The sequence below is a fragment of the Rhinopithecus bieti genome, unplaced genomic scaffold (genome assembly GCF_001698545.2).
Source record: "Rhinopithecus bieti isolate Rb0 unplaced genomic scaffold, ASM169854v2 scaffold_2272, whole genome shotgun sequence".
Lineage (NCBI taxonomy): Eukaryota > Metazoa > Chordata > Mammalia > Primates > Cercopithecidae > Rhinopithecus > Rhinopithecus bieti.
Genome location: NW_016804163.1, coordinates 7,425,799 through 7,497,887, shown reverse-complemented (window position 1 = coordinate 7,497,887; position 72,089 = coordinate 7,425,799). Strand labels below are relative to the sequence as shown.

At 41.2% G+C, this 72,089-nt stretch overlaps 1 protein-coding gene and 2 pseudogenes across 1 annotated transcript; all 3 read right to left on the bottom strand.

Moving 5' to 3' along the window:
• Positions 1–22,328: 22,328 nt before the first annotated feature.
• VPS4B (vacuolar protein sorting 4 homolog B) lies at positions 22,329–59,730 on the bottom strand. Its single transcript, XM_017867109.1, has 11 exons — positions 59,366–59,730; positions 44,029–44,140; positions 42,849–43,005; positions 40,000–40,067; positions 36,310–36,429; positions 32,828–32,984; positions 32,333–32,481; positions 31,552–31,633; positions 29,406–29,625; positions 25,422–25,562; positions 22,329–23,155 (listed from the first exon to the last, which is right to left on the bottom strand). The coding sequence occupies exons 1-11, from the start codon at positions 59,390–59,392 to the stop codon at positions 23,054–23,056; spliced, it is 1,335 nt and encodes a 444-aa protein (XP_017722598.1). The 5' UTR covers positions 59,393–59,730; the 3' UTR covers positions 22,329–23,053.
• Positions 47,856–50,104, bottom strand: LOC108526331 (26S protease regulatory subunit 8 pseudogene; annotated as a pseudogene).
• Positions 51,525–53,839, bottom strand: LOC108526330 (26S protease regulatory subunit 8 pseudogene; annotated as a pseudogene).
• Positions 59,731–72,089: the final 12,359 nt, after the last annotated feature.

Below are 72,089 nucleotides of genomic sequence, written 5' to 3'. Positions count from 1 at the left end.
GTGTTCCCACCAGCAGCATATGTGGGTTCCAATTTCTCTACATCTTCACTAACACTTGTTATCATCTGTCTTTCTGAGTATAGCTTTTTTAGTTGGTGCGAAGTCTCTTTGTGATTTTAATTTGCATAGAGGCACATATTTTTGTTTGCTTACTTGCTTTTCATTTTTGTTGTTGTTTCTAGAAATACTAGGGAGCTAAGGAGAAAAAAAGGTTTTTTTTTCTTTTTTTCTTGACTTAAGCAGAGTTAGCCAAACTGCAAAATTTGAGGGCATAGTGTCCAAGACTTCTGATGTCAATGCAAGTTTAGAGGTTACCAAACCACCCAAGGGTTTGATAATTCACTGGAAGAACTCACAGAACTCACCGAAAGCCATTATGCTCATAGTTATGGTTTGTTATGGGGAAAGAATACAGATCAAAATCAGCTAAGGAAAGAAATGCCTAAGGCAAAGTCTGGAGGGCTCCAAATGCAAAGCTCCTGTTGTCATCTCCCATGGAGTCAGGCTGTGTTACCTTCCCAGCATTGGTATGTGACAGTATGCTTGGAGTATTGCCAACCAGGGACACTTGCCTGAGCTTCTGTGTCCAGAGTTTTTATTGGGACTCCAGCACATAGGCTTGATCAATCATCCACTTGGTTGAACTGAGACTCCAGCTAGATTGACAGTGCATGAAAAAAGCCCCCACCCAATTCACATGCTTCGTCTCTCTGGAATGCCCAGTCTCCACCCTAAAATCCATTTTGCCCAGTCCCCATCTAAACAAAGACACTCCTATCAGATATGACATAGATAACCTCCCAGAAGCCAAGGGCAAAAGTCAATCCTTCTCTTTGGGCAAGACTGAATCCTTTACAACACGGCTGCCACCTGCTTTGGCCAAAGCTCTCTTACAGTAAAATGAACATGTCTGACATTTGAAGGAGCCAATGTAGAGTAGGAGGCTTTTAACTCAATTTCTCAATAAATTTGGCCATCAGTGTGAATATTATAACCTCACTTACAGTCCCAGAGTTACACTGTTTATGATATGGTAGTAAACATAATTTGAAAAATTAGAGTCAAAAGATAGTGGCAGATAGATACAAGAGTTCTACTCTGCCATCAACAGGTGCTCGAGTTCATCATCATATTGTATGACCTAAATGTCTCCCAGAGAAATGCCACTCAGGCTTGAAGATTCCCATTTGCTATCAGTTTCCAAAAACGGAAGTGGCCTTCACCCTTTCAGGTACCAGACTGTCTTTTAACATGTTTTGTCCACCAACTATCCTATAGTTTTTAATGTTAATAACTTGCATGGGCTCAGCAATCTTACTGGTTCCCATTTAGCATGTCCAATCAATATTGTCTGAAGGGCAGATCCACCTGTCTTGTGTTTTACATTACTAGATAAAGGAAATTTTCCTCAGGCAATATCCGTCCTCATAGTACATTCATGTAAAGGGGATGCAACCACTCCAAATAGAGTCTGTTCAGACATTCCAGTTTTTGTCCAAACTTTCGCGTTAATCCCATCAAATGTATTTTCATCTTTCCAATCTGTCACCTTGGTTAGAATTTCACTAACAGAAAAACAGTGCATGGGGCTCCCATGTCAAAGAATTTTAGAAATGTTTCTTTTCCACCCCTGACTATTTACCCATTCACGTACATTTGGTCTTGGACCCCAGCCAGAGATTAGGCCAATGGGCTTAGGTTCTTTCTTTAGTTTTTGTTTGTTTTGTTTTGTTTTGTGTGTGTGTGTGTGTGTGTGTGTGTGTGTGTGTGTGTGTGTGTGTGATGGAGTCTCACTCTGTTGCCCAGGCTGGAGTGCAGTGGCGTGATCTCAGCTCACTTCAACCTCCGCCTCCTGGGTTCAGGCAATCCTCCTGCCTCAGCCTCCTGAGAAGCTGGGATTATAAGCATGCACCACCATGCCCGGCTAATTTTTGTATTTCAGTAGAAACGGGGTTTCATCATGTTGGCCAGGCTGGTCTCAAACTTCTGACTTCAGGTGATCCACCCACCTCAGCCTCCCAAAGTGCTGGGATTACAGGCATGAGCTACACACCTGGCCTTTCTTCAGTTCTTATCTTGACTACATTGTGTTATCTTCCACCCCAGGTGATTGGAAGTCAGGTTTCTCATGGTCATCTTTGCTTTGCAGCTTTTAAAATTTATCCAAACTAGGTTGAACAAAGTGGATTTGTTGAGCGTCCTTCAATGTTGGGGGACTAGTAAGTAAGGGTTTCCATTTGTCCATCGAACTTCTGAGAGTGCTGCATTAAGACTTTTGTTTCAACACCACCAATGCCCACTTTATTTATGATATTTCTTAATAACTGTTTTAAAATTTCTATCCATTCTCTCTCCCTTTTCTGTTTCCTTAGTCTCTTGGAATAAGTCTGCTCTCTGTAGTTTTAGCATCACTTTTCCCTTTGGAGGTGGCCCTGAACTAGCAGCTGTGGCTCAATGGCTAGAATTCCAGCTTGGCCCAGCACCAGGTTCTGCCCCAACACTATCCCTATAATTTAGCTATTACAGATAATAACAATCAAGAGATTCCATGTTCAGCTTTCTGATGTCATTGTTCCTTTGCATTTATTTTGGCCTCCAATGAGTGAGACCCCGTGATTTCTAAATTCCATTGGTAAATCTTACTTCAAGTAAGATAAGTAAACCACATGACTACCTGGGATTTACTTCAAGGATGCAAGACTGTTTCAATATTTAAAATTCAATCAGTATCATCTATCATAATAACAGGTGAAAGAAGGAAAATCACATGATCATATATCAATCAACGTAGAAAAGGCATTTGACAAAATTTGACACCCATTCATAATTAAAATTCTCAGAAATACAAGAATATAGAGGAAATTCCTCAGCTTTATGAAGAACATCTGTGGAAAAACCTACAGCTAATGGTGAAATATTGAATGCTTCCTCCATAAGATCAAGGACAAAGCTAAGAAACTTGTTCTCATCACTCTCATTCAACAGTCCTGGAAGTTCTAGCCAGATCAATAAGGCAAGAAAAGGAAGTAAACATAATACAGATAAGAAAGGAATAAGTAAAACGACTCCTACTTGCAGACGGCATGATTGATGATGCAGAAAATCCCCAAGAATCTTGAAAAAGGAAAAAAACCTAGTAGAATTAAGCATCTCCAGCAAATTGGCATAATACAAAAATAAAATGCATTGTTATATACTAGCCATGAACTTGTGGACACTGCAATTAAAAGCATGATTTCATTTATAATTTCTGAAAGAAATGAAATAGATGTAATGTAACAAAACATGTACAGGAGTTGCATGTTGAAAACTGCACAATGCTGATGAAAGAAATCAAAGATCGAAATAAACCAACATACTATGTTTATGAATTAGAAGACTCTGTAAAGATGTCAATTCTTTTCCAAACGGATGTACTATTTTAATGCACTGCCTATTCAAACTATAGCAATATTTTTGTAAACATAGACAGGAAGGCTCTAAAATTTATATGTAAAGGCAAAGAAATTAAAATAGTGAGAATATTTTTTAAAAGAAGAATAAAGTGGAAAGAATCAATCTACCTGATTTCATGATTGATTATATAGCTACACTAACGAAAACTGTGTGGTATTGGCAGAAGGGCAGACACATAGATCAATAGGCGCCAGAAATAAACCCATGAAAATACACCTGATTTTTGACAAAAGTGCAAAAGCAATTTAATGGAGGAAAGATACCCTTTTCAAGAAATGGGACTGCCAGGCTAGGCGCAATGGCTCACGTGTGAATCCCAGCACTTTGGGAGGTCAAGGAGAGTGGATAACTTGAGGTCAGGAGTTCGAGACCAGCCTGGCCAACATGGTGAAACCCCATCTCTACTAAAAATACAAAAATTAGCTGGGTATGGTTGTGCGAGCCTGTAATCCCAGCTACTCAGAAGGCCAAGGCATGAGAAACACTTGAACCCGGAGGCGGAAGTTGCAGTGAGCCGATATCACACTGTTGCACTCCAGCCTGGGCAAAAAGAGCGAAATGCTGTCTCCAAAAAAAAAAAAAAAAGGAAAGAAAAGAAATGGGACAGCCACAACTGGACATCCATAGACAAAGAAAAACAAACAAGTAGAAAAAAAAACCCTCAACCAAAAGTTTATACCATTTGCAAAACTTAAGAAGGTGTGATGGTTAATTTTGTGTGTCAACTTAATTGAGCCATGTGGTGCCCTGATATTCAGCCAAACATTATTCTGGGTGTTTCTGTGAGGGTATTTTGGATGAGATGTATCGTTTAACCTAGAAGACTGAGTAAAGCAGATTGTACCTCCTACTGCGGGTGGACCTCATCCAGTCAGTTGAAGGCCTGAATGGAACAAAAAGGCAGATCCTTCCTTTTAGTAAGAGAGAATTCTTCCTGCCCGATGATCTTTAGACTAGGACATTGGCTTTTTCCTCTGCCTTTGGCTTTAACTGAAACATTAGCTCTCTTGGGTCTCTAGCTTGCCAACTCACCCTGCAAATCTTGGGGTTTTCCAGCCTCTATAATTGCATAAGCCAATTTCTCATAATAAATCTATTTGTTTATGTGTACATCCCATTCATTCTAATTCTCAGGAGTACCCCAGATAATACAGAGAGGCTCATGGACTGAAATCTAAAACTACAAAATGTTAGGAAAAAGCACACTTTGAGAGCTAGGATTAGGTAAAGACTTCCTAGATCTGGCACCAAAAGCACAGTCCCTAAAAGAAAACACTGATAAATTGGGCTTCATCAAAATTTAACACTTTGACTCTGCAAAATACCCTGATAAAAGGAAAAAAAGGTAAGCTACCGATTGGGAGAAAATATTAGCAAACCACATATCTGACAAAAGACTAGTATCCAGGAAATGCAAATAATTCTCAAAACTCAACAATTAAAAAATTGAAACCATCAGGTGCAAAGACTCATGCCTGTAATGCCAGCACTTTGGGAGGCTGAGGCGGTGTATCACTTGAAGTCAGGAGTTCGAGACCAGCCTGGCCAACATGGTGAAACCCCATCTCTATTAGAAATAAACAAAAAACTAGCCAGGCATGGTGGTGGGCGCCTATAATCCCAGCTCCTCGGGAGGCTGAGGCAAGAGAACCTGGGAGGCAGAGGTTGCAGTGAGCTGAGATCACGCCATTGCACTCCAGCCTGAGCAACAAGAGCGAAACTTCATCTCAAAAATAATAATAAAACCAATTGCAACATGGGAAATTTACATGAGATATTTCAGTGAGGAAGATATACAGATAGGAAATAAGCACATGAAGAAATATGTCCAATATCATTTGCCATTAGAGAAATACAAATTAAAACCACAAAGGCGGGGTGTTGTGACTTAGGCCTGTAATCCCAGCACTTTGCGAGACCAAGGGAGGTGGATCACCCGAAATCAAGAGTTTGAGATCAGCCTGGCCAACATGGTGAAAACCCGTCTCTACTAAAAGTACAAAAATTAGGTGGGCGTGGTGGCACGTCCTTGTAATCCCAGCCACTCAGAAGGGTGAGGCAGGAGAATCACTTGAACCCAGGAGGCGGAGGTTGCAGTGAGCCGAGATTGCGCCACTGCACTTCATCCTGGGTGACAGAGTGAGACTTTGTCTCAAAAAATATATATAAAATAAAATAAAACCACAATGAAGTATCAGTATATGTTGATAAAAATGGCTAAAACAAAAAACAGTGACAACACCAAAAGTTGGTGAGGATGTGGAGAAACTAGATTACTCATACATTGCTGATGGGAATGTAAAAAATGGCACAGCCTTTCTGAAAAACAGTCTGGCAGTTTGTTGAAAAAAAGAAAAGCAAAAACTGAGCCTGCAACTACTATGTGACCCAGCAATCACATTCCTGGGCATTTATCCCAGAGAAATGAAGACTTATGTTCACACAAAAACATGTATATAAATGTTTATAGCAACTTCATCCAAAATAGTGAAAAACTGGAAGCAATTCAGATGTCCTTCAACAAGTGAATGGTTAAACAAACTGTGGTACATATGTACCGTGGAACTCAACAATACTCAACAGTACCATGCTACTTGACAATAACAAAGAACGGATGGCGGAGTGCAGTGGCTCATGCCTGTAATCCCAGCACTTTGGGAAGCCCAGTCAGGCAGATCACTTGAGTCCAGGAGTTTGAGACCAGCCTAGGCAACATGGCAAAACACCATCTCTACAAAAATACAAAAATTAGCTGGACGTGGTGGCATGTGCCTGTAGTCCCAGCTACTCAGGAGGCTGAGGCACAAGAATAGCTTGAACCTGGGAGTCAGAGGCTTCCGTGAGCCAAGATTGTGCCACTGCACCCCAGCCTGGGCAACAGAGGAAGACCTTGTCTCAGAAGAAAAAAAAAAAAAAAAAAAAAGGGTTATTGATACACCCAGCAACCTGGATGAATTATGCTAAGGGAAAAAAATCAATCCCAAAAAGTTGACAAAAAAGTCAATCCCATATAGTTACATACTATGTGATTCCATTTATATAACATTCTTGAAATGGCAATATCATAAATAAAGAACAGGCTGGGCATGGTGGCTCACACCTGTAATCCCAACACTTTGGGAAGCTGAGGCCGACAGATCACTTGAACTCAGGAGTTCAAGACCAACCTGGGTGACATGGTGAAACACTGTCTGTACCAAAGGTACAAAAAACATAGCTGGGCATGGTGTCCTGCGTCTGTAGTCCTAGCCACTTGGAAGGCTGGAGGTAGAAGAATTGCTTGGGGGTGGGCGGGGGAATGGGAGGTAGAAGTTATGGTGAGCTGAGATTGCACCACTGCACTCCAGCCTGGGTGACAGAGCGAGATTGTCTCCCCCCACCCAAAAAAAAATTTAAAACTAACATCATTTGCCAGGCGTGGTGGCTCACACCTGTAATTCCAGCACTTTGGGAGGCCGAGGTAGATGGATCACCTGAGGGCAGGAGTTCAAGACCAGCCTGACCAACATGGTGAAACTGTGTCTCTACTAAAAGTACAAAATTAGCTGGGTGTGGTGGTGCTTGCCTGTAATCCCAGCTACTTGGGAGGCTGAGGCAGGAGACTGGCTTAAACCCAGGAGGCAGAGGTTGTAGTGAGCCAAGATCGTGCCATTGCAATCCAGCCTGGACGACAAGAGTGAAACTCCATCTCAAACAAAACAAAACAAAACAAAAAAATCTAAAACTAACATCATTTCTAGGGGTTAAGGAGGAAGTGGAACGGGAGGGGAGTAGGTGTATAAAAGGGGAGTATGTGATAATGAGAATGTTCTGTATCTTGACTATATCCATGTCAATACCCTGGTTGTGATATAGTGGTATAATTTTACAAGATGTTACCACTGGGGGAAAGTGGGTTCAGGGGATCTCTGTGTGTTCCTTACAACTACATGTGTATCTACAATTATGTCAAAGTAAAAAGTTTAATAAAAACAAAGAAAATTAAAGTGAAAGACGACAGCAGGAGAGTGGGTGGGTGAGATGCAACAATGCAAGAAGAGGCAGGAGAGATCTTAAGCACGACTGGGACTCAACCCGCCATTTTTGGCTTTGAAAGTGGAGGACGGGGGCCACAAGCCAAGGAATGTAGGTGGCCTCTAGAAAGTGAGAACAGCCCTCAGCTGACAGCCAGCAAGAACATGGGACCTCAGTCCTACACCCACAAGTAATTGAATACTGCCCACATCCTGAATGACCAAGGAAACTAATTCTTCCCAGGCTGGAGTACAGTGGTGCAATCATAGCCCAGGCTGGAGTGCAGTGGTGTGATTACAGCTCACTGCAACCTTGAACTCCTGGTCTCAAGCAATCCTCCCACCTCAGTTTCCTGAGTAGCTGGGAATACAGACATGCAACACTATGTCTGGCTGGCATCCTGATTTTAGCCCAATGAAACCTGTACTGGACTTCTGACTGACGGAACTGTAAGCTAATGCATCTGCATTGGCTTAAGCCACTAACTTTTGGTAATTTGTTACAACGGTATTACAAAACTAATACAAGTTCCTCTTGCCTACTCAGATTCACACATACCAAAAACACCGAATGCATATAACCTAAATTCTGGCCACAACCTACTCACCATCCATGAAAAACCTACAAAATACAAACTCAGAAGTACTATGTTGGGTGACTGACTGGCTCCCAGTCCCTCAGAACCCAGCTGACAATGCAGGTTCTTCTTGATATTTTTATCATCCTGGTGATACTATGTCTTACAGAAAGGATTTTTTTGGTCTCTAAGTATGGCATTATACCCAAATTTTCCTGTATTGGTCAACCTGATGCAGTTCATCAGCAATGTCTTTTTTTCTAAAAGTTCCTCACTCTACCTTCTGTCTTGCGAGCTTTATTTATCAAGATTGATTTTAAATGTGTCAGTGGCTCAGTGAGGTTTTCCCAAGCAATCTAAGAAGAGTATTTTTTCTCTAATCCACATTTTCCACATTTTAATTATAACATTTATCACATTATATTTGAAAGTAGTCACATGACTTATAACTCTTTGAATCAGAAGATTCTTCCATAGTGCCTTGCTGAATTCTGGACACCTAAGTAGGTGTCCAATAATTTATTGTGAAATTGACTGATGATTTGGTCCTCAACAAACTTGGGGTTAAATAAATGCATGAGTTATGACAAAGCAGAAATCTAAGTAACTCCCTTCCCTCCCCTTCCCCTTCCCCTTCCTTCCTTCTGTTAATTCCAGGTCTTTAGATAATAACTCTTTCAACCAGTTGCCAATCAGAAAATCTTGGAATTTGCCTGTGACCTCCCAACTTGCAGTTGTTCCACCTTTCTGGACCAAACCAATGTACGTCTTACATGTATTGACTGATGTCTCATGTCTCCCTAAGATGTATAAACCAAGCTGCAGCCCAACCACCATGGGCACATGTTCTCAGGATCTCCCGGGCCTGTGTCATGGGCCATTGTTCACTCATATTTGGCTCAGTATAAATCTCTTCAAATGTTTTAGAGTTTGACTCTTTTGGTTGACATGAGAAAGTTCAAAGCAGGAAATAAACAATGAGAACCATTAAGTTAATTTCTAATCTCATCTGATAATTAAAAAAAATTTTTTTTATCTTGTTGAAACCATTAAAAAAGATATTTTGGATTACCTTAGAATAGTAATATTGGCATTCTTACTCCTCTTACATTCTTAAAGATGAACAAAATATAAAACATTAAAAACAATTTTTTTTTTGAGACGGAGTCTCCATCTGTCACCCAGGCTGGGGTGTGGCATGATCTCAGCTCACTGTAACCTCTGCCTCCCGTGTTCAAGTGACTCTCCTGCCTCAGCCTCCAGAGTAGCTGGGATTACAAGCATGCACCCCTATGTCTGGCTAATTTTTGTATTTTTAGTAGAAACAGGTTTCACCATGTTGGCCAGGCTGGTCTTGAACTCCTGAACTCAGGGGATCTGCCTGCCTCAGTTTCCCAAAATGCTAGGATTACAGGCGTGAGCCACCCTGCCCAGCCTGAAAGATATATAGTTTCTTTCTTTTCTTTTCTTTTTTTTGAGACAGAGTTTTGCTCTTGTCACCCAGTCTGGAGTGCAATGGCACAATCTTGGCTCACTGCAACCTCTGCCTCCTGGGTTCAAGTGATTCCCCTGCTTCAGCCTCCTGAGTAGCTGGGATCACAGGCACCTGCCACCATGCCTGGCTAATTTTGTGTTTTAGTAGACATGGGGTTTTCACCATGTTGGCCAGGCTGGTCTCGAACTCCTGACCTCAGGTGATCTGCCTGCCTCGGCCTTCTAAATGCTGGGATTACAGGTGTGATCCACAGTGCTCGACCTGAAAGCTAAGTAATTTATTTTGAAAGGAACTGGCACAATCCTGATACAAAGATACTATGAGGGAAAAAAAGGGGGAAGAGCAGTGAAGAGCAGAAATACTCAATAGATCTACACTCAGGGAAAAAGACAAAACAAAACAAAACATCTTTTATTTGGATACTTACATATTTCACCAGGATTTAAAACACTTGGTGAAGCAGTTATTTTATGAAGGAAGACTACAAATGCAAGGACTCAGGGAAGAATGAGGAAACAATAAGAGGAGATAAAAGTTACACTGGCAGAAATCAGGAAAGAAGTAAAAGTGAAAATCATCATAGAAATGAAAACGAGGCCGGGCGCGGTGGCTCACGCCTGTCATCCCAGCGCTTTGGGAGGCCGAGACGGGCGGATCACGAGGTCAGGAGATCGAGACCATCCTGGCTAACACGGTGAAACCCCGTCTCTACTAAAATACAAAACATTATCTGGGCGCGGTGGCGGGCGCCTGCAGTCCCAGCTACTCGGGAGGCTGAGGCAGGAGAATGGCATGAACCCGGGAGGCAGAGCTTGCAGTGAGCCTAGACAGCGCCACTGCACTCCAGCCTGGGCGACAGAGGGAGACTCCGTCTTAAAAAGAAAAAAAAAAAGAAAAAGAAAAGAAATGAAAGTGAACGCAGTAGGAGAATAGAGTGAAAAATATAGTAAGGAATAGAAAGGAGAGAATGAGTAAAGCAAGCAAAATGAAATGAAAACAAAGAATTTAAAAGACAGAAAAAAGATAGGAAAACAAAGGATTTGAGTCAACATATGTATAACAGGAATGCCTGAAGAAAAAAACAAGACATGAGAAATATTTTTTAAAATTTCAAATACAGTTTCCTAAAATACTAAGGCATTTGAACATTTATATGTGTGTGTACACACACACACACACACACACACATATACGATATATTACACCAGGGAAAACTGACTGAAAATAATCAACATTGAGTCATTCTCTAGTAAGTACTGGATTTTAAAAGAATGAAGACTTTGGTCAATTAGACAAAATCATCAGGTCACTTGTTTTAAAAAGAGATCAGGCTAGTTTCAGGTTTCTCCAGAGTGACATTCAACATGACAGAACAACGCAACATCTATCAGATCCTCAGGCAAAGAATGTTGTGTCAAGGTTGCATGTTCACCGAATCCATATTCCACCCATAAAAGCTACAAATAATTTTGAACATATAATAACCAAGGAAATATTTTTTCCCTAAGCAGTTCTTGAGGAGATTATTAAGACTACAGGATGACTCAGCCAGCCAATAGCTGACTGGGAAAAGCATAGTAAAAGAACAGTCTTATGAAAATTGAATCTATTTAACAGTACACCAAAGCCTAAAGCAAATGTGAGATGTAGGGTAAAGAATAATATGTGTGTACATGTTATATGCAAAAATAATACAAGGGACAAATTTTGGGAGAGGAAGGAGAAAAACATGAAAGATGTGTGGGAAGCATTATTGAAGATTGGTTAGTCATGATTTTTTTTTTTTTTTTTTTTTTTTTGAGAAGAGTCTCGCTCTGTCACCCAGGCTGTTAGTGCAGTGGCCAGATCTCAGCTCACTGCAAACTCCGGCCTCTCCGGGTTTACGCCATTCTCCTCTGCTCAGCCCCGAGTAGCTGGGACTACAGGTGCCCGCCACCTCGCCCGGCTAGTTTTTTGTATTTTTTATGTAGAGACGGGGTTCACCGTGTTAGCCAGGATGGGTCTCGACTTCCGACCTCGTGATCCTGCCCGCCCTCGCCTTTTTTTTTTTTTTTTTTTTTTTTGAGACAAGAGAGTCTTGCTCTGTTGCCCTGGCTGAGTGCTGGGCACGACCCTCCCCGCTCACTGCAACCTCCACCTCCTGGGTTCAAGTGATTCTCATGCCTTAGCCTCCCGAGTAGCTGGGATTACAGGCTCCTGCCACCTCACTTGGCTAATTTTTGTGTTTTTAGTAGAGACGGGGTTTCACCATGTTGGCCGGGATGGTCTCAAACTCCTGACCTCAAGTGATCCACCCACCTCAGCCTCCCAAAGTGCTGGGATTACAGGCATGAGCCACCGCGCCTGACAGTTAGTCAAAGATTCTGTCACTAGATATTTTTTAAACTCCAGAAATGATTCTTGATCCTTCAGTGTTCTTTATTTATTTAGACATGTTTGCTTCATGTAGGTGTTTTGGTGCATGCGTGAGTTTTTTTTCTGAACAATTTCAAAGTAATTTATAGACATCATGGCACTGCCTCAGCATCCCTCTATGAGCATACTTAAGCATATGTCTTCTAAAGTGAAGGGTACAATGCATGCCCCCCAATGCCCCCCAATTTTCTTTTTTTTTTTTTTTTTTTAGAGATGGGATTTCACCATGTTGGGCAGCAGACTGGTCTTGAATTCCTAGCCTCAAGTGATCCACCTGCCCTCACCACTCAAAATGCTGGGATTGCAAGCGTGAGCCACTACGTCCAGCCCAAATTGTCTTCTATAGCTTTTTTTCCCCCAAACTAGGATCTAAGCAAGGTTCACATATTACATTGAGTTATACATCTCCAGCTTTTTTAAATCTAGAAGAATAGAAGAATCTTCCAACCTTTTTAGAAAAATGACATTAACTTTTTTGAAGAGACTGGGTCAGTTGTCTTGTAGAAGACCCTGCATTCTCTCCTGACTGATTTCTTGTGGTGCTATCTCTCTCTCCAGTGAATTTTCTGTAACCTGGCATTAGGTCTACAGTTTCAGACTACACATTTTTTAATAAGAATACTTCATAAGTGGTTTTCATGTTGCATCCTACCAGGTGGCACATGATGTCAGGTTGCCATTGTTAATGATGCTCAATTTGATTTCCTTGGCAAGGTGGTGACAGCCATGGTTCTCCATTGTAAAGCCAGTGTTCCCCTTGGCAGTGAGCAAGTAATCTGAGAGGACACTTCTGAATGTTGGTGTGTCATCACCAACAGTTCCTCCCTTTTCTATCCGCATATGCTAGTCCTCCCATGAAGAAGTAGAATTTATTTTTCATGCCGTGAATCTTGACTGGTCTTCTAATTTGTTTATTTCTTGGTCTGGGCCTTAAAAGGCATTGAAGCTTCCGGGATTGGGAGTAACCTGCCATGGAAAGAAACTCAGGCTGGACTACTGCCTGAAGAGATCACATGAAAGAGAACAGTCCAGCCAGCCCAACTTGAGGCACAAGACATGTGATGGAGCCATCCTGGATTCCTCATCCCAGCCAACACCATGTGGAGCAGAGGTAAGCCCTCTCCATGGAGTTCTGCCTGAATTGCAGACTTGTGAAAAATAATAAATGGCCATTTTAAGCCATTAAGATTTTGAGTGGTTTATTATACACTCATAGACCATGTAAACATCATCTCACTCAATAGTTTTAGCATCCATCAATGATCTTTGCCTGAATCTTTTCACTGGGCTTGGCAAAGGGTATTTTAAATTCTGCTCTTCACTTCACCTTTATTAGCTAGCATTCTTCTGGAGAGAGAGAGAGAGAACTTTCCCTCATCATCTAGGTATCAACTCCTATTCCCCCTAAAGAGGAAGAGCAAATGTTCAATGTCTCCCATAAATCCTAGCTTTCAGACTAAGAAGTTGTGTGATATTCACCACCAGTGGCGGCAAATGAGGCTTTCCCCCTTCCCTTTTTCCCCTGGTCTTTAGCTGTTCCTCTTCAGTGGCTGCGTGGTGCGCTTTGCACATCTGTCCTTGATCTCAGAGTGTTGCACTACAATCATTGATTCACTTGACTATCCTTTTAACTGGACTGTAAGTTTCTTGAGGGCAGGGACATTATAGGCTCAAGGCCAGTATACATAAAGTTCTGACATCTAGATAGATGGTACTAGATTTCTACCATACTTCTTTTAGTTTTTTTTTTGTTTTGGACATATATTTTACATAGCTTAGATAATACGTACAATTTTTTTAATCCTGCAATTCTTTTTTTCTTAGAAGTGATCTTGATACTTTAGTTTTTATTTTATTTTTATTTATTTTTATTTTTTGAGATGGGGCCTTACCCTGTCACCCAGGCTAGAGTGCAATGGCACCATCTTGGCTCACTGCAGCCTCCGCCTTCTGGGTTCTAGCAATTTTCCTGCCTCAGCCTCCTGAGTAGCTGGGATTACAGGTGCCTGCCACCACACCTGGCTAATTTTTTTGTATCTTTAGTAGAGATAGAGTTTCACCATATTGGTCAGGCTGATCTCGAACTCCTGACCTCGTGATCCACCTGCCTCAGCCTCTCAAAGTGTTGGGATTATAGGCGTGAGCCACCGTGACGGCCATTTTATTTTTTAATCAAAAGAATAGCTGTGTGTAGACATAAAAGTAACAGTACAGTGGGCTAAGAGGCAGCTTCACAGTTCCCTACCCTCAAACTCCCCTCAGCCCTGATTCCACTCCCCAGGGGCAATCACTTCCAGTCTTTTTTTAGGTTTCGTTCCTGTGGATGATTTTATTTTGCAAAAATGGCCACAACAACATTCTGCCAACTCAAACACTCTTCTTAAAATGTCACTTTGACATGCCTCCCAGGGATGGGGAGGATCCATGTCCCCTCCCTTCAAAATTGGGTGGGCTTCTGTGAATATTGTGATCCATGGAATATGGCAGGAGAGACACTACGTGACTTTCGAGGCTAGGTTGCTAAAGGTGGTACAGCTTCCATTTTGGTCCCTGGAATACTTGCTCGTGAAGTTGCAGTCACCAGTCACCATGTCAGCAGTCAGACTGCCCTGCGGCAGCCATGCTGTGTGGAAGCCCAAACATCCTATACAGAGCGGCCACTTGGAGCAACCCCAAACCTCCATGAAGAGGGCTATCCAGCCAGCGCCCGGATGCCTCAGCTGTCCAGCAACTGTGGGACTGCACCTGTGCAGAGCTCTCCTAGGCAGAAGCTCCTGGCCAAGCCCTTCCTGAATTCCTGACCCACAGGAACCAAGAGAAAATAATTGAAACTATGAAGTCTGGGGATGACTTCTAAAGCAGCAATTCCAAACAAACGATTTTTTTTGAGTTACCTCCATGTCTGCTTATTGTACTACATCTCAATTTACTGACCTTGTACATGATTGCTTCCTACTTTGAGAGATGAGACTTTAGCTCACTTGCATTAACCCCTCACTTGCCCCTTCCAATTTTTTTTCATAGTTTAGAATTTTATCACCTACCTTTGAAACTGTTTTTAAACCTCCATTTCTTGCTCCACCAACTTTTGGAATCTCATATTACTATCCATTTGTAAGATTAATTTAATTTTATTTATTTATTTATGTATTTTGAGAAGGAGTCTCATTCTGTCACCCAGGGTGGAGTGCAGTGGTGTGATCTCAGCTCACTGCAGCCTCTGCCTCCCGGGTTCAAGCGATTCTCCTGTCTCAGCCTCCTGGGTAGCTGGGACTACAGGCAAGTGCCACAACACCCATGTAATTTTTGTATTTTTAGTAGAGACGGGGTTTCACCATGTTGGCCAGGATGGTCTCGATCTCCTGACCTTGTGATCCACCTGCCTTGGCCTCCCAAAATGCTGGGATTACAGGCGTGAGCCACCGTGCCTGGTCTGTAAGATTAAGTTTATATAATGTCTATTCTTTCTTCTACATCTATTTCAATTCTCAACTTACCTTAGATATATCTTCATTATCTGTGAAATACCAGGCCAATGGAAGAACATGTAAAGTATGTATTCACTGTTATTCTCTAAAATTCATTTATTTTCTAAACTGTCCATCCTGCAGAGTTAAACGGGCCCCTGGTAGATAAGACCATACCTGCACTTTTCATGTTCTGGATGGTGGCAGTATTTCTGTGATTCCCTCTAGTGTTGTAACAGTTGTTTATTATTTACTGTTTCTGTAAGAGGGAAAAGTTCCAGGGGGTTCTCCTTGACCCTTTTTTTACATTAACCTTCACCCCACGTGTAAGAGAACCGCTCTGGTGACTGACCATTCCCAGAGATATTCATTCAGCTTAACCAATGCACACTTTGGTTAAAACACCACCTCATTTATCACTGAACCCCCGTAATTACCCTCTTGACCAGTGGACCATGTGACTTTCTGATTCCCCAGTTAAGATTATTAGCTCAGAGCCAGTGTCCCACAGTCCTCCAAAGTCTTCATATTTCTGTTTCACTATTTCCTAGCAGCTTTGGCAAGTAGCCTCCCACCCCTTCGGGGAAGGCCAAAAGGAAGGTACTTGTAGTATAATTGCAGGATCCTTCCTCAACAATACCGAGCCTATGCTTATTTCAAGTGGTGCAAAATCAATGCTGTGCTTCATGCTTTGCCTATCATGATGGTTCTAGTCAGGTATCCACCAGACTTGGGAGGTTTTGGTTAGGCTAATGAAGTAGCTCCTTAGTCAGCTGAATAGGCGTTTGTTTTTGTTGCAGGGATCCCACCGCCAATGAATTGTTGCTTAAGACTGTGGGAAAGACCTTTGTGATGATCACACTAGCCTAACATGGTACCAAAGTCCACTTGGCTTGTGCTAGCCTGCTGCCACTACTTGGCTTCTGCAACCCAAGTGGATTGCTTTGCGGCCCCAGTGCAATCGGAGGACAAGGAAAGCACGTTAGAAAGCATTTCTTCGGCCCGGCGCGGTGGCTCACACCTGTAATCCTAGCACTTCGCGAGGCCGAGGCGGGTGGATCACTTACAGCCTGGCCAACATGGTGAAACCCTGTCTCTACTAAAAATACCAAAAAATTAGCTGGGTGTGGTGGCGGGAGCCTGTAATCCCAGCTACTCGGGAGGCTGAGGCAGAAGACTAGCATGAACCCAGGAGGTGGAGGTTGCAATGAGCTGAGATGGCACCACTGCACTCCAGCCTGGGGGGTGAGAGCGAGACTTCATCTCAAAAAATAAAATAAAAAGTAAGAAAGCGTTCTTGCCACCTACCAAAGCTTTGATTAAGGAACCAGATTCTAGTTCTCTAGGAACACTGTGGCTTTGTGGATAGGTCTTACGGGGTAAATCCACTAAAGCTTTTTTATTTTCTAAAGTTGTTAGATTTTTTCTTTTACATTATATGTTAATGGAGTTCAGAGAGGGGCCACCGCCAAGTTCAGTTTCTTCAAGCAGTCAGGCAAACAATGAAAGTCCCTCTCAGTGACTCAAACCAAAAACTGAATACAGAATTTCTGTTGACTGAACTCATAGTGATAAATCCAATCATATCTGAAACTTGATTCCTCTGCTTTTTGATCATCAGCATAACCCACTGTCACATATGCTCCAGATGCTGATACTCAGAATCCTCCAAATTTTCACAAATATACACATTCTAATGCTACAGGGCCTGGTGTTTTCCTACTAAATTTTCTTCCTTTCACATACAAAACGTGGTGAATCTGTGAATTCAACTGATTGCCAGCCACCTGCAGGATCAAATATTGAGTTTGGCCTTTGATTACTTAGGCACTGTGGCTGTAAGAAATGTTTATTTTAGGACAGTCACAGAAGATCCCTGGTTTTCCTTCTCTGCCCTGACAGCTGTTTGAAGTTCTCATGCTCTTTATTTTGTTCTACAGCAGCTGCAAAGTGGCTCTCCAATATCTTGTCCTCACTGGGCACTTCATTCCGTGTGACCATAGGCAATAATGTAGTCAGCTGTCTCACTAGGAGCTACCAGAGTCCCATCCAGTTAGATGCTGGTGATGCTGCTATGATCCTGTTTTAAATGTCTTGCCATCTCTGTGTTACTTGCTCAAGATTGAAGGAACTGAGTGGCAGTACCTGATATGCCAAGGTTACATAAAGGGCCCAGCTACTAGTTACCAAGTGATGAAGAAAAATAGGATCTCCCCACTTTGGCTCCTGTGTTGGGAGGCCAGAAGGCAGTTAGATGAACAGCACCTCTCCAGAGTACATCTGTTTGATGACTGACTGTCCTGTTCTCTTTTTAAAACATCTCCTGTTATTTCATAGGGTTCTAGAAGGGGAGGAGTCCTAATTCCTGTGATTTGCTGTCAACCAAATTCTTCCTTAAAACTTTTTTTTTTTTTTTTTTTTTTTTTTTTTTTTTTTGAGATGGAGTCTCGCCCTGTCGCCCAGGCTGTAGTGCAATGGCGCGCGATCTCAGCTCACTGCAACCTCTGCCTCCTGGGTTCAGATGATTCTGCTTCAGCCTCCCGAGTAGCTGGGATTACAGGCACTGGCCACCACGCCCAGCTATCTTTTGTATTTTTATTAGAGATGGGGTTTCACCATATTGGCCAGGTTGGTCTCGAACTCCTGACCTCAGATGATCTGCCCACCTCGGCCTCCCAAAGTGCTGGGATTATAGGCCTGAGCCACTCACTGCGCCCAGCCCCTTAAAACTTCTTAATTTTGAGAAATTAAAATAAAGATAAAATACAAAGAAAAGAATGAAAGTGTCCATATTTCTATTCACCAGGATTTACAGTCACTGTTAATTTCTTGAGGTGTTTTAGTCCTAATTTTCTTTTTAGAATAACACTGGGGGTGGGGGGCAGAAATTATACATGCTGACTGTACAAATTTAGAAAGAATACAAAGTAAGTTTCACTCACTCAACAAATATTTGTTGAACACCCATCAGGCACCAGCACTCTTCTAGACACTGGAGATACAGCAGAGAACAAAACAGACAAGAAACTCTGATTTCATAGCATACATGTTAGTGGAAGAAATCACATAAGGAAAATAGTAAATTATATAGTAGGTTAGATGACAAGCACTATGGGGAAAAATACAGCCAGGGATGGGGATAAGGAGCATCAGGAGGGTTTGCCATTTTCAGTAGGATGGCCAAGGATGGTGTCACTGAAAAAGAGACATCGGAATAGACCTGAAGGAGATACGAGAGGTAGAGTTAAAAAAAAAAAAAAAAAAAAATCAATCTAATAACATCATGAGCATTATGTGGAAGTCATTCCAGATGTCTATGTGAACATGCAGATTTCTGGATGATTATGGATGGATGGACAGAAAAATATACTTAGGAGACACTATCATAAAAACAATTCAAACTAGAAAAGATTTTAAATAATCAGTAAATTATTTAGTACCTATTTCTGGATATCTACGTATCTGGATATAAATGTACAGCATAAAGCATGAGTTTTCACACACACACACATACACCTTTGTATCAACCACCCAGATCCGGATTTGGAATTGCATTAAATCTATAAATTGATTTGGTTAAACTGACTTTGTTTTTTGTAAGGTATCCATCTCATAAACAGGGTCCACCCCTCCTCTTATTTAGGTCTTCCCTAGTGTCTTTTGGTAATGTTCCATAGTTTTCTACGTGGCAGTCTTGTCAATCTCTGAGTAGATTAATTTTGAGGCATTTGATGCTGATATTATTGTAATTAGTATTTTCTTTCTTTCTTTCTTTCTTTTTTTTTGAGACGAAGTCTCGCTCTGTCGCCCAGGCTGGAGTGCAGTGGCGCGATCTCGGCTCACTGCAAGCTCCACCTCCCGGGTTTACGCCATTCTCCTGCCTCAGCCTCCCAAGTAGCTGGGACTACAGGCGCCTGCCACCTCGCCCGGCTAGTTTTTTGTATTTTTTTTAGTAGAGACGGGGTTTCACCGTGTTCGCCAGGATGGTCTCGATCTCCTGACCTCGTGATCCGCCCATCTCGGCCTCCCAAAGTGCTGGGATCACAGGCTTGAGCCCCCGCGCCCGGGGTTTTTTTTTTTTTTTTTTTTGAGACACAGTCTCATTCCCTCACCCAGGCTGGAGTGCAGTGGTGCGATAATAGCTCACTGCAGCCTCGAACTCCTGGGCTCAAGTGATCCTCCCACTTCAATTCCCCAATAGTTGGGACTATAGGCACATACTACTCTCATAATTTCAATTTCTAATTGTTGCTAAGATAAATAATTTTTATTGACTTTGTATCCTGCAACCTTGTTAAATTATTTCTATGTTTATATCAATTTTCTACAATCATGTCATCTGTGAATGACAATTTTGTTTCTTCTTTTAATCTGTAAGCCTTTCATTTCTTTTGGTTGCACTGGCTAGAATCTGTACAAAGTTGAGAAAAAGTGGTGATAGATAACTTTGCCTTTTCCTGATCTCTGGGGAATAAACTTTTCAAAATTTCACAATTAAATACGTTGGCTATAGGGTTTTTTCCTAGATCTTCTTCTGTTAAGAAGTTCCCTTCTATTCCTAGTTTGTGCAGTTCAGAAAAAAAGCAAGTGCTGAATTGTATTGCTTTTTATGCATCTACAAAGAACTTGTCTCCTTTATTTCTGTAAATGCAGTAAATAGTATTAATCTTCCTATTTTAAGTTACAGGCAGTCCTTGTTTTTTACAGCTAACTGAACTCTTGCTGATTTCTATGGTATAAATATTCCCATTACAGCAGACTCTAAATTTCTAGTATGAGGTCACTGAACTCGCAGCTGGGAAAGAGGTACTATCGGTTTTGGTGAGCCAGGGTGAGCTAGTTTGAACACATTTTTGATTTTGGAGTTCTCAATCACCGAGACAGAAATTTATCATAACTTCACTAGACAAGTAAGAACAAAGTCACTTTATAAACTTATCTATTTTATAAGTCTCTCACATAATCCACGAGGTAGATCAAAATTAAAACATAACTCCTGTTTTTTTTTTTTTCCCCCAATGCTAAGTACCTAATAGCACCCAGCAATATATTAATTGCTAGGGAAAATGTAACTCTCAGAACTTACAATCTAAATGATCTAAACATGGTCAATAGAACATGCTTCAAACAGAGAAAAATCTCAACACAGCAGCAGCAATTTAACTGCTAATTCTTTAGCAGTTAGCAAAACTAGGATGGGGATAGTTTAGGCGGTCTTCCTACAAGAGGCTACATGGTTCATCATTAGGTTTTAATGGAAATACGTGGAATAGCCAAAAAAAAAAAAAAAAAAAAAAAAAAGATACCATATTAGAATAAGAGAAGGATACAAATGAAGGGATGCAAGTAGGAAAGAAAAGGGCACCTGTGAAAACTCACAAACTTAAGATAACATCAGTGTCAACAACAGGCACTGTGTTGCTTCATTTGCAAGACACTGCCCCATCAGGTAGATATGCCTCTTTCTCATGGAAGTGGCTAAATGGTGCTTCTGTGGCACTAATCACGTACACCCATTCTGTCTTTCTGCATGTAGTCCACAGCAGACTCAGAAGTCAATTCTCTATTGACATGTTTTATAATTATAGAGTCCTTCTAGATTTCTCAAGGTGAGACAAAATGCTTTCAAATATCCAGGGTGTAGATCATAGAGATGCTTAACAACTATGATCTACTTGCTGGCTCAGAAAACGTCTACCTCAACTTCGTAATTACTGGTCAAGAGCCAGAAAAATAGAACATGCCCATTCGGGTTCCTTTGAGTATCTGTCCATAAAGAACACACAGCAGTACTGTATAATTCTGAGGCAGATAAACAGGTAAGATGTATAAATTACCTTATCCACAAAGAATTCAGTGTTAGTCTACTAAGTTAGTTCTCAACCCTTGCATAAAAGTCGTTGAAAAACAGAATTTTCATGTATACATTAATAATTTTAATGATTTCTTTGTATCTAACCAATTTAGGTAATATTTTCTTTTACACAGATGGTCCCAAAATAAAGAATACACAGAATACAGTCAATGAGTTTTACCAATTTACTTCACATAAGAGCATCATTCAGGCCTTTTCCATTTAATAACAAAAACAACTGTACAGAAAACCCAAAGGCAACCACATAGCATATGTAAAATGTGCAAATACACTTTAAAATGCAAGTTATTCTAGAGCATTTGCAAGATAGAATTTCATAGTAATTAAGGAGTCTACTTCATTCTAACTTTGTGTTTTGCATGTATAGACAATGCAAATCTACAAGGCACAACTTAGCGTTGATGCTACAGTATGAAACACATCCTCAGATTATTTATTTGAAAATATTAAAATAGTATCATGTTTATTGTTTTTTAATGAGTCATGAGCTCATTTCTAAAGCTTCATAAAGCATTACACTGATAACGTATGTGTGGTCAGGACAAACTGTTCCCTGAACTTAAAAGGTGAAGGACAAGACCCCATATTATTATCCTGTATTAAAAAAGGAAATATACATATATGTACACAGACACCCCATATCACAGACAAGAAACTTCCCATAATCCAAAGGGAGACCATTTCCTTATTAGCAAAGGAAAAATTTACACATTTACCACCTGTTTTGGTCAATCTTGCTACAAAAAGACACTGAAATAGACAATTTTCTTCTTTAAGGTAAAGACAATGTCTAATTTAGAAAATCTTCCTCTTGAGATTGCACAGTGAAAGGTATCATTTAATTAAATATAAAAGCTTACTGTTTTTGTTTTTTTGAGACAGAGTTTCGTTCAGTCGCCCAGGGAGTGCAATGGTGCGATCTCGGCTCACTGCAACCTCCGCCTCCCAGGTTCAAGTGATTCTCCCGCCTCAGCCTCCTGAGTAGCTGGGATTACAGGCACCCGCCATCATGCCCAGCTAATTTTTGTATTTTTAGTAGAGACGGCATTTCACCATGTTGGTCGGGCTGGTCTTGAACTCCTGGCCTAAGGTGATCCACCTGTCTTGGCCTCCCAAAGTGCTGGGATTACAGGCATGAGCCACCACGCCCAGTCAAAGCTCACTTCTTTTAAAGAAATTACTTAAATCTACACAGAAAAAAATATCAACTTATTACAAACCAGTAAGAGCACTGTCTATAATTCAAAATCTTTCAAACCCAATCACAATGCTCTTTGTTGTTTTATTGCCCATCCCTGAGAGTAAAGATTCTATCATTTGTAATTTTTTAATAACGTAAATTTTACATTGATAAGAATGTTTAACAATATTTTTTAAAATATAAAATAAACCCTATATCATTTTAGTAAAAAAAAAGATAAATGCTCTTTGCAAAGACCACTATTCATAAAAATTTTAAATATTTGTATGTCAATCAATTTCTGACATCCTTTCTACTGGGTAATTTCTATTTTTTGCCATTCATATATCGCTCATTTCCTCATAACCTGTTATTTTGTACATTTTGTTAATAGGAGTATTTAATAAGTAATGGAGGAAAAGTACAATATAAAACCTAATGGAACTCTGAAGTGAGAGGTGTATTTCCCTGTGGTAAAAGTGTTGTACTGGAAACAATCAATGCGATCCAAAATAGACAAAAATATCTATGAAAGAAAGAATACATATGGGTAAGCATCTTCCTTGTCTTTGGTTTAGCCTTCTTGACCAAAATCTTCTGTAAACTTCTTTAATTTCAACAAGTCATGTTCATTGACTGTAGGTTTTGTGTTAGATAGTGACCGCAACATATCTGACTGCCAGGGAAAAAGAAGGGCAGGAAGAATATTAATAATAGAGTTAACAAAATAAAAAACCATCATATTATCATTATTGTTATGAACTTTAACCTAAGTTTAAATATGAATATTTGCCGTCTACCATAAGATACTGACAATAAACTCCCTGTTCTTTTTTTTGAGTCAGAGTCTCACTCTGTAGCTCAGGCTGGAGTGCAGTGGTGTGATCTTGGCTCACTGCAACCTCTGCCTCCTAGGTTCAAGCGATTTTCCTGCCTCAGCCTCAAAGTAGCTGGGATTACAGGCACCTGCCACCATGACTGGCTAATTTTTGTGTTTTTAGTAGAGATGGGGTTTCACTATGTTGGTCAGGCTGGTCTCGAACTCCTGACCTCAGGTGATCCACCCGCTTCTGCCTCGCAAAGTGTTGGGATTACAGGCGTGAGCCACCGCACCCGGCCCCTATTCTTTCACAGATCTTTCAAGATCTTTGATCATGTTATTCCTTTGTGTAGAAACTTACACTTTCTTCCCCTGCACTCATCAAATGGTTCCCCATTATCAGGACATTTCTCTTAGTCTGAGGATCAAGGCCTCCAAAGTATGTTCATGATCTAATTTCTGGCCTTATCTCTTTTTCTTAAACAAGAGATCAGTTTTCCAAGTAAGTATAGTTCAAAAGGAAAATATCATTCACTTACACGTAAGTGAAGCAGAATACCATTTTATGAAAAATCAACTAACCAGAATTTTACCACAGTTACAGTTAAGATTGAAATGGTTAGAAAAATATGCTAATATCAGAGATTCATTAAAAAACTAACTTCTAAGCCAAGACTCCTGTAAAAGGATATGAAAAATAATAAAAAGGACTACTCTAAGTTACTAAAAATGCTTCAAAGCTGAACAAAGTACAAAAAATAATACACCAAAGATTAAAACAAAAGGGGTTTCTGAGTAACTTCTCAGATAAGCATTATGGTTGGTTCACACACAAATATATGGGCGTGTACACATTTACATGTATGTCTATGGATCATGTAAAAGTTTCTCCTCTGGAAGTTACTATTAAACCCGCCATTAAAGGTCCTTAAAGATCTGAAACTGACAGAAAATTCCAAAACTGGGAATGTTCTTCCATAAGTAAACAACTTTTCAATCACCCTAAGTTCCCGAAAAATAACACGCCTTACAAAATAAGTCTTGTATATTATTGTAATTCCTCCAATATCAACTACGTAACTGTAATTTTTAAAAATAAAAATAGAACTACATTATTTAAACTTTCTATGGACCTTTGAAAAGTGAAATAGAAAACACTATAAATATGATACAAGCATTAGTATTTTGTTTTTTTTTTTTTTGAGACAGAGTCTCACTCTGTTGCCCAGGCTGGAGTGCAGTGGTGTGATCTCGGCTCACTGCAACCTCTGCCTCCTGGGTTCAAGCTATTCTCCTGCCTCAGCCTCCCAAGTAGCTGGGACTACACGTGCCACCACACCCAGCTAATTTTTTATATTTTTAGTAGAGACGGGGTTTCACCGTGTTAGCCAGGATGGTCTCCATCTCCCAACCTTGTGAACAGCCTGCCTTGGCCTCCGAAAGTGTTGGGATTACAGGCGTGAGCCGCCGTGCCCAGCCCTGTTTTTTTTGAGACAGAGTCTCACTCTGTCACCTGGGCTGGAGTGCAGTCGCGCCATCTCAGCTCACTGCAACCTCTGCCTCCCTGGTTCATGTGATTCTCCTGCCTCAACCGAGCAGCTGGATTACATGTATGTGCCACACTGCCCGGCTAATTTTTGTATTTTTAGGAGAGACAGCATTTCGCCAGGTTGGCCAGGCTGGTTTCAAACTCCTGGCCTCAAGTGGTCTGCCTGCCTTGCCTCCCAAAGTGCTGGGATTACAGGCGATTTCTGGTTATTTTTAAAAATCTGAGATGCAGGGAAAAAAAATTTCACCAATCCTATTTTTTTAGTTAGGTTTTGGCAATAATTACACTATATATGAGCAGTTTGGAGATATTCTAGCTGTAAGACCTCTAAAGTCAGAATCTTGTGCTTTAAAAAATAGCTTTTTCACTTAAAGTTTCCTCAAAACCCAATAAAATAGTTTAAAAATAATTACCTTTTATATTTTAAGTTCAATTAACTTTATAATTTCTAATGTGAGTCAACAGTATTAAGTAAAATACACCTGTTTAATACTAAGATTTTCCAGCAAATATTATGTAACTGAAAATTATAATGTTTTAAAATTTTTCTTAAAAACAAACAAAATTTCAAACCATGGAAACAACTGGCTCCAAAAGTTTATCTCCAGGGACATCCATCCATGTCATTTCAATGGCACCAGGGTCACCTGGAGAGCAAGGTGTTAGCAGATCATCTACAAGATGGTTAGGATCAGCTCGGGAAGGTCCGCGAACCTGAAATAAAATAAATAAATAAATAAAAATAAAATAAACAGATTACTGAAATAAACAGTAATCTGAAATATTTATTTGAAACAAAATTGAACATTAAGATTTAATCCATTATCAGGAAAGTTAAAATGTATAATAGTTTTGTATGTTTAATGTTTACTTTTGGGAAAAAAAATTAAGAATATACAACAAAAAGTAGTTATCCCCTGGGTAATGGGATAGATTTTGGTTGCTTCTAGTTTTTTTTTTTTTGAAAGGGTGTCTCGATCTGTCAGCAGGCTGGAGTGAAGTGGCGCCATGTCAGCTCACTGTAACCTCCGCCTCCCGGGTTCAAGTGATTCTTGTGCCTCAGCCTCCCGAGTAGCTGGGATTACAGGCATGCGCCACCACACCCAGCTAATGTTTTTTTTCACTTTTAGGAGAGACAGGGTTTCACCATGTTGGCCACGATGGTCTCGATCTCCTGACCTCGTGATCTGCCCACCTCGGCCTCCCAAACTGCCGGGATTACAGGAGTGAGCCACCACGCCCAGCCGCTTTTAGTTTTTTTCTTGATGCTTTTCTGTATTTTGAAATTTCCTACAATAAATTACTTACATGATCACACATAGAAGTTAAAAAAAAAAAGAAATAGTTACCTGTGTCTAAGTTTTCTCTTTTACCCTCCAGTGCTTAATAAGTGGCAGTAATCTCAGAGACCAAAAACAGATATATTAAAAAATTCTCAGAAGTTGCTCTATAGCTGAGAAACTTCTGTAATATTTGGAACTTTAGTATGAAACTACTGAATCTGTCTCTTTCAACAAAAATGCTCTCAAATCTAAGTGCAAAATTATATGCTAAATGTGGTATCAATGCCATTTTATCATGTACAACTGAAGTTTTTTTTGTTTTGTTTTGCTTTTTTGTTTTTTTTTTGAGACGGAGTCTCACTCTGTCGCCCAGCGTGGAGTGCAGTGATGCGATCTCGGCTCACCGTAAGCTCTGCCTCCTGGGTTCACGCCATTCTCCTACCTCAGCCTCCCAAGTAGCTGGGACTACAGGTGCCCGCCACCACACCCGGCTAATTTTTTTTTTTTTTTTTGTATTTTTAGTACAGACAGGGTTTCACCACGTTAGCCAGGATGGTCTCGATCTCCTGACCTCATGATCCACCTGCCTTGGCCTCCCAAAGTGCTGGGATTACAGGCGTGAGCCACTGTGCCCGGCCACAACTTAAGTTTTAACAATATCCAGAAAAAGAATCTTTGTGACATAGTCACATGGAAACATTTAGATGGCAATAGTCTGCATCAACTTGGGGGCACTTTCTTTTTTTTTTTTTTTTTTTTGACAGAGTCTCACTCTGTTGCCCAGGCTGGAGGACAGTGGCGCAATCTCGGCTCACTGCAACCTCCACCTCCAGGTTTCAACCAATTCTCCTGCCTCAGCCTCCTGAGTAGCTGGGATTATAGGCACCCGCCACTACGCCCAGATAATTTTTATATTTTTAGTAGAGACAGGGTTTCACCATGATGGCCAGGCTGGTCTCAAACCCCTGACCTCGTGATCTGCCCACCTCAGCCTCCCAAAGTGGTGGGATTACAGGCGTGAGCCACCACGCCCAGCCAACTTGGGGGCACTTTTACATCTGTTTCACAATGATCGACTTTAAATATTATCTCAGGATTGGTGTAGGTGTGAAGAAATACACGCTCTCACCTTATTATGTGTATTTTATTGTCTGTCTTTACTCACTAATATTTTAGCTGCATGAGGTCAGGGATTTTTGTCTCTTTTGACTGCTCTACTTTCTGATGTACCGCTGGGCCCAGATTAGTATTTTAGAAATAAAATACTAGTAAATGCAAAAAAATAAACAGGGAATCTTATTGTTAATTGAAATAATCAGCTTTAAAAGAAGTAAAGGATGGAGTTGCTGAGAGGTCTGCTGCAGCTGGTGATCCCCCGTCTCAAAGAAAAAACTCATCTGGCTGCGTTACCTTCATCCCACTAACAAGGACCTGGCTTCAGCGTCATGTGAGCTCACTCAGGCAGTAATATGCAGAATCGAGTGATAAATTCTGAGTAGGAAAGGACTGAGTTCCTATGCATTTATAGTTTCTAAATGGCAAAGAGAATTTAAGAAAAAACATAATGGCTGTGGCATAAACTTAACAGTATTTCAGTCATGAAATGGCTGAAGAAGGGTGGATGAGTAATATTCACTGGGCATCTGAAGTACCACGACTGGTGTTTTATAAGTATTGTATCACTTCATTATCAGAAAGGACTTCAAAATAGCATGATCATCCCCATTTTAGAGATGATAAAATGAGCCTTAAAGAAGTAACAGAATTTGCTCAAAAAGGTATAACAAGTAAATGGTGCCAGGTTTCAAATTCAGATTTTAATTCAAGTTTGTTAACCTAAAAAATCTTACTGTGGTATATGATAAACATACATATGTGACTTAGTCATATTAGTCTTGACATACATTATGAGATTCGGTTTGCGATAGTTTTCCACATCTATGTTCATGAGTAATACTGGATTACTGCTGTTCACAGCAAAAGGGTTGGTCCAGATGACCTAGTACACTGTTCCTCAAACTGGGTATCTCAAGACCACAGTCTTTTTATAAAACTTTATCTCAACCATAGATGCTTAACTTGTTCTTGCAGACAAAATAGAACACAGGAGGGGCAGGATAGCAGAATGGTTGAGATTTCGGATTCGGAAACACACCTCACCTCCAAACAAATCACATCTGAACCACTCTAGCTACTGTGTTAGCACCTAAGTCCAAGACTAACCACCAGTAGGTGGCTGGCTACGAGTACTTCTTGTTTTTGTGAAGACCAAATGAAATAATAAAAGAACATAGTGCCAGGCATGTGAATATTTAAAAGATATCAGCTGTTACTATTTTTACTTTATGAGGTATAAATGCACCAGATTCTGCTCAAAAATATTCTAGATGTGTCAGAAGCAGCCTGACATCTATACATTTAAGTTTCTATACTTACATCAAAATAATACACAAATACTTCAAAGCTCATTTCACAGGAAAATTTAAAACACATTAGGATGATTAATAAGGCCTTTTCTTTTTTTAAGACAGGCTCTCACTGTGTCACCCAGGCTGGAGTGCACTGGTGCAATCTCGGCTCACTGCAACCTCCACCTCCTGGGCTCAAGTGATTCTCCCACTTCAGCCTCCCAAGTAGCTGGGACTACCGGAGTGCACCACCACATCCGGCTAATTTTTCTATTTTTTATAGAGATGGGGTTTTGCTGTGTTGCCTGAGGCTGGTCTCGAACTCCTGAGGTCAAGAGATCTGCCCACTCCGGCCTCCTAAAGTGCTAGGATTACAGGTGTGAGCCACTGCACCCAGCCAATAATGGCTAATAAACTTTATTGAAGAACTTGTTTCAGTCACATAGAAATATGTCTATTATGTAAACCCACTTATTGTATTATTATACAACACTGAAACCCTCCCAAATTCTTTGAAGACAAACCAATGATGGTCTTGAAACTCGATTTTAAAAATATAGGAAAGGGGCCAGGTGTAGTGGCTCACGCCTTTGGGAGGCCGAGGTGGGTGGATCATCCGGAGCCAGGAGTTTGAGACGAGCCTGGTCAACATGGTGAAACCCAGTCTCAACTAAAAATACAAAAAATTAGCCAGGCATGGTGGCACACGCCTGTGATCCCAGCTACGCAGGAGGCTAAGAATTGCTTGAACCTGGGAGGTGGAGGTTGCAGAGAGCCAAGATAGTGCCACTGCACTCCAGCCTGGGCGACAGAGTGAGACTGTCTCAAAAAAAAAAGATAGGAAAGGATAGATAAAAATGACTTACCTTTTTAAAATGAGTAGCTGACTGTACTTTCCTAACAGGCTGCATAAGTGCATCACGTACAATGATACTTATATCTGCCCCTGAATAACCATCTGTTTTCTTCCCAAGTTCCCGAAAGTCTGCTTCTGTAAGACTGTTCTGAGTGGTCCCCAGGTGCAGTTTAAACATTGCTGCTCGGGCATGGGGTTCCGGCAAAGGAATATAAATTCGTTTCTCAAATCTTAAAAGAGAAATTACATCAAGAATATATTTAATTGAAAATTAGGATATTTGCAAGGAGAAACAGATACTAAGTTAAGTGGGCGTGTATGTGCCAAGGTTAAACATATATATTTAGGTTCAAGGGAGAATATCCAGAACACATTAAAAACAAACAAATAAAATCAAAATAGCCAGGGAGCTAGTATGGAGTGGTTGAATATTTCGCGCATGATTTTTGGGTTATTTTGGCCACAGTGTTCACATGCCTGGAATTCATGAAATAAAAAGAGGTCCTACAGGATTACAGTTTCCCACAAAATTGTACTGTGAACTCTTGATCAAGGGACTAATGATTAACAATATAAAACAGGAGTAGAGATGACACAGTAATTCTCTACATTCGAAATAGAATTAACTCACAATCTTATAGGATATACATTATACAAAATGTCCACTTTAATGAATACATCCAGAACAAACAATCCTATATTATAAAAAATAAACACTATATTTCATTAACAATAATTCTGCTTGCCTTCTTAGAATGTCAGTATTTGCAGACAGAGAAGCAGCGATGAGGGATAATTTAAGTGGTCAGGGCAGACTGTTTTTCCTCCAGGTAACTCTCTGTGGCAATGAAAAGAATTTAAAGTTTCCATTGCCTCTAGAGATGGGTGCAGAATAAGGCAATTTTCCAAAAATACCCTGCACATTTCCTTTCTTGGTACTGGATGGTAAGCTAGCATGCTGGCAAATCATCAAGTGAATGGGATAAAAGTGGCAAAAACTGAAGTGCTAATTTTTACCATACAAAGTAAGTGAATGTACCAGGGAACTGTGAAGAGTGAAAAGTGAAGAGTCCGTATGCCTTTCCTACAGCTGAAGTTTTATTTTCGACTTAAAAATTAGATAGACATATACACACACACACACTTATTTTATTTTTGAGATGGAGTCTCACTCTGTTGCCCAAGCTGGTAGTGCAGTGGCACAATCTTGGCTCACTGCAACCTCCGCCTCCTGGGCTCAAGCGATTCTCCCACCTCAGCTTCCCGAGTAGCTAGAACTACAGACAGGTGTGCGCCACCATGCCCAGGTAATTTTTTTGGATTTTAGTAGAGACGGAGTTTCACCATGTTGCCCGGGGTGGTTTTGAACTCCTGAGCTCAGGCAATCTGCCCACCTTGGCCTCCCAAAGTGCTGGGATTACAGGCGTAAGCCACCGCACCCGGCCTGACATACATTTTTTACTTAAAAAAAAAAAAAAAAAAATCTTGGCCGGGAGTGGTGCTTCACATCGGTAATCCCAGCACTCTGGGAGGACGAGGCGGGCGGATCACGAGGTCAAGAGATCGAGACCATCCTGGCCAACATGGGGAAACTCTGTCTCTACTAAAAATACAAAAATTAGCCGGGTGAGGTGGCGGGCGCCTGTAGTCCCAGCTACTCGGGAGGCTGAGGCAGGAGAATCGCTTGAACCTGGGGGGTGGAGGTTGCAGTGAGCAGAGATTGCGCCACTGTACTTCAGCCTGGCAACAGAGCGAGACTCCAACTCTTACCTGGTTATCTTATTCTGACTTACAGAATTGCCATTTTGCTAAAATTTTGTATGAATGGTTTTTACTGAATTGTCAAACTATGTTTGTAAATTTTTGAAGCATCAGTGCCCACCAAGCTTCATCAGAATGAAAGGTAAGCATTACGTAATACATTTTCTAATATGAAAGACTGAAGTATGTGGAAATCTTGCATATTTGATAAAGTAGGGAAACAAACAAGCAAATAAGCACCCTTCTCCCCCTCAAGGCAGGGGAGCGATAGGGTTAGAGTACACTACAAATCTTTTGAAAAGTTGTTAGAATGCCTCCTCACAAGACAAAAAGGGAATTATCATCTTCTTGTTACATCTGCGGTGAGAAATAAGACATTTACTGTATTATCCTACCTTCGCCTAATGGCAGAATCCAGAACCCAGGGTATATTTGTAGCTCCCAGAACCAAAATTCCATCATTGTCTACACCAACCCCTGCATTAAAATAGGTAATGCTTTAATTAATTTGTCATTTTGCTGTTCTTAAACCTCTTCCATATATTCTGTTAAGAAATGTGGTGCTTTACCATTAAAGTGCCTCATCTTGAGAGTCTGTCTTTGAAAAAAAACTGTATTTAATCAAATATCACCTTACAGTAATATGATCCAAATACACTATGATGCAGGATGATGCAAATGTAAGAATCAAATCTCCCAGACTGTGGACAAATACTTTAACATTCATTTCGAAATATTTCTTGAAAGATTTCATTTGAAGTCTACATATTACTTTTACGGAAGTTGTTCCTGGTACGCTATAAATGAATATATTAAATCTCTTTTCTATTTATGTCAGTGAGTCCTACAAGATAATTACAAATGAGTAAAAATTATGTATGCATATGGAAGACAATGGAATGAAACATGGCAAAATGAAACAGTTTGTTAGAATGGAGAAATTCTGCTTGAATTTTTTATTACTGCTATAAAACTGTTATAAAATAAAACGACTTTAAAAATTAGTAACATTAAATTAGTCAGGCACGGTAATGCGTGCCTGTAATCCCAGCTACTCAGGAGGCTGAGGCAGGAGAATCACTTGAACCTGGGAGGCGGAGGTTGCGCCACTGCACTCCAGTCTGGCGACAGAGTGAGACTCTGTATCAAAAAAAAAAAAAGAAAAAGTAACACCACCTTGCATTTGCACTAGGAACTCCGTCTTAATTCTACGTGCGGCTTCACTTTCGTTTTCACTTCTTGAACCACACAGAGAATCAATTTCATCAATGAAGATAATGGAAGGCTTGTTCTCTCTGGCAAGTTGGAATAAATTCTTAACCAGTCTAAAAATAAATGAAAACTTTAAGTGTCTAAAAAACAGTAAAAGATTAAAACAAAGCAGTGTATCAATATTACAAGAACTGTGTAGATTAAAAAGCCTAATCATGTTCCAGGTACAGAAAATAAGAATGCTACAACTGGATAACTCACTTTGATTTACTAGGTTGTACATATATGCTATCTTTTCCCACAAAATAAATTCTAGATTAGAGACTGATTTGACAGAGGACTGAGTACCTATATTACATCACTTCTCTGAATATCTATGAATGATGTAAGAAATCTATTAAGGACTGATACAGTAATTATAGGCAAAGAAAAAACTTTAAAAATTGATTTACTACTTACTTTTCACTTTCACCTAGCCACTTAGAAACAAGATCAGAGGAAGATATTGAAAAAAATGTTGAGTTGTTGGCTTCTGTTGCTACAGCTTTGGCTAAGTAGGACTTTCCTGTTCCAGGCGGCCCAAATAATAGGATTCCCCTCCAAGGTGTTCTCTTCCCTAAAATTTACATTTAGAAAAGTGTCACAAGAATTTTAACACTTAATTGCAGTTACCACTGACATCATCTATACGGAGGAATACTCTGAAAAGATTTTCACTCTAAACCTATAAGGACTAAAACAGTATTTTAAAAATAAATCAATCTAAGGTATGTCTTAAATGTATTTTGTTTCTTCTAGAGACTACTTTATCAAAAATACACTTACATAACATAAGCCTTCTAACAGGAAGTACATTTGTTTGCTCATTCATTCGACCAGTATGTATCAAAACCATAACATGTGCACAGGCAAAAGGATTTCTGCCCTGCATGGAGTCTAGTAGGGGAAAAGAGTTCAGTGAAAAGGTACTTTCTGATCATCTACTGTGTGCACTGCTTGATACCAGAATATTGTACAAAAACTACATCCGTAAAAAACGGGCAGCTGGAAGAGATTTTCTTTCAATATTTATGCTCTTTAGAAAAGTGAACCTAACAAAGTTTGGATGACTTATGAGTTTCTGCTGAATTCTTGATTCCACAGGAAAGCACAGGTTAGTGCTATAGGTAGCAGACTTCCTTTTATTTTTTTTGAGACGGAGTCTCACTCTTGTTGCCCAGGGTGGAGTGCAATGGTGCTATCTTTGCTCACTGCAACCTTTGCCTCCTGGTTTCAAGCGATTCTCCCGCCTCAGCCTCCCAAGTAGCTGAAATTACAGGCATCCGCCACTATGCCTGGCTAGTTTTTATATTTTAGTAGAGATGGGGTTTCACCATATTGATCAGTCTTGAACTCCTGACCTCAGGTGATCCGCCTACTTCAGCCTCCCAAAATGCTGGAATTACAGGCGTGAGCCACCACGCCCGTCTAGGTAGCAGACTTTCATGGTTGGGTAACAAAAGGTGATACTACCTTAAATCCTAGTTTTGCCAAAATATAACCAGTGAATACATCAACTCTTTGTGCCTCAATTTTGCTAATGAGCAATTATAATCCTGCCTAAAATAAAACAGGCTTGGTTACAGCTGGCAGTAAATTATCAAACATACATTTAAAAAACTATGCCTGGGCACAGTGGCTCACGTATGTAATACCAGCACTTTGAGAGGCCGAGACGGGCGGATCACCTGAGGTCAGGAGCTCGGGACAAGCATGGCCAACATGGTGAAACTCCGACTCTAGTAAAAATACAAAAATTAGCTGGGTGTGGTGGCAGATGCCTGTAATCCCAAATACTTGGGAGGCTGAGGCAGCACAATTGTTTGAACTCAGGAAGTGGAGGTTGCAGTGAGCGGAGACCTCGCCATTACATTCCAGCCTGGGTGACAAGAGTGAAACTCTGTCTCAAGAAAAAAAAAACAAACAAAAAACTGCTAAGTGCAAACTATGGATGTATACACAGTATCTGCAAAAGGATGATACGCAGATGAGTAATACTGTTTCACTTAACTGTTATGAAAGCAAGTATTACTTGAATTTCATTTTCTTATTTCAAATGTATACATTTACAAATCAGTGTCTAAGTATGGTACATATACCACTGGTATAATATGAAATACTTTTAGGTGGTATACACTTTTTAATTTTTTAACGTGTATTAGGAAAACACTTTTTTCACTTATAATAGGCACAAAGTCTTTTCAATAACGTTACTAAGTGAAAATATGTGAGATAATTTAAAGTTCAAATACAGGCAAAATAATCTCTGGTGTTAAAAGTCGAGAGAGAGATGACCTCTGGGGAGGAATGAGGCAGAAGGCTCCTGCCAGGTCCCTGGCAATGCTGTTATTTCTGGATCTGGTTGATGACACTGGCATGCTTGCTTTGTGATCATTAAGGAAGCCCAACACCCAGGGGCTCCTGTATGTCTCTGTGTATTTATACTATACTCCAGTAAAAATGCTGTTCTAAAAAATAAGCAAAGAAAAAGTAATGGTACACATACATGGAAAAATTCATGAAGATGATACATAGATGACTTATGTTTGAGAAACACTGGTATAAGTAATATACCATAAAATGAGTTCAACCATATTTTTGTGCTTTTCTAGGATTACGATGTCAACTTTTATGCTGTTAGTTTCATACTCCTGAAGTTGGGTTGTAAACTACACCTTGAAGTTAGGTGGACAGTGCGTGACCTACAGGCTTTTTGCTCTTCATCACTGCTCTATATGATATGACTGTCTGGACTGCTCAGTCTGAGGCCTACATTACAGATTTGCTGTTGACATAAACCAACATGTTTACAAAAGGAAAACCTCTGTCTGACCGTCAGATTGTGGGTGTGGCCATATTACAGACACAGGCTATCAGTCACAAGAAGGATAATAATAAAGGAATGGTTTAGCACAGACATATCACTTACTGCTGGAACTAGAACTTGTAAGTTTCCCCGGATGGGAGGTCAGCAATATTCTCTTCACAGTGATAATGAAATGTCCTTTTGCTACTAGAGGATACGCACTTCCTCTGAAGCTGTTAAGTGATTCTTACTTCTCATTTTAAGAAATGGAAATACCCTTTAAAAATTAATATATAACCGGCTGGGCGCGGTGGCTCACGCCTGTAACCCCAGCACTTTCGGAAGCCGAGGCAAGAGGAACACGAGGTCAGGAGATCGAGAGCATCCCAGCTAACACGGTGAAACCCGTCTCTACTAAAATATACAAAAAATTGAGCCGGGCGTGGTGGTGGGCGCCTGTAGTCCCAGCTACTCGGGAGGCTGAGGCAGGAGAATGGCGTGAACCCAGGAGGCGGAACTTGCAGTGAGCGGATATTGCACTCCAGCCTGGGTGACAAAGCAAGACTCCTTCTCAAAAAAAAAAAAAAATTAATACATAACCACTGCAAAATTCAGATGAGAGTCAAAAGTAAAAATCTCCTATAATCTTATCTCCTAGGCATACATTAATATTTCTATGTCAATCCAATTATACTTACTTCTCAGCATACACATTTAACAAACATGGAATCATACTATTCAGTTTATAACTGCTTTTTGATCTTTGTAATAGATGTGGACATTCTTCAATAAAATACAATGCAGATTACAATTTATTAATGTAGATGTACACTCTATTTTACTGAGGGCATAGTATTCTACTGCATGTTGGTGAATTACCCTACTGGTTGACATTCAGGTTGTTTTTCAATATATATACTGCAAATATGGATATGTATAAGAAATAAAACATCTTGTATAAAGATAAATCACCACCTTTTAAGAGTCACAATTTATTTAAGATAATTCATTAGTGACAAGAATGACAATGCTTCGCCTCAGTCATCAATGAACTTTTATAAACTCATGAAATAAAATTATTTAAAAGTTATGTCACCTGTAAAAAGATGAGGAAATTTAATAGGCAGTATCACAGCCTCTTTCAGTGCTTCTTTGGCTCCTTCAAGTCCAGCAACATCACTCCATTTCACATTTGGTCGTTCTATAACAATAGCACCTACAAAAAATTATGTTATCTTTAAATTAAGAAAGACTATTTCACCAAAATTAGAAGAAAACATGAAATAATGATGTTAAGGAAATGCATTATAAAATTGTCTGGGAAAGTTTTATGTACTAACAATCTTTTTGAAATAGTGTGAAGAGGAAGCAGGTGTTAGGGAGAAGTCAATAGGACTAGGAACCAGGTGGATGACTAGATAACCTGGGGCATGTTTCTTTACCCTTCTGTTTCAGCTTCCTCATTTGTGAAATGAAAATAATATCATCTGCCCGAACTACCTAGATAGGTTGGTGCAAAAATCAAATGACATAATGAATATTAGAGTGTTTGGAAAAGCACCAAACGTTCCGTAAGTTGGTTATATTTGAATACATTGATTTTGGGGTATCAAAAGTACTTGTTCTACTATTTCTCCTGTTAATCAAAAGAAAAGGGGATCTAATCCTCTCCTCAACCACTGAAAAAAAAATATGCTTAACAAATTCAACTCAAGATAGGCAGATAGACAGAAGAGAAAAGGAAAAGGGGAGAGGAAAGGAAGGAATGGAAGCAGATGATGGGAAAGAGAGAAAATATATCCCTGCAGATTTGCAATACTTTCCTAAGATTTGCTAAACTTTCTATTTGGCTGCTAAATAGATCAATTTACAACTTTTGTTAATTAACAAAGTTAACTTACATGGAAGATTTAGCTTCTGAATACAGTATATTCAAAAGCCAAAGCAATTACTGCAGTAAGAGTCCAAGAAGGATGTCTTTTAATATAGCCTACTGACAAATTTTCTAGTTCTCTTTTATCAAAAGCTTTTCTAATTTTCTAGAATATGGACACTGTTCCACTATAAAAGATGAAGCAGCCTGTTCTGAGATGGCATGTACTTAATTGTCTTAAGTGTAACAGAACACCACCACTTATACAATCTATTACTTTATGAAATCAGTTCTACTGATTGTTTCTCCTTGTTAGGAAAGATAATCTGTTACTCTAAGACTAGTTAATCAGCAACTTCCCTAAATTATGAAAATCTTCAGCTACTAGATTAAAATTAAATGAAATCATAAGCATTTTGTATTACAAAAGTTCAGACTACTATAAAGTAAGAAAAAAGTAAATTCACTTCGTCTTTTTTATGTTTCATTAAGATTAGTAATCCTAGGATTTCACGTCAGTTAAACAAAAGTAAACTTATTTTATATATGTACACCATCTGACTAACTCAAGATTTTCTGCTATACATTTTAAAAATATGTCATGATTTGTTTTCATATATAACTAATACTTTTAAGTTAAAAGGTGACTTTGGAATGTTTACTGATAAACAATCTCATACTAGACATGGTTTGCAAAATGAAAAAGGGGGGATGGGATTAGTGAAAAATGCTAACAGATGGAATGTACTTCAGTGATATAAATTTATCCAGTCTTTGACTATACTGTTTATTACACTGGTATATTATTTAATCACAAAAATTCACTGAATAAAATTAGCTAACAGAAAACTCAAATCACAAACCAATTCTTAATTTTAACAAATATACACTTAATATCATAATCTAAAACAGAAGTAAAAGATTTGAAATACTGTTCAAAAAACAAGGAAAATTCAAAAAAATATGTAATAGTATGAAATCCAGCAGCAAACCATTAAAAGTAGAAAAAAAAAGGATATTCAAACATAAAAGGCTAGGACTCCTTTCATATTCTATTTCATCCTGAAATTTCAAACACATTTCCTCATTTAAATGTTTTAAGTATTTGGTTTTTGTTTGTTTGTTTTACATTTCTGGCCCTTATCATAAGTGATATGGAATTTAGAGAAATCCCTATTAAAAATTGGTTGTATCGGCCAAGAGCGGTGGCTCACAACTGTAATCCCAGCACTTTGGGAGGCTGAAGTGGGTGAAACAGTTGAGCTCAGGAGTTTGAGAGCAGCCTGGGCAACATGGCCAAACCCCATCACTAAAAAAAAAAACAAAAAAACTCAACTTAGCCGGGCATGGTGGTGTGTGCCTGTGTTCCCAGCTACTTATGAGGCTGAGGTAGGAGAATCCCTGGAACCCAGGAGTTTGAGGCTGCAGTGAGCCATGATCGCGCCACTGCACTCCAGCCTGGGCAACACAGTGAGACCCGGTCTCAGAAAAACAAAAAAGAAAAAAAAATGTATCTTTTTCAAAATTAAAGACATACAACTGATTTTTACCTGGGGCAGGGAAACAAAACCAAAACCAAAAGAGCAGACAGAAAAAGTATCTTGCTTTACAACTGGAATAAGGCCACTTGGCACAGACCACTGGGTTACCCAATAAATGCCAACTGAGTGGCAGTGCATGCCAGCAGTTTCAGGTGGTGGGGACATGGCAGTGTAAACTCAAGTTTTCGCCCCTGCACTATACCTACCACTGAGGTTGCTGGCGCCTAAAGATGTTTTCTATCCTCATTACCTGGTCTGTTGTCAACATATTATCCTACAGTGTTTTCCTAGACATCCCAGTAGGGTAGGCAAGACAAAAATATTACCAAAACGAAGACACTAGTATAGCAAGGCTAAAAGTCTGGTTAAGGTAGGTATTTTCACTACTCAGTAACCAAGTCTGAACCTATAAAATGGAAATCCTTCCCAGTTATGCATTCTATTTGGTAAGATTCAAATGAACAAAATACATACTACCATTGGGTGAGCAAAAAATTCAATCTGAAAAATTGTTAGATCATTTATTTCAAAGAATAATCAAATCTCAGCAATTAACAAAGCCAGCCAACAAATAGATGCCTTTTTAGATAAACAGAGCTACCATTTATTGAGTCCCTAGACTTCGTCAGATATATTAGGTAGTTTTTACACTGTCATTAATCTTAAAAGCCCTGAAGGAAGCTATTGCTCATTTCTATTTTAGAGATGAGGGACTCTGACTCTGAGAGGCTCGGTCACTCACAATTATAAAGTTTCTAAGTGGCAGACCCTTGAACAGAATGAAGATCTGAATGGAGCCCAAAGTCTATGTCCCCTCCGTTATGCCACTATGCTATAGTAGAACAGAATGAAAGGGTTTCACAGGTGTGGAAGGTAAACACAGAAAGCTTAAACACTTAAATGTAAACAGGAACACTGAAAAGCAGATGAAGAGCAGTTAAGAAACAAAATAAACTATCAATAAGTGAGCTACAGCAATGGCAATAAAAGCCATGTGTAAGTCCTAACTTCTGCTCCCCTCACAGTAGTAAATTTTAATACCATCACATTTTGCAGTGTGCTAAGAGTATAAATGTTACCTTCTCCAAAAGGGGGCAAATAAACAAATCAAAGAGCAAGTTGACTAAGAGCCTTTTAAAAGCAGATACGAAGCCAACAAAACTTTTACTATATAAAAAAGGCCAAACCATGATCCTAGAGGGCAAACCCTAAAAAAATACTCTAAACAAAGCCAGCACATGACTACTGGGAACCAAAGCCAGTTCTTAAACTTCATTTAAATATAGAGGGAGAACAAAAACAATTCAAATAGACAATTCACTTTGAGTCTCTTTAATAGGACAGTAAATTTAAAAATGAAATCTAAAGCAACCTTGAAGTTGATTCTGTAGTTTCTTTTTTTCAGGATCATCAGATTCTCCTTCCCCATCACTGTCATTCCTAATAAAAAGAATTTAATATATTCAAATGATCACTCATTGCTATCAAATAAGGCAAAAATGAAGGAAAAAATAACCTGAATATTTGTAATTTAAGTGGTAAAATTAGACATTTACATTAAAAGCTATGCTTACTTAAAGAACATAGTAAATAAAATAGGAAGCAGGCACGTTATCATCAATAGAGAATCATGTAAAGGAAAGGGACAAAAAGACCAGAATGAAGTCAGGAACTAGCTCCAAATTCCCATGACATATTTAGGTGTGTATTAATTCATAAATGCATGCCCCACACATCACTCCATGAAGGATTCAAGATGAGTAACAGGAGAGTTGCAAACAACAACAGTGAAAACATCAGGACTGGGCACGATATAAATTAGAACAAGAGGTCACATTAGGAGGAAAAAAATCTGGAACACTAATTATCTAAGGTACAAAGGTCTACAACCCTTAGTCTGGGGTTCCAAAGGATAGAGGAAGCTTCTTGAGGACAATGAACTACACTCAAAGAACAAGTAGGTCGATCAAGGCATTTCATATCTAGGAATTTATCTTGAGGAAATAATTTTAGAAAAGTTCAAGGATTTGACCATAAGGATAATCACACACACACCCTTTGCAAAAAGGGAAAAAGTAACATATTATAGGGACTAGCATATGACAGGATACATTGCAACATTTAAAAGCGATGTAGAAATAGGTTATTGGAAAGATGTTCCTGATACAATGTTAAGTATAAAAGTGATAAAGCCAAAAATAAGGCATTATATCATTTTAAAAACAGTAACATAAAAGGGGGATAAAAGCATGACATATTTTATGCCAAAATGGAATTGCCTTGGTTATCACAGGATGGTGGGGCTGTGGGTGAGGCAGACACTGCAAAACAGATTCACTTGACACTCACTTTAACCTCCTACTATCATGCTGTCCAGTACTATAAAGGCTGTCCTTATTAAAAACAAACTGCCGTTTCTCATCTCCCTTGCAGTTAGGGTTCCACATGAGACCTAAATTCTTCCAAGAAGGTGGGGGCTGCTCACAAGGAGACAGAATCTTCAGGTGAAGGCACTGGTTTTGCTGAGGAGCTGCGCAGAGCTTTTACTGCCTGCTCCCAAGCACCATCAGTGTTAGCAGAGTTGTCGGCAACAGTGGGATCCCTACTTGAACAACCTTGGTACTGTTCGCCATTTCTCCTTGTGATCCAAGTCTGATTCCCTGGCCCCACTACTCCGTAAGGTAATACCTATAATACATCCCTTTTTGCTTAAATGAGCCAAAGTGGGTCCTACTGTAAACGAAGACTGCTGTCCAGTACAGGAGAAAAACTGGCATCGCCTTGTCAGGTAATTGTCTCAGGAGAGATCCTTACAGGATTTTCAAGCACGACCAGAAGAGCTTCTATGGACAAGGGAAGAGAAGCTTCTGCTGTCAAGAGAGTTTCAGTGAGAGCTGGAGGTCCCAGGCAGTCACGGTCAACTAAATTCTTCCCAAGATTTTCACTTCACGTTTGGAGTCCCTGTTTTATACTAAATGTCCTCACTTTCATGTAAGAAACCCTAAGTTGAAATTCAATAATTCATCAGATCGGACTATCATCTGATTTTTGTTGTGTCAATGTTATCGATGAAGAAGATAAAATGTTGTTAGGGTCTCACAGAAACTCCCTAGTTCCCCGATCACATCTTGAACACAGAATATAAAACCTTGAGCTTGAGCTTATCATTTCCTTCAAACTCTGCCACTTAGTTTGGAGCAGCCAAGTCAACGCTGATTCTAATATTCCTCATGTCCTTCTAAACGGTCAAAGCCCCAAAGCACTGCCTAAAAGGCACTTCATTCCTTGTGACCACAGGGTATCGTTTAAGTAACTTGTGCCACTGCATACCATGAACAATGAGAACCACAACCTCTAAAGCTGAGCAGAATCTCCCTGCTTTCAAACCCAACCAGGCCAGATAACTCCATCCCAGAGTCTCATTTTCTTAAGGGTGTGTTACCTGGAACTACTGGCATCAATTAATAGGAGAGCCAGAGAGGATGTGGTTAGAATACGTTCCCAGTGCTGAACACAAACTTGGCATGCATATGTCATGTACTGAATAAACAAATTCTGCATCTAGAAGTGATACATCCCCCATCTAGGAAGACATGCCAAAAATCAGTTTCAATGTTTGTAAGTTATGCTGTGCTGTGTTGTTTTCTGTACAATGACAACATAAAGCAAGTCTAACACAAATTCACATCAAAAAATTTTGCATAAGGTATCTGAAAAAAATTTACATTGTTGGAGTTACTTTTCATTTTTTCCATATGGTCAAAGGTTTAATTTTCAGGTCACTCCTATAATCTTAAGCTTCGATATTAGCTAAAGGCCAGAGGGTAACTGAGTGCTGTTCCTACAAGCATTCTCCCCTACTACTGGCAGGCTGTCAGGAAGGGTTGTTTGAGGAATATCATCCATTAAGCTTGGCAAACTAGGGGTCAGCAGACTTTTTTTGTAAAGGACCAAACAAGTAAATATTTTAGGTTTCATGGGCCATATAGTCTCCACACAACCACACAACTTTGTTGTCATGGCATGAAAGCAGCCCTAGACAACAATATGTAAAAGAATGGGCAAGACTGTGTTCTAATAAAACTTATTACAAAAACAGGCAGCTGGGCAGCTTTGGCCCATGAGCCACAGTTTGATGACACCTGTTTTAATCAAAAGAAATTTATTTCACAAATCGAAAGCTAAAAGCCACAATAAAATTGAACAATTTTAAACACGTACCCCTTCTCATCTGCTGGACTCGGCTGTCCTTCTTTCACTGGCTTCTGTGCTTTTTTCTCTTTATTTTTCAGGTACTCCTTTAGTTTTTCTGCTCTATCAAGATATTCTGTACACTTTGCCCTGATACTTTGCTTGGCTTTATCACCCTGTGCTTCATCTATTAAAGGGAAATGAGAGAGATTTTTTTTCCATTAGTATTCTGTGTAGAAAGGTTTGAACTCTTAAATATGTATTTTTTAGACAAAGAAATTCTACGTTGGGAGAAGGAGGGAAGATCATCTCTAACTCATTGTAGTCAATGATTATCACCTCTTTTCTACCCCTTCCCCCAGCAGGGTTGGAGACCAACAGTGGGTCTGAGTCAGAAACAATCTGAGCAAGATAGCAGGGTATTTTAAGTTAATGTTAACTAACAGGAAATTATTTAATATTCTGAAGCTTTCACACTCTTCCCTTACATTTTTTGCAGATAGTTCAAAGTTGCTTGTCTTCCACAAACCCAATTATAAGAAAGACAAATAGAAGGAAAGCAGTATGAATCATTTCCATGAATGTCTACAAAAGCTTTATTTCAGAAGAGTAAAGTGATGGAAATCCCATACATTCTGTGTAATACCAATGTCATCACTTTACTACATGAAGGCCTCTGCCAGAGCTGTTTTCAGTGTGAACTTTGGCAACACATGCAGTAGATGGGATGAGCCCCACACAGCTTACAGGTTATGACTCATTCTTGGTTTCACTTTAACATAAAACCTCAAAACTAAATGAGAGAAGTTCAAAAGAACATCTTCAATTATCCAACTACATTCCATTTAAAAGCCATGAAGGCTGAGGTTTTATCCATTTTTTTCTATTGTATCCCCAGTGCCTGCCACATGGTAAACATGCAATACATATCTGTAAAGACACAAATAAAATGTCTCCCAATCTATTTTCCTCTGACTATACTACATTTTAAGATGTTTAGGTATACCAAGTAATAACTGTGATGGCTGTCACATCTGCTAGCTAAGTCTCATTACTTAAAAATCACTAGAAAGAAAGTGGACTTTTTTTTTCTAATTTTTTAAACAAATGGATAGTTTAGAATTTTCTGGCATTATATTTCAATTTTTTAGATATGAAATAGAATAAATTTTCTTTTGTGTTTTAAATAAAATATAACCGATGGCCTCACATTTCACGACATGAAGAAAATACTGCACAGCATGCTGGTAGAGCTGAAGGGCTTCTTCGTAGTTCCCAGCCTTGTCTTCTTGCGCTGCTTTGCTAGCCAGATCTATCGCTTTCTGTTTGAGGGAGGCAAAATAATAACATTTAAATCAAAGCATAAACATAAATTTGAAGTAAATAATCATATTGAAAGTTTTATTTTTTTTTTAAGCTTCCTAGCCTGCTGGGCTGTTAAAGAAAACAAACAAAATAAGTAAAAAATAAACAATAACTAAAAAAACATTTTTTTCTAACCCACAACTGTATTTTATTATAAATTACAAGTTGATAAGATGCAAATTACATTTGTTATATGAATAAATGTCACTGAATATTACTTTAGTACCAATCGCTAACATTTACATATAATTTTCACTTAGCTAAAGTTAATTTTAGGGCTAACAAGAAATAATAGAATCTGAAAATTCAAACTAAACAAGTATTTAGGGAAATTCTAAAAAATTAAACGCTGCTTTAATCTAAAAGATATAACAACAGTGGAGATGTAAATGGGGTGAAACCCCTTCAGAAGCAATGGGGCAATGAAATATCAAGAATCTGAAAAACATTCATATATTTCAATCCAGTAATTAACTAAAAGGTTTACTGAGCAAACATATTAATCAGAGAGGTCTTTCAAATAACAAAAACAAAACCTGGAAACCTAAATCATAAAGATGCCACAAAATAGAATATCAAAGGATCACTAAAATAATATAAGCAATGGAAAGTCTCAATAATGGGCATTTTTAAATGAGAAGCAGCGGACGAGCAGACTTCTTTATAGGTAGCAGCTGTAATTTAATTTGAAACAACGCAAAAAGCCAAAACAAAACAAATAGAACCAGCATCAGGAAAAAGGATGGGACAAGAATTTAACAGGACTATATCTTTGATAAAATCTGTCATAGGTTTTTCATTTCTACTTTGTTCACATCTTCTAAAAAACATGGACTACTTTTGTGGAATTTTTTTTTTAAAACCTCCCAGAAATAAATCCATACTAATAAAGCCAAGAGATTTTGAAAATGATGCAAAAGTCAGTCAATGGCACCGAGTCAGGCTTTTGAAGAAGTGGTGCTAGAGGAACTAGACATCCATAAGCATACACCTAAAAGAATCCTGACTTAAACTTAATACTTCCTGCAAAATTAACTCAAAATGGATTACAGAATTAAATGTAAAACTACAAAATTTTTATTCTTATTTATTTTGTTGAGACGGGGCTCCATCTCACTATGTTGCCCAAGCTAGCCTCAAACTCCTGGGCTCAAGTGATCATCCTGCATCGGCCTCCCCAAGTAGCAGGACCACAGGTGCACACCACTGCACCCAGCTAAAACTTTTAGAAAAAACATGGAAATCTTAGGATCCGGGGCTGGGCAAAGAGTTCTTAGATCTGACATCAAAAGCATACTATATAAAAGAAAAAAAAAATGGTAACTGGACCTCACGACAAAACTTTTGCTCTCTGAAAGATTTTGTTAAAAGGATGAAAAGACAATCTATAGACTGGGAGAAATATTTGCAAAACATATCTAACAAAGAACCAGTATCGAGAATATATAAAGAACTCTCAAAATGTAACACATATCTTCATGTGATAGAACTACACAAACACAACCACACCCACACACATAAAACACATGAGGACAAGTAAAACTGGGAAAATATGAGTAAGAGTGGTGGAATGTATCCATGTCAATATCCTGGTTGTGATATTGTCCCAGTTCTACAAGATGCTGCCGCTGGAGACAAATGGATAAAGGGAATGCCGGATTCTCTGTATTTCTTACAACTGCATGTGAATCTACAATTATCTCAAACTAAAATTCTCCTGAGCTCAGGAGTTCACGACCAGCCTGGGCAACACGGTGAAACCTCGTCTCTACTAAAATACAAAAAATTGGCCAGGCATAGCGGCATGCGCCTGTAGTCCCAGCTACTTGGGAAACTGAGGCAGGAGAATTGCTTGAACCCGGGAGGCGGAGGTTGCAGTGTGCTGAGATCATGCCACTGCACTGCACTCCAGCCCGGGCAACAGAGTAAGACTCCATCTCAAAAAAAAAATAAATAAATAATTATATTTAATTTTAAAATATGCACAGACACATACAAATAAAGGGCAAACATGATTTATTAAAACATTCCAACTGGGTTAATTTAGGTCGTAAAACTATTCAACAGAAACAGGTGCCAGTAAAAAAAAAAAAAAAGATAGTTGTTAGAGATACTAAAAGTAAGTACATAACGTAAGCAAAAAATCATTCAAACAATGCAAAAAACCAATTATGTGTAAGAATATTACATTCTGGGGCAGTGGAGCATGGTAGCTGGGCTGAGATCTGTAAATGGGAGGAACAGGTCTCCCGCTGGAAGACCATGCTTCCTCTATTACAGCGGGGAAGAAAATAAATGGTTTATTTTAGAATTGATAAAATGTAATAGTTACGTGTCTCACAGTTCAAGTAGCCTAAATTCAAAGCTAAAGTTTCAAAAGTCTTATCAGCTAGCATATGAATATAAAACATGCAGTCACATAGTCAAGTGGTGGTTAGGTGAGACTGGCCATATAAAATGCATTATGGCTGGGTCCGGTGGCTCATGCCTGTAATCCCAGCAGTTTGGGAGGCCAAGGAGGGCGAATCACTTGAGGTCAGGAGTTTGAGACCAGCCTGGCCACCATAATGAAACCCCAACTCTAAAATACAAAAAATAGCCAGGCACCTGTAATTGGGAGGCTGAGTCAGGAGAATCGCTTGAATCCGGGAGATGGAGGTTGCAGTGAGCCGAGATCACGCCACTGCACTCTAGCCTGGGTGACAGAGCAAGACTCTGTCTCAAAAAAGAAAAAAAAAATGCATCTCAAAGTCTCAGTGGTTAAGCTACATAGCAAAATAAATCCTTTTCTTTTCTGTTTTGTTTTGTTTTGTTTTTTGTTTTGTTTTTTTTGAGATGGAGTCTCGCTCTTGTTGCCCAGACTGGAATGCAGTGGCGCCATCTTGGCTCACTGCAATCTCTGCCTCCCAGGTTCATGCGATTCTCCTGCCTCAGCCTCCCCAGTGGCTGGGATTACAGGCACCCACCACCATACTTGGCTAATTTTGTATTTTGGGAGAGATGGGGTTTCACCATGTTGGCCAGGCTGGCTTCAAACTCCTGACTTCAGGTATCCACCCGCCTCAGCCTCCCAAAGTGCTGGGATAACAGGCGTGAGCCACCATGCCTGGCCTAGAAATAAGTTCTTTCTTATCCTAACTATAATTTTCTTCTCAGGTGATTTTGAAATGCTGTGCCACTCACCTCTTCAGCCACTTGTTCCTCTCATTCAGTCAGGTCTCACTGTGGCACCACACTGATTTTATTAAGGTAAGTAAATCTCTTACACTGCAGTGCGTATTATTTAAGCATCTAGCTCCAAACATAGTAATTAAACCAGCCTTTCCCTGTTGATGAGAATGTCTGTATATGGCTTCTGAGCTCTTGAAATGTGGCTAGTGTGACTGAGGAGTGAGTTTATGTAATTAAAATTAAAATAGCCACATGTAGCCACTGTACTGAATGGCACATGTTAAATCTTTAATCAAAGACGATGAATTAAGAGGATATGCATTTATTTTTTTTCCACTGATGAATGCCCCATCTCAACCTTATTTCTGTTAACATTTTCATCTGAAATAAAATTAACCATGTCTGTTAGCATTTTCATTTGAAATAAAATTAACCATGTCTTCTATGGTCTCTATAGTTAATTCTGGAGAGCTAATTATTTTATTTTCATTCTAGAAAGCTTTACCGGAGAGATCCATAGAAAGGACATCCACGCACTTCCATTAGTTTCTTGACGGACATGTTTTACTCTCTATCCTTCTGCAAGATGCTGGCTACTGCTATCTCAAAGTCCTCCTGGGTGACATGGACTCGCCGTTCCCTCAGGGCATACACGGTGGCTTCTCTGCATATGACTTTCACTTCAGCCCCTGATGCTCCTGGCAAAAGCTCAGCAATTTTCTCTGGTTGATCCCCTGGGTCAGGTTCCTTTTCAGAGAATGGATCTTCAAAATGTCCAGCTGGAATTCAAATTTTCTGTTGACGTGCCCTGAGCGAAGCAGCGGTCCACGATAACCTCCATCTTTTGGTGGCCTCAAAGCTGTCCAGCTGGTTGTGCAGCTCCAGCACGATGTGCACTTCACTGTCCCCTCCACAACCCACCTCCAGCTGCAAGGAGCTGATGGAGCTGATGATAGATGGCAGGTCCTCATGCCATGACAGACAGCTCCCTCACCATTCTTGGCCCTTCCCTGATGAATTTCTGTACCAATTCAGAGCCAGAGATATAAACAAAAGTACAGTCTATATGATGAGCCATGACCCAGGCAAACAGTGTCTTCCCAGTGCCTACAGGTCCATACAGCAGGACCACCTTGGGTTGTGCGATACCCAGTGCTTCAAAGAGCTTGGGATGCTTAACAGGTGGCTCGATCACTTCTCTGATGTCCTTAATCTGCTTGTCCAGTCCACCAATCATCTCTTAAATCAAGGCTGGCACCTTCTCCACCATCATTGGTGACACCAGTGGGTCTACTTTGTTGGGTACGATGCTGTGCAGTGTGTAGCTATCATTTCTGAGCGCCACCTGGCAACTGGGTCTCATGTCATTGATGTCGCTGTTTCTGTCCACATCTAAGACAAACTTGCCCTTGGGATATACCTTGACTAACACTCTCCATATCCATGGCCTGGACTACTTCCCTCATACAGGAGCCCTGTTCCGGCAGCAGCTGCAGCTCCTCCTGCAATAGGCGAACTTTTGCATTTAGTTCATTCCTTTGTGCCTGCAGCCTCTGGAGGTATTGGCTCTTATCATTCACAACTGACTGGNATCTCACTATGTTGCCCAAGCTAGCCTCAAACTCCTGGGCTCAAGTGATCATCCTGCATCGGCCTCCCCAAGTAGCAGGACCACAGGTGCACACCACTGCACCCAGCTAAAACTTTTAGAAAAAACATGGAAATCTTAGGATCCGGGGCTGGGCAAAGAGTTCTTAGATCTGACATCAAAAGCATACTATATAAAAGAAAAAAAAAATGGTAACTGGACCTCACGACAAAACTTTTGCTCTCTGAAAGATTTTGTTAAAAGGATGAAAAGACAATCTATAGACTGGGAGAAATATTTGCAAAACATATCTAACAAAGAACCAGTATCGAGAATATATAAAGAACTCTCAAAATGTAACACATATCTTCATGTGATAGAACTACACAAACACAACCACACCCACACACATAAAAACACATGAGGACAAGTAAAACTGGGAAAATATGAGTAAGAGTGGTGGAATGTATCCATGTCAATATCCTGGTTGTGATATTGTCCCAGTTCTACAAGATGCTGCCGCTGGAGACAAATGGATAAAGGGAATGCCGGATTCTCTGTATTTCTTACAACTGCATGTGAATCTACAATTATCTCAAACTAAAATTCTCCTGAGCTCAGGAGTTCACGACCAGCCTGGGCAACACGGTGAAACCTCGTCTCTACTAAAATACAAAAAATTGGCCAGGCATAGCGGCATGCGCCTGTAGTCCCAGCTACTTGGGAAACTGAGGCAGGAGAATTGCTTGAACCCGGGAGGCGGAGGTTGCAGTGTGCTGAGATCATGCCACTGCACTGCACTCCAGCCCGGGCAACAGAGTAAGACTCCATCTCAAAAAAAAAATAAATAAATAATTATATTTAATTTTTAAAAATATGCACAGACACATACAAATAAAGGGCAAACATGATTTATTAAAACATTCCAACTGGGTTAATTTAGGTCGTAAAACTATTCAACAGAAACAGGTGCCAGTAAAAAAAAAAAAAAAAGATAGTTGTTAGAGATACTAAAAAGTAAGTACATAACGTAAGCAAAAAATCATTCAAACAATGCAAAAAACCAATTATGTGTAAGAATATTACATTCTGGGGCAGTGGAGCATGGTAGCTGGGCTGAGATCTGTAAATGGGAGGAACAGGTCTCCCGCTGGAAGACCATGCTTCCTCTATTACAGCGGGGAAGAAAAATAAATGGTTTATTTTAGAATTGATAAAATGTAATAGTTACGTGTCTCACAGTTCAAGTAGCCTAAATTCAAAGCTAAAGTTTCAAAAGTCTTATCAGCTAGCATATGAATATAAAACATGCAGTCACATAGTCAAGTGGTGGTTAGGTGAGACTGGCCATATAAAAATGCATTATGGCTGGGTCCGGTGGCTCATGCCTGTAATCCCAGCAGTTTGGGAGGCCAAGGAGGGCGAATCACTTGAGGTCAGGAGTTTGAGACCAGCCTGGCCACCATAATGAAACCCCAACTCTAAAAATACAAAAAATAGCCAGGCACCTGTAATTGGGAGGCTGAGTCAGGAGAATCGCTTGAATCCGGGAGATGGAGGTTGCAGTGAGCCGAGATCACGCCACTGCACTCTAGCCTGGGTGACAGAGCAAGACTCTGTCTCAAAAAAGAAAAAAAAAATGCATCTCAAAGTCTCAGTGGTTAAGCTACATAGCAAAAATAAATCCTTTTTCTTTTCTGTTTTTGTTTTGTTTTGTTTTTTGTTTTGTTTTTTTTGAGATGGAGTCTCGCTCTTGTTGCCCAGACTGGAATGCAGTGGCGCCATCTTGGCTCACTGCAATCTCTGCCTCCCAGGTTCATGCGATTCTCCTGCCTCAGCCTCCCCAGTGGCTGGGATTACAGGCACCCACCACCATACTTGGCTAATTTTTGTATTTTTGGGAGAGATGGGGTTTCACCATGTTGGCCAGGCTGGCTTCAAACTCCTGACTTCAGGTATCCACCCGCCTCAGCCTCCCAAAGTGCTGGGATAACAGGCGTGAGCCACCATGCCTGGCCTAGAAATAAGTTCTTTCTTATCCTAACTATAATTTTCTTCTCAGGTGATTTTGAAATGCTGTGCCACTCACCTCTTCAGCCACTTGTTCCTCTCATTCAGTCAGGTCTCACTGTGGCACCACACTGATTTTTATTAAGGTAAGTAAATCTCTTACACTGCAGTGCGTATTATTTAAGCATCTAGCTCCAAACATAGTAATTAAACCAGCCTTTCCCTGTTGATGAGAATGTCTGTATATGGCTTCTGAGCTCTTGAAATGTGGCTAGTGTGACTGAGGAGTGAGTTTATGTAATTAAAATTAAAATAGCCACATGTAGCCACTGTACTGAATGGCACATGTTAAATCTTTAATCAAAGACGATGAATTAAGAGGATATGCATTTATTTTTTTTCCACTGATGAATGCCCCATCTCAACCTTATTTCTGTTAACATTTTTCATCTGAAATAAAATTAACCATGTCTGTTAGCATTTTTCATTTGAAATAAAATTAACCATGTCTTCTATGGTCTCTATAGTTAATTCTGGAGAGCTAATTATTTTATTTTTCATTCTAGAAAGCTTTACCGGAGAGATCCATAGAAAGGACATCCACGCACTTCCATTAGTTTCTTGACGGACATGTTTTACTCTCTATCCTTCTGCAAGATGCTGGCTACTGCTATCTCAAAGTCCTCCTGGGTGACATGGACTCGCCGTTCCCTCAGGGCATACACGGTGGCTTCTCTGCATATGACTTTCACTTCAGCCCCTGATGCTCCTGGCAAAAGCTCAGCAATTTTTCTCTGGTTGATCCCCTGGGTCAGGTTCCTTTTCAGAGAATGGATCTTCAAAATGTCCAGCTGGAATTCAAATTTTCTGTTGACGTGCCCTGAGCGAAGCAGCGGTCCACGATAACCTCCATCTTTTTGGTGGCCTCAAAGCTGTCCAGCTGGTTGTGCAGCTCCAGCACGATGTGCACTTCACTGTCCCCTCCACAACCCACCTCCAGCTGCAAGGAGCTGATGGAGCTGATGATAGATGGCAGGTCCTCATGCCATGACAGACAGCTCCCTCACCATTCTTGGCCCTTCCCTGATGAATTTCTGTACCAATTCAGAGCCAGAGATATAAACAAAAGTACAGTCTATATGATGAGCCATGACCCAGGCAAACAGTGTCTTCCCAGTGCCTACAGGTCCATACAGCAGGACCACCTTGGGTTGTGCGATACCCAGTGCTTCAAAGAGCTTGGGATGCTTAACAGGTGGCTCGATCACTTCTCTGATGTCCTTAATCTGCTTGTCCAGTCCACCAATCATCTCTTAAATCAAGGCTGGCACCTTCTCCACCATCATTGGTGACACCAGTGGGTCTACTTTGTTGGGTACGATGCTGTGCAGTGTGTAGCTATCATTTCTGAGCGCCACCTGGCAACTGGGTCTCATGTCATTGATGTCGCTGTTTCTGTCCACATCTAAGACAAACTTGCCCTTGGGATATACCTTGACTAACACTCTCCATATCCATGGCCTGGACTACTTCCCTCATACAGGAGCCCTGTTCCGGCAGCAGCTGCAGCTCCTCCTGCAATAGGCGAACTTTTGCATTTAGTTCATTCCTTTGTGCCTGCAGCCTCTGGAGGTATTGGCTCTTATCATTCACAACTGACTGGAGTTCTTCAGTTCTTCAGTCTCAGACAGATAATACTGGCAGAGTCTGCTGCCTGTCTTCCCCTCTTCCGGCTCCATCTGCTCTGGTCCATCAAACATTATCTTCCCTCTTCAGCCAGAGCTAATTTTCTTTCTGAATATAATCCTCCACCCTCTCCCTTGCTAACACCCTAGTTCAATCTGCTATCATATATGTCAAAACTACCATCCAGCCTCGTGAGTGGTCAGTTTGTTCCCACCCTTGCTACCTGAAAACATACAAGGCAACCTTCGATGGCTTCCCATTGAAAAGAATAAAATCCTGATGCTGGAGCTGACCTAAAACGTCTGAAATAACCTGGGCCCTAGCTACATGTGGTTCTCCTCTGAACCCTAGAATCCTCCTGCAGTCAGGCAGCCTGAGCAGTTGGATCCCTCCACCTAGAATGTTCTTCCTTCCTTTCCCCAGATAGATGCATGATGTCTCCTTTTCAGTCCTAGTTCAGATGGCAAGTCCTCAGAGAGGCCCTCCCTAATTTGCTATAGAAAAGGCTGTACCTCATCCCTGCTCCCTGCTATCTGCCCCCGCTGCACTCTCTCATCCTATTACTGTCATTATATTTACCTGTACACTCACCCACTGGCTGTCTCCTTTAGGGAGGTAGGCTCCATGAGGACAGGACTTCACCTTGAGCTCCCCACGCCTAGAATGGTGCTGGCATACAACGGGTACTCAAAATTGTTTAATGAATGAAAAAAAAAATTCCCCTCCTCCTTTTTCAGTATCTTCTTCCTTTTAATTACTTCACTTCTGTCATTCTTAACATTTCTCTCCACTAGATATTTCCATCAACATACAAACAGCCCTCCTTTAAAAAGTCTTATTTGATAACAAAACACTGTTCAGTGTTAGTTCTGTTTCTCTGCTACCTTCTAGAGTCAAAAATCTCACCAGAGTGGCCTCTATTCTCTTTCCCTTATCACATAATAAAACGGCTCCTATAAAGGCTCTCTAGGATGCTAGATCCAAATACCAGCTCTGTCTTCTCGATCTTCTGACATTGAAAGTTGATTATTTCCTCCTTCTTGGACACTGTCCTCTGCTGAGTCCCCCACTACCACTTGGCTGGTTTTCCTCCCACCACTCTGGCAGCTCCTTCTCAGTCTCCTTCATTGATTCTCCCTCTCCTATGTGACAATGAAGTATATTCATCAGGTGCGGGCTGGGACTCACCACCCTACGTGGTTTGCAGTGACCTAGGGCTGATGATCTGTGTGTGTGTGTGTGTGTGTGTGTGTGTGTGTGTGTGTGTGTGCGCGCGCGCGCGTGTGTTTCTGAGCACGCACATGGTTTTTTTGTTTTTCTTTTCATTTATTGGCCTCTCTCTCCCGTTAGAATGTAAGCTTCAGGAGAACAGCAGTTATATCTGTTGTCTTCACTTCTTTATATTCCCAGAGTCTACCACAGTGGCTGACACAAGACTGAATGATGTATCACCCCAGGATCAGTCAGGATCCAGTTATCAATATGGAAGTATAAAAGTTGGGAACATGTGGAATTGTCCTTTTCCACTTAGGAGACCCAGACACATCTCTACCTTAGAAAACCCTGAGAAATGGGGTAAATTCTACAATTACCTGCCTCAGGAGAAAAGGTGTCCCAGGCCCTGTCTGTCGAGACCAATTCTTTCTCCTCTGCTGTGAAGCTGATCCCCAACTTCCTCCACTGACATTTACTCCATCAATGACATGCCTATCAACTGTTCTCTCCAACCTTTCCTTTTTTTCCCTCAGCAGAAAAATGTGTTGTCCTATCTCAGACTCACAGCTGCAGAACACAAACTACACACCATCTCTCCTCAGCTCCTCGGTTCTCCTCTCCCTACATCTCACTCATCTCTTTGCCTCCACATCAAAATCCCAAACACCCACATTCATCCCAGTTTCCTGATCTGCCATTTTTCACACAGCAATGCTTTCTGCCTCCTGATAACCAAATCTTATGCTTATCTCACTCCCTCTCCACAGCACTTAACACACAGAACAAATACCCTGACAGTGTCTCCTTGCTTGGCTGTCATGACATCACTTTCTTCTAGTTTTAGTCTTTTTTTTTTTTTAAGACAGGGTCTCACTGTGTCACCCAGGCTGGAGTACAGGGGTGTGATCACAGCTCACTTTAACCTCTACCTCCTGGGCTCGAGCCATCCTCCCACCTCAGCCTCTGGAGTAGCTGGGACTATAGGCATGCACTACCACACTCAGCTAATTTTTGTAGAGAAGGGGTTTCACCACGTTGCCCAGACTGGTCTCAAAATCCAGAGCTCAAGCGATCCGCCTGCCTCGGCCTCCCAAAATGCTGGGATTACAGATGTGAGCCACTACGCCTGGCCTGGTTTTACTTTTGATTAACAATTCTTTTCCAGGCTCCCGCTTCTCTCCTTAAATGTCGCTAATCCATAGAATTTCTACCTTGGTCTTTGTTTTGGCTTATTCTGTATACTCTCCAGGATGTGACTCTGTATGCTTACAACCTCTACTACCACCTGTACGCTAATAATTCCCAAATCCTTATTTCCAGCCTAGTTCACTCTCACTAGTTCTACACATGCGTATGCAAATATTCACCGATATTTCCATTTGATTGTCTCCACAAGCAACTAAAACTCAACAAGTTTAGAACCAAATTATTTTGCTCCCTTGCCCTGGCCCCAAATCTCTCTCCTTTTGTATTCCCAGAACCAATCCCTACCTACTCAGATACCCAACCCCGAAATCTGGGAGAAAACCCAGACTATTCCTCCTCCCTTTCAAAATGCAGCTACAGCCGGGAGCGGTGGCTCATGCCTGTAATTTCAGACCTTTGGGAGGCTGAGGTGGGGGGGATCACCTGAGTTCAGGAGTTTGAAACCCGCCTGGCCAACACAGCGAAACCCTGTCTCTACTAAAAATACAAAAATTAGCTGGGTGTGCTGGTGCATACCTGTAATCCCAGCTGCTACTTGGGGGCGCTGAGGCAGGAGAACAGCTTGAACCCGGGAGATGGAGGTTACCATAAGCTGAGATCACACCACTGCACTCCTGCCTGGGCAATAGAGTGAGACTCCGTATCAAAAAAAAAAAAAAAAAAAAAAAAAAGAAAAAAGAAAGAAAAAAAAAATGCAGATACAAGCTTGACTCTTCTCCATCTTCAATTTTTCTCCTCTGATCAATCCTTTTCACTTTATTTGAATGGATACTCTCCTAATTTGGCCCCTCACCGCCTTCCATCACACAGACCTTGCCTCCTTGACCAGTACAATATACTGTAAGAAAAGTTACGTGAATGTGGTTTATCTCTCTCAGCATCTTATTGTGGTGTTCTCAGCCTTCCTGTGACTATGTGAAATAATAAAATGCCTACGTGATGACGTGAAGTGAAGCGAATGACACAGGCTTTGTGACACAGTGTTTCAAAATGATGAACTATTTATTCTGGAATATTTCATTTTGGACCCAGGTTAACTGTGGGTTCTTGAAACTGTGGAAAGTAAAACCACAGAGAAGTGGAGACTACGGTGTAGCTTTATTACATTATTACATAATCTTAATTTTTAGTTATCTGCATTCCCTCATTAGATTATAAGCATCTGGCCACAGGGATTTTTGCCTTGTTCAGCACGAAGTTAAGCATTACATGGATATTAATCCAAATTTCCTAGGTTAGAAGGTTGAAAAGGTTGAATGAGAAAGCACACATGTGAACCCACCACTAACAAAATTACAATTCAAGATCCCTCCTGCTTAACAGTAACAATTATGCCTTTAATGTTGGTCAGTCTCTGGCTGACGCACTGAAGAACAGCCAACAGTCCAATTCAAATATGATGCATTCTGGGGCCGGGCGCGGGGGCTCACACCTGTAACCCCAGCACTTTGGGAGGCTAAGGCGGGTGGATCACTTGAGGTCAGGAGTTCAAGACCAGGCCGGGCGCGGTGGCTCAAGCCTGTAATCCCAGCACTTTGGGAGGCTAAGGCGGGTGGATCACTTGAGGTCAGGAGTTCAAGACCAGGCCGGGTCGGTGGAGCCTGTAATCCCCAGCACTTTGGGAGCTAAAGGCGGTGGATCACTTGAGGTCAGGAAGTTCAAGACCAGGCGGGCGCGGTGGCTCAAGCCTGTAATCCCAGCACTATTGGAGGCTAAGGCGGGTGGATCACTTGAGGTCAGGAGTTCAAGACCAGGCCGGGTCGGTGGCTCAAGCCTGTAATCCCAGCACTTTGGGAGGCTAAGGCGGGGTGGATCACTTGAGGTCAGGATTCAAGACCCCAGGCCGGGTCGGTGGCTCCAAGCCTGTAAATCCAGCACTTTGGGAGGCTAAGGCGGGTGGATCACTTGAAGGTCAGGAGTTCAAGACCAGGCCGGAGTCGGTGCTCAAGCCCTGATAACCCAGCACTTTGGGGTAAGGCTAAGGCGGGTGGATCACTTGAGGTCGGAGTTCAAGAACCAGGCCGGGTCGGTGGCTCCAAGCCTGTAATCCCAGCACTTTGGGAGCCGAGACGGGCGGATCACAAGGTCAGAAGATCGAGACCCATCCTGGCTAACACGGTGAACCCCGTCTCTACTAAAAATACAAAAACTAGCCGGCGAGGTGGCGGGCGCCTGTAGTCCCAGCTACTCGGGAGGCTGAGACGGGAGAATGGCGTGAACCGCGGCAGATGGAGCTTGCAGTGGAGCTGAGATCCAGCCACCTGGCACTCCAGCCTCGGCCACAGAGGCCGAGACTCTGTCTCCAAAAAAAAAAAAAAAAAAAAAAAAAAGACCAGCCTGGCCAACATGGTGAAATGCTGTCTCTACTAAAAATAGAAAAAAATTAGCCGGGCGTGGTGGCAAGCGCCTGTAATCCCAGCTACTTGGGAGGATGAGGCACGAGAATCACTCGAACCTGGGAGGTGGAGGTTGCAGTCAGCTAAGATCATGCTGCTGCACTCCAGTCTGGGCAACAGAGCAAGACTGTCTCAAAACAACAACAAATAAACCTGCAAATGATGAAGATTATGTTGTAGAGTACCGAAATCACATGCGAAGTCTCTGACAAATGAAAAGTTGGTGAAATAAAAATTGTTAAAAAGCCAATGATGACAAGATGGGCACTTTAGAAGGGTCACCTTTAATACTCAAGGGAAAAACACTTTTACCATATGACCAACGCTTTTCCAAATACGTTTACCAAAAAAAACCTTTCCAAATAGGACTACAAAAAGCTACAAAAAACTCACGTGAAGATTGCTGAATCTTAGTTTAATACAATCTTGGTGAAAAAGATACAGTCGGCCGGGGGCGGTGGCTCACGCCTGTAATCCCAGCACTTTGGAAGACTGAGGTGGGCGGATCACCTGAGGTCAGGAGGCCAGCCTGGGTCAACATAGTGAAACCTCATCTCTACTAAAAATACAAAAATTAGCCAGGCGTCGTGTGGGCAACTGTAGTCCCAGCTACTCGGGAGGCTGAGGCAGGAGAATCGCTTGAACCCGGGAGATGGAGGTTGTAATGAGCTGAGATCGAGCCACTGCACTCCAGCCTGGGCGACAGAGCAAGACTCCGTTTTAAAAAAAAAAAAAAAAAGAAAGAAAGAAAGAAAAGAAAAAAATACACAGACAAATCAACACTTGACTTATTCTACAAAACGAGTCATTGTTGCAATTATACAATTTTTTGTGAAAGATTAAAAAAATTATTTTCATAATCTTCTAAGTCGATTTTAAGGACGAAAGTCCCAAGCAAGCCTCCTTTCCTACTCTTTTTGCGTATGCGTGCGTGAAATTTTAATCTCTGTTTAAGTAGGTCTACTTTGAGTGGTCTTTCTTCAGAATCAATAATCATGGACTAAGGAGTTCTTCCATTACCTTTGATGCCTCTATCAGGCACTCCAATAAATGCTTGTTCAACAACCTACCGGAAGTCCAAGACAGGGATTCAATACAAGTATTTTAGGCTACTCTTTCTTCCCTTATTGACTTACTGGACTGGGAGTCCTCTACATTAAGCCACATTACATTCTAAACTCCACTGAAGCCCTAGATCCATTCTGGGGATGGGAGACACCATTACATGAATTTCTTTTCTGAAAGAATTCCATTCCACAGAAGACTAACGATTAAGCCTAAAATCTTAAGATTCCATGATTTGTGTACAAAACACTGTGCTCATTGCGGTAGAAGAGGGGAACTGGAGCCACACAGAAGTTTAAGAATACTCCTCGATCTTACACACTACAATCTGGGAGCCACAGGAGACTGCACATAAGTTCAATGACTTCACGGAGATTGTATGTAGGCTGGCTGTAATCTCAGATTCTTAGTCTGTTCCCATATTTCTACTCACCTGACAGCTCAGAATGAAGGCGTCTGCTGTCAGCTTGAGAAACTAAGACCGAACTGTGACCACTCTATTTTCAACTGGTCTAGAACAGGGCTTTGCAAAAATTACGTTCTTTCTCCCTTAACCCTGATTGGAGAGACCTGCCCAGATCTTGGCTGGTTTGGGGACGTGAAGACCCAACAAAAGGGAAGAGTATCACAAAGTCAGTGACTCGGGAGACCCCAAGAGCGGGTCAGAAAAGACCTTTCCGCTGGAAAACGGGCCCCTCTCCCACCTGCGGCAGGTCCCCGGACCCGCCCTCCTCCTTCCCGACCACAGGCGCGGCCGCTTCCTCCCTTCTCCCCGCCTCCCACCCGCTTCTCGCGCCTCCCCTGGGTCCCAGCTCCCTAGGGGGACGGGAGATGAGCAATGATACCTGGAGGTTGGGCGAAGTGGATGACATGGCGGCGTTCCGAGGCGGTTCCCAAGGGGAACCAGGGGCGAGAAGAGCCAACAGCAGCGACGTCGAACCGCGCCCGGGGTAACAGCCCCCGAACTGGGGAGGCCGGTGGTTCTTGGACCGCGAGCAGCAGCCTCCCTTCCGGAACTTGTTTTCACACAACACTCTCTCCACCAGCACTTGGACCCTCCCCACCAAACTTCCGCAATCCTGACCCCTCTAGGTTCTGGTCCCGCCTCTGCTCCGGGCACTTCCGATTTCGTCATCAGCACGCGCGCACCCAGTCACCAGACTCCCTTCTCTCGCCACAGCGCAGGCCCTCCCTAGGCCGGGAGAAGTAGCCTGGAACATAATCGAGCCCTGGCGGAAGTCGGGCTCGGCGCAGGCGCACTGAGACTCTGGCCTAGGGGCGGGGCGGCAGCCTGGCGGACCTAGTATAGCGCAAGCGCGGAAGCACAGAGCCGGTTTTATTTCTTTTTTCTTTTTTTTTTTTTGTTGTCGTTGTTTGTTTGTTTGTTTCCCCACCCCCGGGGACGTCTTTTACTTTGAGATGAATTATTGGCCCTGGCTCCCTTCCCTCCTCATCCACGTGCCTTGTTGCCTCGCAGCGTTTGAGTAAAAAACTCATCCATTTCCAAGACCCGCCGACTGGGGGCTTTGGGCCTGTGACTGCGCCTCCCTCACTCCGTGTCCTCTGTGGAATGGGGGCGATCACAGTCCTCGTCTCGGTGGTGAATAATTCAGGAGGGAGTGCGCGATGAGGCGGCTGCACAGCGATTCGCTAGCAGTCAGGCCGCGGGCGGGTAGGCGCTCGTTCCAGCTTGTTCTTCCCACGCCGCTCGGCATCTTCCAAATGACTGTTGTGTTGGGAAGATGACCGTAAATAAGGCGTGGACGGCCGCTGTCCTCGAGTATATGTTCTGAGAGGGAAGCACTTGTCCTGTAAAATGGGCATTATGCCAGTTATGTTTACAGGCAAATGGCTTGAGGTTAAATGCGTCAGGGATTAGAGGCAGAACCAAGGTAAAACCCTTTCTCAGCCTTCCTGTGGTTTGCAGCCACCACCACCCTTTTCTTCTTTTCATAGTTAACCTTCTCAAAGGAAAGCAACGTAGATGTTTAATCACTCCATCATTTTTTTCTCACTCATTCCTTAATTTTTTCTAATCTGACATCTCCGAAAGAATTAAAGTCTTCTTCTCCTCCCTCTTCATTGGTATTGTCAACTACCCCGTTCTTATTTGTCCTGCTTCCTAATGTTCCTTTTCTACCTCCTTCACTGTCTCCCTTTCTTACTCCCTGAGCTTAAGCTGAATTTACTCAAGAGTCTGTTGCCCTCTTCTCTTTTTCTTCTCCACCTCTGCTCATCTTACTCTCTTCTTGAGCTTCAGCTATTGATAGACTAGAAGTCGCTTCAAATCTGGAGTTCTAGACCCACCCCGTGCCCTGCCCAGCATTTACAACAGCCTCCCGGAGGTTTCCTTCACAGGTTTTTTCTACAAGACAAATTCAACATACTCAAATTAATTTACCTTCTACCCTAAACTTCTTTCTCTGGTCTCTCCTTAGAATAGTATTGCCAAATCTGTATCATCCAGGCTCAAAGCTCAGAGCCCTCTCTCTGCCCTGCATCTACCAGTCCTTTCTCCCTACTTGTGAAATTGCCTTTGCAAAATGATGACTGAGACAGTGAAAGAGATCTAACTTAACCAAGTCCATCTTGCTTCTAACCTCCAAGCTGTCCTTGTACATTCCTGGGCATAGGCTGAACTAACTGTGGGAGAAACTAAGTTTATAATTTAAGCAAAGATGGGCCAGGTGCGGTGGCTCAAGACTGTAATCCCAGCACTTTGGGAGGCCGAGGTGGGTGGATCACTTGAGGTCAGGAGTTCGAGACCAGCCTGGCCAACATGGTGAAACTCCATCTCTACTAAAAATACAAAAATTAGGCCAGGCGTGGTGACTCACGCCTGTAATCCCAGCACTTGGGAGGCCAAGGCGGGCGATCACCTGAGGTCAGGAGTTCAAGACCAGCCTGGCCAACATGGTGAAACTACATCTCTACTAAAAATACAAAAATTAGGCCGGGTGCGGTGACTCACACCTGTAATCCCAGCACTTTGGGAAGCCGAGGTGGGTGACCACCTGAGGTCAGGATTTGAAGACCAGCCTGGCCAACATGGTGAAACCTCGTCGCTACTAAAAATACAAAAATTACCTGGGCATGGTGGTGCATTCCTGTAATCCAGCTACTCGGGAGGCTGAGGCAAGAGAATTGCTTGAACCGGGACCCAGGAGGCGGAGGTTGCAGTGAGCTGAGATTGCACCACAGTACTTGAGGCTGGGCTACAGAGTGAGACTCTGTCTCAAAACAAACAAAAATTATCCAGGCGCGATGGTGCCTGCCTGTAATTCCAGGTACTTGAGAGGCTGAAGCAGGAAAATCACTTGAACCCAGGAGCAGAGGTTGCAGTGAGCCAAGATCACACCACTGCACTCCAGCCTGGGCAACAGAGAGAGAATCGGTAAAAACAAACAAAAAACCCTCTTTTATCACCAGTAATAAGCCATGTTGTTATGATGGAACCCCTGATGTGGAGAAGGGCACATTACCTCTGTGGTATGCTTCCCAAACCTGTAACCTCACTCTAATCATGAGAAAACATCAGAAAAATTCATATGGAGGGTTTTTCTACCTCTACAAAATGACCAGTGCTCCTCAAAAATGTCAAGGTTATAGAAGACGAGGAAAGACTGAGGAACTGTCACAGATTGAAGAGACTAAGAAGATGACAACTAAATGCAGTATGGGATTCTGCCTTGGATCCTGAAACAGAAAAGGGCCATGCGTTGAAAAACTGTTGTAAGAATGAGAATAAAGTCTGCAGTTTAGCTAATAGTAATTTATAAATGTAAATTTCTTAGTGTTGATAAATGTACTGTGGTTATTTAAGATGTTAACAGTAGGGGAAGTTGGGTGAAGAATATATGGGAATTCTCTGTATACCTTTGCACCTATTCTGTAAAAGTTTATTTTTAATTTTATTTATTTATTTACTTATTTTGAGACAAAGTCTCGCTCTGTCACCCAGGCCGGAGTGCAGTGGTGCAATCTCGGCGCACTATATCCTCCACCTCCCATAACGATTCTCCTTCCTCAGCCTCCCAAGTAGCTAGGATGACAGGTGTGTGCCACCATGCCTGGCGAATTTTTTGTATTTTTGTAGAGATGGGATTTTGCCGTGTTGTCCAGGCTGGTCTCAAACTCCTGTCGTCAAGTGATCTGCCTGCCTCAGCCACCCAATGTGCTGGGATTACAGGCGGGAACCACCACACCCAGCCTGTAAGTATTACTTTAAAACGAAAAGTTTTCTTTTTAAAATTCTCGTTCCCTGGTACCTTACATTTTCGTGGAGTAGAAACTTTTAACCGTTTACATATTTAAAATGTAAATGTAAAAATGTTACATGTGTAAGAGTTTACAGAGTACTTTTGCATACATTATATTACTGTATACTACAACGTAAATCTTAAATCTCCCATTTTTACAAAAGAGGAAACAGGCCAGGCGCTGTGGCTCACACCTGTAATTCCAGCACTTTGGGAGGCCGAGACGGGCAGATCACGAGGTCAGGAGATTGAGACCATCCTGGCCAACATGGTGAAACCCTGTCTCTACTAAAAATACAAAAACTAGCTGGGTGTGGTGGCATGTGCCTATAATCCCAACTACTCGGGAGGCTGAGGCATGAGAATCACTTGAACTCAGGAGGCGGAGGTTACAGTGAGCTGAGATCGCGCCACTGCACTCCAGCCTGGCGAGAGAGCAAGACTCCATGTCAAAAAAAATAAAGAAAAAAAGGGAACAGCCTCAGAGGTATCAGTAGAAATGCCCCCCAATTCATTCAGCTTTTATATGGCGGAGCTGGAGTTTGACGCAGGTCTTCTGACTCCCAGATGACAAGTGCTAGGATAGAGGCAGGAAGCCCTGTGGGACCACAGGAGAGAGAAGGCTTAATTCTGAATGAGTGGTTAGGGATGTCTTAGGGAAAGTTCACTTAAACTGAAGTTTAAAATCTTAATCTGATTTTGACGGAGTGCAGGCCATTTCAGGCAGAAGGAAAAGCAGAAATAAAGGCGCTGAAGAATAAAATACCTGCTCTGTTTGAGGGATCCCTGGAATGTAGGAAGCAGAGGCGCTGTGGGGTTGGAGTGGCAGGAGATAAAGCTAAAAATGCACCAACTGGCACTGCCAGTTAGAGGCTTGGAATAATGAGTTTGGACATCATTCTGTAAGATTTGTTGAAAGCTTTCCTCTTCATTCTGTCACTACCTCCTGCTTTTCTCTCTTCCTGTCTTCCTTCTTGGTAGAGTTGTGATTTGGTCAGATGTTGGTTTCATGAAGGTGGATCTGAGTCCTTTTAGGATACACCAGAAAGAGGGAGGAGGCAGTAAGATCAAGCAGGAGGTTCCTGCAAGTGTTTCATTTTAGAAAAAAGGGATGCAGAGCCAAAAGGGATATTCCCGGTTCCTGCAGTGCAGCCCCCATTCCTTGCCTCTTGGGCGTTAAAGAATAGATTCTCCTCCTGGCCTGATATGGTGGCTCACGCCTGTAATCTCAGCACTTTGGGAGCCCGAGGCGGGTGGATCGCCTAAGGCCAGGAGTTTGAGACCAGTCTGGCCAACATGGTGAAACCCTGTCTCTACTAAAAATACAAAAATTAGCCGGGCATGGTGGTGGGGGCCAGTAATCCCAGCTACTCGGGAGGCTGAGGCAGGAGAATGGCTTGAACCAGGGAGGCAAAGGTTGCAGTGACCTGAGATCATGCCATTGCACTCCAGCCTGGGCAACAAGAGCAAAATTCCATCTCGAGAAAAAAAAAAAAAGGAAATCCTGGCTCCTTTCATTGCTTTCACCAATTCAATCTATTAAAAATCATACTGTTCCTCAAGTGTCAGTTCCAATGTCGCTTCCTTAGGAAACTTCTGAAACCTGTCTGAGCTCTCATCGCACTTTGGACCTTGAATTGCCCTTAAATCACACATGCCAAGTGCCTAACACAGTGCCTGGTGCAGAGCAGATGCTCAAAAATTGTTGATCTTACTAGCACGTGTTCTACTTTTCTAGATGGTGAAATCCCCAAGGGCTAAGACTTCATTTTATTCTATTTGCAACCTACCCCCCTGCCTTACCACCTACATGTACTAAGAGGGTGTGTTCTTCAATAGCCAAGGTTTGTTGAACAAAATGGAGTTTCCCTGCTGTGATCAAGGACTTCAGAAATTAGGAAGGTCAGTGGGGTGGCAGGTGGTGTTTGTGGATTCAGCCTTCGACAGGGTCTCACATGCAGACCGCCCAGGACTGAATTCATTTCACTCAGACCATTTTAAAGACACGCCTAATATTAACATTAAGGTCCTCCCCTCCTGTGCACCCAGAAGTCAGGTCTCTATTTGTTGAGTTTTCAACTTCCTGCCTGACCTGAAACATAACTTGAAGGAAGGCAAAGTGTGGATGGGGCTGATCCCATGAAAGTGACTCAGGCAGTTGTCAGGCAGGAAGTTGGTTGAGCCCATCAGGTGACATTCCTTTCTGAATGCGCTCAGCTACTCTGAAGGCCCAGCCCTTTCTCACTTATTGCTATTCATTTTATTCATATGAAGCCACAGCCAGCTTGTGGACTGATAAGGAGGTGTGGGAATCAACCCATCAATGTCATTCATTCAGCCATGTGATAGAGGGCGTGGGGATGAAGCAGCAATTCCTCATTGCTGGTCATATAAGGGTGAACATGACGTAAGACATTAGCACAGAAAAGATGAGGGGCCTGCCCTCAAGCAGTTTGCAGGCTAGAATAAGAAAAAAAGAAAAAAAATTTTTTTTTAGCCACACCTGGCTAATTTTGTATTTTTAGTAGAGATGAGATTTCACCATGTTGGCCAGGCTGGTCCCGAACTTCTTACCTCAGGTGATCTGCCCACGTCGGCCTCCCAAAGTGCTGGGATTACAGGCATGAGCCACCGTGCCTGGCTCATCTTGTTTAATTTTTTAATTTATTTTTCATTTTTTGAGACAGTCTCGCTCTGTCGCCCAGGCTGCAGTGCAGCGGCGTAATCTCGGCTCACTGCAACCTCCACCTCCCGGGTTCAAGCGATTCTCCTGCCTCAGTCTCCTGAGTAGCTGGGACTACAGGTGCATGCCACCACACCAGGCTAATTTTTGTATTTTTTAGTAGAGACGGGGTTTCACCATATTGACCAGGCTGGTCTTGAACTCCCGACCTCGTGATCCGCCCGCCTGAGACTCCCAAAATGCTGGGATTACAGGCACAAACCATTGCTCCTGGCCTTCTTTTTACTAATATTTTCACCTGCAGTTGGTTGAGTCTATGGATGTGGATTTATGGATTTATATGCTTTATAAAAGTGTATAAAACAAGGTATTCTTGTGTTATATGTGTTGCAAATATTTTACCGTTTTAGCAGTTGGGTCATTACTTTTTTGGCATGAAAATTTATTATTATTTTTCTTTTTTGCTGTGTTGAGAAAGAGCTTACCCACTATTTAAAACAACAACATCATACTTTTATCTTCTTTCAGTATGTACAGGGTTTCACTATTGCATCTAAATCTTTGACCTGTCTGGAGTTTATTTTGGTGTTTTATTTATTCCAAATGAGTAGCCAATCGTTCCAATGTTATTTAGTTAACATTCATCTTTTCTTTACTCATTTGAAAGGGCAGCCCTTGTTGTATACCATTTTCTCAAAGGATTTGTCTGAATTCTTGATGCCGTTTTAACTATTTCTTTTAACCACCTATTCTTACTCCAAGAAAACTTATTACAACAGCTTTAGAATACATTTCAGTATCTTGTGAGACTGCCCGATTTCTTCTAAGCAGAATGCAACACTAGTTAAGGGCTCAGTTTCTGATGTTAGAATGCTTGCTTCAATTTTTTTTTTTTTTTTTTTTTTTTTTTTTTTTTTTTTTTTTTTTGAGATGGAGTTTTGCTCTTGTTGCCCAGGCTGGAGTGTAATGATGCGATCTTGGCTTACTACAACCTCCGCCTCCCAGGTTCAAGCGTTTCTCCTGCCTCAGCCTCCCAAGTAGCTGGGATTACAGGTGCCTGCCACCATGCTCAGCTAATATATTGTATTTTTAGTAGAGACTGGGCTTCACCATGTTGGCCAGGCTGGTCTCGAACTTCTGACCTCAGGTGATCTGCCTGCCTTGGCCTCCCTGAGTGCTAGGATTACAGGCATGAGCCACCATGCCAGCTTCAAAATCTTGACTCTAGCACATTGTAGGCAATTACTCAATATCTCTAAACTGCTGTTTCTGCATCTATAAAAGGGAGTGGTATTACTATCCCATCTGCTGGGGCTACATGAGAATTAAATGAGACTACAACATCACAGGATTGGGCTCAAACCATAGTTAACACTTGTTAAATGTTTGCTGTCAAGCATATTCAGAATAGTTCAGATGTTTCTTACGTTACTTTTCCACATGAATTTTAGTATTATTTTGTCAAGTTCCACCTAAAACATTTATTTGTTTTGTAATTGAATTGATATATTAATTCAGAGCAGATGGACATCTTTACAGAAGTGAATTTCCCTCAGGTTTAAAAATCATGATACGTCATTCTTCAAGTCTTCTCGTATGCTTTTTTTTTGTTTGTTTTGTTTTGCTTTTTTTTGTTTTTTTTTTTTTTTTGTTTTGAGACGGGTCTCGCTCTGTCACCCAGGCTGGAGTAGAGTGCAGTGGGGTGATCTTGGCTCACTGCAACCTCCGCCTCCGGGTTCAAGCTATTCTCCTGTCTCGGCCTCCTGAGTAGCTGGGATTACAGGCACGCACCACCATGCCTGGCTAATTTTTGTATTTTTAATAGAGACGGGGTTTCACCATGTTGGTCAGGCTAGTTTTGAACTCCTGACCTCATGATCTGCCGACCTTGGCCTCCTAAAGTGCTGGGATTATAGGCATGAGTCATGGCACCCAGTTTCTTGTATGCTTCTTCTTTTTTTTTTTTTTTGAGGCGGAGTCTCGCTCTGTCGCCCGGACTGGAGTGCAGTGGCCAGATCTCAGCTCACTGCAAGCTCCGCCTCCCGGGTTTACGCCATTCTCCTGCCTCAGCCTCCCAAGTAGCTGGGACTACAGGCGCCCGCCACCACGCCCGGCTAGTTTTTTGTATTTTTAGTAGAGACGGGGTTTCACCATGTTAGCCAGGATGGTCTCGATCTCCTGACCTCGTGATCCACCCGTCTCGGCCTCCCAAAGTGCTGGGATTACAGGCTTGAGCCACCGCGCCCGGCTCTTGTATGCTTCTTAGCAGTGTTTTATATTTTTCTTCACATGGTTTTTGAACATTTGTTTCGGATTTATCTCTAGGAATTTTATTGTACTGTTGTTGCTATCATAAATAATATATTTTCTTCCCATATTTTCTAGCAGATTATGGTTTATATACAGGAGACCGTTAATATATGCAGGCTGATTTTGGCAGACACTGTTTCTAATAGATCATCTACCTATTCTCTGGGAGTTTCCAGGCAAATGATGAAAACTTCTGCAAACAATGATACCTTTTCCTTTTTCCCATACAAAGTTAAAAGTGTCAAGAATAGACATCTTTATATTCTCCCAAAGTTTAAAGGAAAGCCTTCTAGTGTCTTATAAAGAATCATTTAGCATGTGAAATATGATTAGATTCGTTTTCTATTGCTGCATAACAAATTAGCACAAACTCAGTGGCTTAAAATAACATACTTTTATTGTCTCACAGTTTCTGTGGATCGGGAAGCCAGGCCCAGCTTAGCTATGTTCTGTGCTCAGGGTCTCACAAGGCTGAGATCAAAGTGTAGGCTGGGATGCATTTTCATCAGCAAGCTCAACTAGGGATGGATATGCTTCCAACTACCTATGATTGTTGTCAGAATTCATTTCCCTGGAGCTGTAGAATTCATGATAGCTGATAATCTGCTTCTTGAAAGCCACACACACACACACACACACACACACACGCATGTGTGCGCATGCGTGCTCGCAGAGTTTCTGCTGCTTGAAGTCTCTTACTTTAGGGAAAGCTCATACTCTCTTTAAAGGGCTCACCTGACTAGGTAGGACTCACTGAGGATAATCGTCCTTTTGATGAACTCAAAATCAACTCCTTAGGTGCCTTAATTACATCTGCAAAATCCTTTCACCTTTGCCATATTCTATTGGTTTGAAGTAAGTCACAGGTTCTGCCTGCACTCAAGGAGAAGGACATTACACAGAGGTATGACTTATTGGGGTATATCCACTACAGTAATATTTCAGAACACATCTCTATAGAGGAGATAGGAAAAATTAATATTCTGCTCAACATAAGAGAAATGTGTAAGGTTTCATATTCTAAATGCTATGCTCACAAGCAACTATAAAACTTTTGTTGGTGCTATATATATATATGTGAATATGTAATTTATGTTTTATAAGACTAAGACAACTGTTACATTTATTTAGATATCAACAATAGATAATAAAAAAGAGGAGTGACCAAAAGCAGATGCTTATAAAGAAAGGTAAGGCACTGCTTTGGAACATTGTATGGAGGGGAAGCACTTGGTTTAGAAAAGAGGAATTAGTTTTCCATACCTTGGAAATATGCTGACTAATACATGTTCCAGCAGTAAAATTCATCTGGATCTAGAAGCTCTTATTGTCCACCGAGTGGCCCTTCTCCTGAGTAACTCATTCCAGTTGTCTTTTGAATTGGCAAAATTTGGAGTGCCAAGATGCTGTCACTAAATCAACACGCAGATCTAGGGTGAGAGTATTGGAGCGGAATCATTTTTATTCCAAAAATCCACCTGTATTTATTTCTCATGGACTAGTTTCAGGAGCATTTAGGTTCTATTTCAGGATTTCCCCCAGCACCGAATAGCACAATCTCCCAAATAGCAACAATGCCATCATCAGGCTAATGATTGGCTAGATGAGCAAAGGAATTTTGCGTATCATTATCTAACTGCATATTTTCCCAGGAATTATAGTCTACATTAGTTTTTCATTGTCCTATTTGATTGCTAAATCAAGTCAACAAGATTAAGCAGAAATAAGTGAATAGATCGTAAGAGTAGAAATTATGTATCAGAGAGGGCTCAAATATGATGCCTATGATGTTTGTTTAGTAATATTTTTTCCTGAAAATAGTATAATGCTCTCTTACTCTGTCACTCAGGCTAGAGTGCAGTGGTACGAACATAGATCATATATCACTGTAGCCGGGAACTCCTGGGCTCAAGTCATCCTCCTGCCTCCGCCTCCCAAGTAGCAGGGATTAGAGTTGTGCAGCACCATGCTCAGGTCCTTCACCTTTTTACAAGCTCATTTGTATCAACTTCAGGCAAATCTTTCCTGAGACCTTAAGCTTTGCTTCCATCTCCCTGTTCTTCCTTTTCAAAGTGCATAACTTTATATCATTTCTTGATACTGCAGCTATTTTTAAAAAGAATATAACTGCCACAGCTGGGTGCAGTGGCTCAAGTCTGTAATCCCAGCACTTTCGGAGGCTGAGTAGGGGGCAGATTGCTTTGAGCTCAGGAGTTGGAGACTAGTTTGGGCAATATGGTGAGACCCTACCTCTACAAAAAATACGAAAATTCGCTGGGCGTGGTGGTTCATACCTGTGATCCCAGTTATTCAGGAGGCTGAGGCTGAAGAATCGCTTGAGCCTGAGGTGGAGGTTGCAGTGAGCCAAGATGGTGGCACTGCACTGTAGCCTGGGCAACAGTGAGACCCTGTCTGGAAAAAAAAAGAAAAAAGAAAAGAAAAAATATCTAAAACAAATTGGCTATAAAACAAAAGAATATAACTGTCAGGAAAAAAAGTAAGCCGTGGTTGTGGTTTTGTGTGGAACACACAGAGAAGCCTTATGATTTAATTACAAGCTAAACTTTTAGTAAATGGCCCTTAGGGAAAGTTTTGAGTAACAGGTGAGGATAATACTCTGGGTAGTGGGAAGTAAGGAAACAGGACTGAGGACCCCCAAAAAAGGTCACATCAATTGGAACCTTAAGACTGAAAATCAGCTGGTTACCTTCTTTGTAATTTATCAGTTTCCCAATGAAAAACCAAAAATTGCCAAACTTTCACAATGTTTTATTAGAAGTTGCTGTTTCAGGGCACTTTAAGGTCAATGTTTTAAGTACACAAGACACTCAATACTCCTATTTCTACTTTAGCTGTAATAACGTTGGGCTTTGAAATCAAAGCATGTGGTACAGAATTCTTATTTGTATGTGTAAATAGATGTCAACCCCCGGACTCAGAGAAGAGACAATAGAATTCATGGCACAGCTGTGTTAGAACCAATAATGGTTTTCAATCACTTGGTCTGATGGTGTTAATTGAGACTCTGTCAGGTACACAGCACTTAAATTTGATGTTTAAGAGAAATGAATCCCAGACAGAAGTCAAACACGGCCCCTTCTTGAAAACTTCTAATACGACTGAAAGAATGAAGCAGATATATACCGAAGGCAGTCTTTATGGGTCAAAATGAATGATAAATATATTTTACAGCTTATAAGTTATAAACAAACAGTGAGAGCTGTTGGTTTCAGTGATCATAGAAAGGGCTGGGCCTGAACTATGCCTAGAGAAGAAACTAGATACAGCGAAAGAATCTACTTATTCACGTAAAGGCACTCAGTGCTGCCAAACAGAGTTCTCTTTTCATATTATTCAAATCGTAATTCCAAAATGGAAGTCTTGGAAGCCCAAATGTTTGCTCATAATCTTGGCCAAATTCCACCTTGGAAGAGTAAGTTAAAAACCACAGCCAATTCAATTATTTAATTTCACTGTATTAAACCTCAAGGTTGCCAAATGATCTCATTACCAAATTATATCCTAAGGTCGTCCTGGGAAAATAAGCTATTCTATGCCAGACAAACTATCCCCAAGGGCAATTCTGGGCCAGTGATATTTTCAAAGTTGCAAAATGGCTGTGTTTTTCATTGGAAAATTCCATCCTCCTCCCCGGTACTCTTGGAGAATTCTGTAGCTTACCTAACCTAGCGCAACAAAGCATTGGGCCAAAGAGTATCATGCAAAACACACTCAGTAACATGTGAACGACCACTAGTTGCAGTCCGAAAAACAAATTTTTTATAGATTTTGTAAAGATGTATACTGAGTCTGCAAACATCTTATGAGAAACAGTGGATTCCAGTATTAATCACAAGTGCCTGTCATATAGTCTGTGTTTTTTTGTTTTTTGTTTTTTGTTTTCCAAAATGGAGTCTCACTCTGTCGCCCAGGCTGGAGTGCAGTGGCATGATCTCAGCTCACTGCAACCTCTGCCTCCCAGGTTCAGGCAATTCTCCTGCCCCAGCCTCTCGAGTAGCTGGGGTTACAAGTGCGCGCCATCGTGCCTGGCTGATTTTTGTATTTTAGTAGAGACAGGGTTTCACCATGTTGGTCAGGCTGGTCTCGAACATCCTGATTCACCCACCTCAGCCTCCCAAAGTGCTGAGATTACAAGGGTGAGCCACCGTGCCCGGCCTCTCATATAGTCTTATGATTAGGTATTCAGAGGTTATTAAAATGTGGTAGTAAGAGATGTTATGCTTGGGAATATTACCAATAAAGACATGAAAAGACAGAAATGTTCTGCTTACTCTTTGTGTTTTAGGGCTCATTTTT

What these genes read in the sequence shown, in the direction of transcription:
- VPS4B (XM_017867109.1), bottom strand. Translation starts at nt 59,392, where the DNA reads ATGTCATCCACTTCGCCCAACCTCCAG. An exon ending in TTTTCTTCATGTCGTGAAAT is followed by an intron (nt 43,006 to 44,028) that starts GTGAGGCCATCG and finishes TCCCTTTAATAG; the next exon opens with ATGAAGCACAGGGTGATAAA. An exon ending in GATTCTGCCATTAGGCGAAG is followed by an intron (nt 29,626 to 31,551) that starts GTAGGATAATAC and finishes TTCTCTTTTAAG; the next exon opens with ATTTGAGAAACGAATTTATA.